This window comes from Saccopteryx leptura, chromosome 5 (assembly GCF_036850995.1).
Source record: "Saccopteryx leptura isolate mSacLep1 chromosome 5, mSacLep1_pri_phased_curated, whole genome shotgun sequence".
NCBI lineage: Eukaryota > Metazoa > Chordata > Mammalia > Chiroptera > Emballonuridae > Saccopteryx > Saccopteryx leptura.
This window is the reverse complement of record NC_089507.1, coordinates 60,591,256-60,663,344: the sequence shown is the minus strand read 5'-3', so window position 1 is coordinate 60,663,344 and position 72,089 is coordinate 60,591,256. Positions and strand designations below refer to the sequence as shown.

The 72,089-nt window shown below is 36.7% G+C and overlaps 1 protein-coding gene across 1 annotated transcript; it reads left to right on the top strand.

The window, feature by feature from the left end:
* The first annotated feature begins 36,810 nt into the window (after positions 1-36,810).
* Positions 36,811-38,472, top strand: GK2 (glycerol kinase 2). The gene has a single exon (XM_066385294.1). It carries the CDS (start codon positions 36,811-36,813, stop codon positions 38,470-38,472), a length of 1,662 nt encoding a protein of 553 aa, XP_066241391.1.
* Positions 38,473-72,089: the final 33,617 nt, after the last annotated feature.

Below are 72,089 nucleotides of genomic sequence, written 5' to 3'. Positions count from 1 at the left end.
ATTGAGTCTCCAATAGGCTAAAAGTCACAGGCAGGATTCCCTGGAGACAAATGCTGAAACAGTATTTGATGTGTCAGATATTTACTAGGACTCAGAATAGCTAGAAAGAAGGAGGAGCAAACAAAATATGGTTGAGTGAGATGTTGAACTTTAGTGCAGGCCCAGTAAAGCCTTGGCCAGAGTCACAGAGAGCTTTGAACTGTACACATTAAAGAAAGGTCTTGGCAGTACATTTCCATGCCTACCACACTAGGTCATGAAGAAGCAAAAATGGAATACTTGGCTTCAAAAGATTCATAGCCAATGGAACAACCATTCAATATTCAATGCGAAACTTTAATAGCAATATATATATGAGAATGTATAATACAAATAAAAGCAACCTTCTTAATTTCTTAGACTCCATTGGATAAGAAGACAAACTTATACCACTTTTAATATATATTATTAATAAGATATCATATAACAAATATCAAGTTTTATCTTTTATCTAATACATGTTTACTTCCCCTCTAACAAAAAAAAAGTACTATGGGGGATGCTATGCAAGATAAAAAGTTGTACATGAGATTGCTCTTTCTGGCAGGACAATGAAAATCTATTAGGTGAAATAATACATGAATCCAAATGTTTTCAATACAAAGTTTATTATAGGTGCCATCTAAATGGCACAATGGCAGATACAATACTGCTTATTTTACAATACTGCTTATTTTACCATCTAAATGTACAATAATTAATGGCTGATTATTGACTGAGCACTGTGGTGTTCTCCAGACTTGCCTGAGCATAAAATTATCCCAGAATCTTTGTGGAAATCTTGGGCACATACCCAAACCATTGTGTTGGGATCTCTGCAGAAGGAATGAAGAATCTTTATTTCAGTTATCTTCCCAGCACCCTAATGACTCATAATTAGTCAAGTTTGGGAAACATTGTCATAGTGGAAACGTAATGGAGAAACATAAAACACCAGAATAGAGTTTTGGTTCTGTCCCTGGCTGACTTAGTGACCTGAGGCACAGGTCTGTCCTTTAAGAGCAAAAGAACACATTGAGGTCTGTACCATATTTTGAAATGTTTAATTTTATAAATTAAGTATAAAAATTATTAACTAAAACCTTATCTACCTTACTCATCTTTGCAAAACCATATTACAACAACCTGGAAGGACAGGTTCAAATTTCGATTCTCATCCTCTGGATTCCAGCCCATAGTCTGTCCCTTCCCATCCCCAATTCCTGACCAATGAGAGGGGCCTCAGGTACAGACTCCTGGCCCATGTCCAAGTTCAGTCCGTCTTCTTTGAAAACAGCTGTCTTAGGGGTACATAAGCCAGCTGTCCTGTCTTCCCAAAAGGAGGATAGGGCCAGAGAAGAAGAACTAAGCAGACCTTGAGAATGGGCTGATCAGATGAGGAATTTCAGAATCCTCGGAACAGAAAAGAAGGAAGTGGCATAGGCTCCTCTCGGCTGGTGATTCCTCACCCATTGGGAAGAACACGACCAGATGAAGGCCAGACTGAAGTCTCAGACTATAGATGCCATGACAGGTGCACATCTTGTTCATGTCCAAGGAGGTTCTGTTGGGCTAATAGGTCAATCAGTTTGACACTCAGCTCTTCAGCATAAAGTGGATTTGTAATGCTTTTTTATAAGATAGTTTGTGAGCCTAAAATAGGGTGCTGTTTCTCAAAGCAATATCTAAGCATAAATTATTCAAATGTTAGTTATTATTACTATGGTTCAGGTATAAAGGAAATTTAAATGTTATTGTTACTATAGTTCAGATATAAAGGAAAAGGAAACTATTTACAGTTAGAGATCAGAATTGTTCCCCTATAGAAGACGGCATATAATCTAGATTTTAAAAATAGGAAAGATATTGAGAATCTAAAATGTGAACTGTGGATGGGACAGAATTTCAAGCCAAAGGAGAAGTAGAAACCAAGTCACAAAGAGACAGGAAATAACTGTGTGTTTTACAGAGAGCAGTCTAGTCTGCCTGAGTTGGAGAGCTTTTGCTGAAGGTAGTGTGATTTATGACAAGAAATGTGAAATGGGCCAAGATTAGGGTAGGAGAGAATGGGGGACTGGGCATGTGGAATGGAGAGTAGTTGAATATTAACCTCAGAAATATGACCAAGCTCTAACTAAATTAGGACAGCCTTTATATTTTTAGTTTGTGATTTTTATATGTACATACACACACATCAAGTGCAAAATTAATTATTTTAAACACCACTATAAACTTTCTTGACATTTTACATAAGTATTTCTCAGCACTACAGACAGCGACAAACCTCTTGCTATGTATTTTTTCTTTCCCGCCTTTTCTTTTTCTGTCTTGTAGCCCTGAGTTCAGCTCTGAAGATAATAGAAGATAAATAACTTATGTGGACTTACATAAGTTATTTTACAACTCTGAACCTCGACTTCCTCTTCCACAGAGTGGAGATAATTGTTCTTACGCTACATATCTCAGGGAGCTGTATAATTGTTGCTATTAGTGCATTTGGACACCTTTTCTACCATCAATTGTCCTCACTTTTTTCATTCTTCCATTTACCTACCTCCTTTCTGAAAATTGCATTTATGGTTTGGGGTTTTTATTGTTTTTCTCAAATTCTTAGAGAAAAATATAAAAATAAAGAAATAATTTTTTTTTAATTTGTAGATGAGAGATTCCTAGATGGTGGCAGAGTAGACAGACAGATGTTCCAATCGCCACCTCCCAGGACCAAACTGGAGCTATAACTAAATTTAAGAACAATCATCCTGGAAAACCAATTTAAAACTAAATGAAGAGGAATCTATAACCAAAGAGTCAAAGAAGAAGTGACATTTAGATTGGTAGGAAGGGTGGAGATGCAAAAAGGGCTGCTCCGCTGCTGGGAGCATTTTTCCTGAAAGGTTTACCCTGAGAGGTGTGAGTCTTAAGCTCCAGGCTGGTTGCCCCAGCCTAGAGCTCCAGAGATGAGAAGAGGTGTCCACATAGCCTTTGGTGGTGAAAAGAGGCAAGGTTTCTGTCTGTGAGAAAGAGACAGGAGCTCTCAGAGATGCAGGCACCTCACCTCTTAAGTAGCCAACGCAGAAAATCTCATGCACAGCCACTTACTTGTGCTCTACAAAGGGTGGGCTGAGAAGTCTAGAGTCACATGAGGAGAGTGCAAACTTTCTGGCCTCTGGGAGAGACATGGTGAGGGACAGCCATGAGAACCCTTGTGCTGAGTCATTTCCCAATCCTGCAGTCACCATCTTTCCTGGGTGGAGCAGTGCCCTCCCTGTGATATCAGCCTGGAGGTAAGCAATGTCCCTCCCTCAGGAGTCTCTCTTGCCCCACCCTATGGAGATCGGGCCCTTCTAAGAAGTGAGCAGCTTTGGTCAGGAAGCAAGGGGCATGACAGTGACTCAGCTGTCTGGTGGTGAGGCCAGATCTTCCCCCTCTCCCCCCACTTTCCCCAGACTATGACTAGTGCTTCTGCCTCATGGGAGGTTTGGTAGAAACTGTCCTGACTGTGGGCAGACCAAATCTCTGGGTTCCAGAGGCTACACTCGCCAAACTCCTAGTGGCCACATCCTACTGAGGTCTGTAAAAAAATTCAGGACAGACTGACACTTGGGGCCCTGGGGTGGGAGCTATACCCACCACCTTGCCTAATTCCGGAATTGCTCCAGGTTCTAGACTCTACCAGAGGTTTTTTCAGGGGCTGAGCACAACAAGCAACCAGCAGACAGAGGCTCCGGGAGGGGAGGAGGGTCTCTGGGAAGCTTCAGTTTTTTGTTGTCTTGTCCCCAGGTCCAGGGCTGGTAAAAGCCAGCCTAGGTGTGCAGTTTGGTCCTTCCATGAGCACCTAAGCCCAGCAGAGGCAGCCACAAACTTTGGTTTGCTTATAGTTCCAAAACGGTTGCTGAGGGCTAGTCACAGGCAGGGTCTTACACTGGTCAGCACCAGTTTTCCTCCTCAGAGGCCCAGAACTAACACATCCAGTGGCCAGTTACAGACTATATCAGAGCAGGACCAACCTTTCCAGAAGTATATCCAAAGAGAGAACTCATCAGGCACCAAACCCAGCTGAGGCGAATTCCGCTTTCTGTGGTCAACACCTACACAACAGCTCGCAGGCATTGGACGAGGTAGAGCTTCACAGTCAGCCGGCCTGAGTCCTGGATATTCTGCCCCACAGGGGAAGGAAGAGAGGCTTAGAGCACAGATATTCAAAGTGTGAGCTCCTTGGAGCCCACTGGGCCCAGTCAGGGGCTTAGCCACCTTCTGTGGGGGCACAATGAGCCTTAGTGAAAGACCCTCTTAATCTTTTCCCTGAGACTAGGGACTCCCCAGCTGAAAGAACTTATGCAGAGCTGACTGTCTGCCCCACTCAATTTGAACCTGCTGTTTACATTACTGGAGAGGAATAGAATTGGAGTATTCAGCAGTGTCTGAAGGAGTAGGCTTTGGAGTAGGGGCCACTTTCCCTGTACTGAGCTCCCAACCAGAGACCCCTTGTAAAGCCAGTAGCAATGGCCACCATCACAGCCGCCTGGCCAATGCAGGTTCACATTAGATTCGGGCAGACAGTAATGAAACAACGGAGGCAATAACTGATGGGCCATTACCTTTAATACTAGCTTGCACCCGGAGGGCAAAAAATACACAGTGGGAAAACACTTCCCTTTCTATTCAGGGCTCCCAAAACCACTGACTTATTCAAATTTTCCTAGAATCAAAAGTTTCTAGCTCACCAGTCTCATTCACCTCTGTTCCCCATCTCCTTCTCTCTACACAAACTCTGCACAAACTGGCTTCTCCCTCAGCACTCCACCATCTTGCCTGCTTCTCCTCTCCTCCACGTGGCCTTTCTCTGCTCTCCTACAGCATGGGCTTCTCCTAGAACATAATCATTCTTCTCCTGGAACAACGTGATATCTCTTCCTTTTAAAACCTTTTGGTGCGAAAGCCCTCCCCCAACACATATTAACATAATCACGCCCATCCCAAGCAATCACCTGGGCAATGGGCTTCCATGTGGGAAGCGCCATCTTTAACAAAGTGAGCATAATATATTTTATCTGCCCAACACCTCTGAAGTAGGGGGTCCTACTAACATTGTCATCCCAATTTCAGGTATCCTAACCTATTGAGCTTTCAACAGTCTGTACCCACTCTATAGTTTTTCTACAGAAGACCCTGCAGAAAGACTAGGTAGCTGCAAGAGGTAGTGAAGCAGCTGAAAAGTGAAGGCAAATCTTAAGGAACTTGGACTCTTTTTTGGTGTTTCTGTCAGCTCTAAGCAGGAAGAAGCTGGTCCTTATATAGAGATTGGCTCCTCCTACACATACCCAGGCACAGAAAACACAGACATAAACAACAAATTGAGCAATAGCTTAAGATAGTTCATAGTGGGTTACAAACAATGTTGGAAATCAATTCATATCCAAACTCCACCCAAAGAGGACCCAGACCCAACACAACCAGTAGTGGGTAGCAGACTACACCAACACTACACTCAACTAGCCACACAAGCAGCATGTTCAAAGAAGGAGTCTGGCATGCATCATACCCTGAGAATAACTACGTCCCATAGGGCACACTGCACAGCACACAATACATGTCACCAAGGTTGACCACTAGAGCCAGCAAGCCTGAAAAATCGACTGTATCCACAAAAGGGCCAACAGCATTCAAGACCCACATATAACAAGAGAGTAAATATAACCCTCAAGAAACATTCCTAGAGCAAGAAGCTCAGATGGCCTGGAGGTTATTACCAGTGAGCCCACCTTTCTCATAAAGACATCACAATAAATTTGGGAGTCAGAGTAGAGCTACTTAATACACAGACAAAATAGGCAGACAAAGAACTATGACCCACATGAACTAACAAGAGAAATCTCTAGGAAAAAAATAAATGAAATGGAAATAAACAAACTACCAGACAGAGTTTAAAATAATGGTAATTAGGATGCTCAAGGATCTTAGAGTAAGAATGGATGATCAAAATGAGAACTTTAGTAAGCATTAAAATGGACACTGAAAAAATAAAAATAAAAAGGACACTGAAACATAATAAAAAAGAACCAGTCAGAAAAGGCAAACACAATAACTGAAATGAAGACTGCACTACAAGTGGAAGGTATCACACTTCCTGATATTGTTATACTACAAAGTCATTGTAATCAAAATAGCCTGGTACCTGCATGAGAACTGGCATACATATCAATAGAACAGAACAGAGAACCCAGAAATAAAGCCATGTCTTTATGATTAATTAATATTTGACAAAGGAGGCAAGAGTATATAATGGAGTAAAGAAAGTCTCCTAATAAATGGAGTGTTGGTAAAATTGGACAGCTACCTGCAAAAAAATAGAACTAGACCACCAATTTACACCATTAACAAAAATAAAATCAAAATGGTTAAAAGACTTAAGTGTAAGTTGTAAAACCATAAAAATTCTAGAAGAAAATATATGCAGTAAACTCTCTGATATCTCTTAAAGCAGTATTTTTACCAATATATTTCCTTGGGCAAGTGAAATAAAGGACAAAATAAACAAATGTGCCTACATAAAACTAAAAAACTTTTCCACAGATAAAGACATGATTAACAAAATAAAAAGACAATTCACTCAATGGGAAACATATTTGCTGATATATCAGATAAGGGGTTAATAACCAAAATTTATAAAGAACTTCTAAAACTCAACACCAGGAGGTAAACAATCCAATTTTAAAAATGGGCAAAGGAACTAAATAGACACTTCTCCAAAGAGGACATACAGATGGCCAATAGGCATGTGAAAAAATGCTTAATGTCACTAATCATCAGAGAAATACAAATTAAAACCACAATGAAATATCACCTCATATCTGCCAGAATGGCTTTCATTAACAAATCAACAAACAAGTGCTGGTGAGGGTGTGGAGAAAAGGGAACCCTTCTGCACTGTTGGTGGGAATGCAGACTTGTGCAGCCACTGTAGAGAACAGTATAGCATTTCCTCAAAAATTTAAAAATGGAACTGACTTATAACCAAGCTATCCCACTTCTAGGCATATATCCAAAAAATCCCAAAATGCTAATTCAAAAGAAGATATGCATCCCCATGTTCATTGTAGCATTGTTTACAATAGCTAAGATCTGGAAATAACCCATGTGTCCATCAGTGAATAAGTGGATAAAAATGCTGTGGCATATTTACAGAAAGGAATACTATACATCCATTAAAAAGAAGAAAACCTTACCTTTTGTGATGACATGGATGGACCTGAAGATTATTGTGCTAAGTGAAATAAGCCAGGTAAAGAAAGACAAATATCATATGATCTCACTTACATGTGGAATCTAATGAACACAATAAACTGAGGAACAGAATAGAAATAGAGACAGGGATAAAGGGAACAGGTGGACAGCTCTCAGAAGGAAGGGGGAAAAGGGAAAGGGGTCAAAAAAGTTGAAGGGATTAGCCAAATTATATATACATAACACAGATACAGATAACAGGATCATAAATCCCAGAGGGAAAGGGGGGATGGTGGTAGGAAGAAGGGGGCAAAAGGTGTAAAATGGGGGTGGAAAGTGACTTTGCAGAGGTCATGGAGGGCATGATATGGTGCATAGGGGGTATATTGAGTGGGGCACTTGAAACCATGTCAACATAATCAATTAAAATTTTTAAAAAAAGGATTTGTAGATGAGTACTGGGCAAAGGGTTGTAGAGTAGGAAGAAACTAGTGATGTCAAAGAACTTCAGGAAGAGATGCAACTGGTTCAACAAGTGGGTCTGGGGTTGTGCAACATGAGCCATGTTTGCTCTGAAGTTTTAGTTGTAATATGATTAAAAATCATAATTCTTGAATCAAATTGATATAATGTCAAAATATTTAAGTTAGTATTTTGAATATCTGGAAGAATCTGCTGCGTGGAAGTAATCTGTATCTCATATTAACTTTTACAGTGTTTAGTCTTTACTGTTGTTCATCACGTAACACTTTTTACCTTGCTCTATCTTGTAAACTAGTTGACTCTCTGCCATATCACTCTGATGTGACCATCTGCCCTTGAAAGGCAGGTTATGTTTTACTCATGCTGAGCACTTATCTTGTAAGTAACACAAATAGCAATACAAATTAGGTGTTGCATAAACCCTTGGATAATTCTTTACACACATGCACACACACAGAAATTTTTTAAGGGATATAAAATGCCAAACCATTTCTAAATACTTTGTTCTATAATTATAATACAGCAGAAAATGCAATGGTTATTACAAAAGAAAAGAGAATAGCCTAATCTAGACTTAGGGACTTGCTGGGGAAAAGCTCTTTAGTTGATTCCTGCAGATACAGGAACACTTGGATAAGTAGAGGAGTGGAGGAAGGATAGTATAGAACAGGGGTAGTCAACCTTTTTATACCTACCACCCACTTTAGTATCTCTGTTAGTAGTAAAATTTTCTAACCACCCACAGGTTCCACAGTAATGGTGATTTATAAAGTAGGGAAGTAACTTTACTTTATAAAATTTATAAAGCAGAGTTAAAGCAAGTTAAAGCATATAATAATAATTACTTACCAAGTACTTTATGTCGGATTTTTGCTAAGTTTGGCAGAACAAATATTTATAAAACAACTTACTATAGTTAAATCTATGCTTTTATTTATACTTTGGTTGCTCTGCTACCGCCCACCATGAAAGCTGGAATGCCCACTAGTGGGCGGTAGGGACCAGGTTGACTACCACTGGCTATAGAAGATAGCATGAGCAAAGCCCAGAGGGGGAAAAGAATCTGATGATCCTTATTTCTGAGCCCTTATTTCAGTGTTGCAAAAATGTAAACTATGATATTATAGCAGCAGGAAGTGAGGTTAGAAAGGAAGAGTTTCCCCAATTTGGAGAATGTTACATGGCACATGAAAAGGTTACAATTTAACACATACTTATGCAGAAGGGCAGCATAATCAGAGACACATGGAAATAGAGTTGGCTAGTGTGTGAAATTTGGACTTAACGCAGACAAATTTGAAGATAGAGAGGTCTTCAGTTGGGGGCTGTTGTTGTAGTGTAATTCAGAGATGGAAAGGGTTAAAAAGGAGAGCTCCAGTGTGAGATTTTGGAGTGAAAATTGGCTGGACTTGAAGATCCATTATATGCAGAGTGTATGGGAAAGAGGAGTCAGAAATGAGTTATAGCTCTCTGTTGAGTGATTATAGCCAAGGATTGTTCTTAAGAATAATGAAGGGGAATCAGATTTTTAAAGAACATGAGTTTTTAAATGTACTGAACTCAAAAGTAGGCCACACTCAGATCGTTATATTATGCTCAAGCTTGGGAAAGATCTGGGTTGTAGTTACAGTTCTTTGTGCACTTAAATATTAATTTCAAACCTTGGGACTGGAGAAAACCACCCAGTAAATACATGACATGACATGAGCAGTGAGGACAGATGAAGACATATTCAAGAAAGAGAGAAAAAAGCAGCTGAGAAATCAGAAAACTGTAATGTTTTGGAAGTCAGGGATTGGGAAATTTCAAAAAGAATGAGTGATTAACAATGTTGAATTCTGCAGGGAGATAAAATAAGAGCAGGAAATATGGGTGGATTTGTGAATTAGGATATCATTGTTGATCTTTTCAAGAATATTTTCAGAGGACTAATTAAAGGACAAAACCAAATTGCAATGTGTTAAAACAGCATTTTTTAATTGGTGTGCCGCAAGAATTTTTAAAACATGTAATGCCTGACTATTTAATCAGGGACATTGATCTCTATTCCCTTAGATTGTCAAATTTAAAAAAATGACAACAGCCAAAACAACAATAGCCGTCTCGTGTGAATGAATCAAAACTATGGCTATTTTTTTTTTGTCAGCTCAGCAGAAAATATATTTTTGGGTGTGCCACAGAAATTTTAGTTATTAGTTTATGTGTGCCATGAGATGAAAAAGATTGAAAATCACTGGATAAAGAGTGAATGAAAGAGTGAGATGGTGAGGCATTAAAAAGTCAACTTGTTGGGGACTTCAATGAAAAAGGGAAGTTAAAGACAGTGGTAACAGAAGGTGGCAAAGGATTGAAGGGGTTACATTGTTGCTTTTGTTTTGTTTTCTCTTTAGGTTAAGAAAGTATTGAGTATTTTTAGAGTTTGGAGTAGTGGGACAAAAAAAATTGAGTGATACTTTGTGTCAACATAAGAAAATTCCAAACCTGTAAGAATTTTTTATGAGTTTATTTGAGCGAAACTGAATTGAGGAAATGCTCTGGAAAATGGCAGTTTCACCACCTACTTTATGCATTAGAATCAAAGGAGAAGAAGTAGGGGAGTTACCTGAAATTGAGGGGGGATAGATTAGGGAGGAGGGAGAAAGCAAAACTGGGTGTTGGGGGTGAGTGGGGGTGGGGGAATCTCTGGAACTGGATAAAAAGTAAAGGTGTATATAATGAAACTTCTTTCCCATAAGCAAAAATCAACATGACAACAATAATAATAAGAGAGTTTGTTGGTTTCTGCTCTGGTGGGAGGCCTGCCCCAGAGGGGCAGGAAAAGAAGATTACCCTTACATTTCAAAGACATGTTATCAGGCACATTGTTGTAGATGCAAAAGACAACAGACAGACTAGGCTCAATTAAGTGCTGACCTTTGTTAGAGAAAAATACCTCCCTAGCACGTGACTACCCACCATGAGCTGCTTTTAGTTAGAAAGTTTTCATTTCAGACCATCCTGTGTGGTTTTTTTAGGTCTCTGAGTTTGCAAGCCCACCATGCAGGCTTTCTCTGATCTTGTCGGGTTCAGCATGTAGCCTCCTTTTCATCCACATTTGAAAATAGCTAAAATATATTACACATTTTATATGCTGGATACTGTACTAAATGTTCACATATGTTATTTTATTTAATGCTTACAATAATTTTATGAACACATTATTTTTATGAAGAAGGATGCTCTGGGTAATAGAGATTAAGAAAAACTGTCGGAGATGACGTCAGAGTAATGGCGGGGTAGGAAGCGATACCGATAAATCTCCCCCAAAACTCAACAAGATCTTCAATCAGAAACAGAAAAACCTATCCTTGGAGCCTCCAGATGTTTCGCAATACACCCAAAGGTATGATCGAGTGAAAAATTGGCTAAATATATAACCAAACCCCGAAGGAAATAGGGAGTAAGAAATGCTCCGCCTTCCTCATTAACCTAAACAGGGCGGCTTTCACTGGAAACTGAGAATATAGAAACTAAGGTGGGCAAAGGGGGTGAATAGATCCAGGCCACGGCACAAACGGCCGAACCAGGCTGTGGCATGGAGATCCAAGCCGAGGAAAAACTGTTCCTGTGACAACCCGGGCAATACAGCTAACACTCGCACCAAACCCAGACAAAGAAAGACAAGCGGGGCAGCCATTTTACCCGATCTCCTGGTCGGCGCGTGCAGATAGTGGGCAAGAGATTCCTTCCAAAGCCCCGGGAGGGTGCGCCCGTGTTATCCCACAGAGAGGCAGAGTCAGAGGCTTTTGTGTGGGCCAAAAGCCTCCGGGCTGCCCCAGCGCCCCGGGAGAGCTGCATACGAGGAGGGAGAGAGAACTAATTCCAATGCTGGAACTTTTCCGTATGGGCGGGGGTTTCACTCAGAGGGTGAGGCCGCTGGTCTGATATCCTGGTCTGCGCATGCAGATAGTGAGCGAGAGATTCCTCCGAGTGCCTCGGCAGTGTCTGCCCGTGTTATCCCACAGAGGGGCAGAGTCAGGGGCCTTTGTGTGGGCCAAAAAGTGGAATCTCGGGCCGCCCCAGCGCCCTGAGGGAGCCGCACACGGGAAGGGAGCGAGAGCTAATTCCAACGCTGGAACTTTTCAGTGCGGGCGGGGGGTTTCACTCAGAGGGCGAGACTTCCGGCCTGACATCCTGGTCTGCGCGCACGGAGAGTGGGCAAGAGACTCCTCCCAGCACCTCAGGAGTGGGAGCCCATGTTATCCCACAGAGGGGCAGAGTCAGGGGCCTTTGTTTGGGCCGAAAGCGGAATCTGAGGCCGCCCCAGCGCCTTGAAAAAGCTGCACACGGGGAAGAAGCGAGAGCCAGTTCCAACAATGAAACTTTTCAGTGCAGGCGGGGGTTATCACTCAGAGGGCGAGACTTCCGGCCTGACATCCTGGTCTGCGCGCGCAGATAGTGAGCGAGAGTTTACTCCAAGCACCCTGGGAGTGGGTGCCCGCCCATGTTACCGGACAGAGTGGCAGAGCCAGAGGTCTTTGAGTGGGCGGAAACCCCGCCTGATTATGCTAGCAGCTCTGACTGACTGAGCCTTACCCAGAGCCCTGCGCTGAGTGGGAATAGAGTGGGGAGTTTCCAGCTCTTTGAGCCTCTTACTATCCAGGCAGAGGCAGCAGCAACCCCATAGCTGGATTATCAGGCTACTAATTGAGGAAGGAAAGACTAGGAGAGAGGCTCCAGGAACAGGGACTCTCTCACTGTCAGGACCTATAAATGCTAATGAGCCTCGACTGCCAATGAGACTGAAGCACAATACATGACATCGCCATAGAGACTTATCAACTGCAAACCTCTACCTGAGTGTGCCAAAGGGGCAGAACCCGGGTACAGAGTCACTGACCAGGAAGAGGGAGAGAAAAGAAAAAGCAAGAAGATAACCTCTCAAAATCAAGAATAATCCACAGACTTTATAACCTATCCCATTTTATTATATTTGTTCGTTTGTTTCTCTTATCTTCATCCTTGATTTTTTTTTTTCCTCCTCCAATTTGGTCGTTTAACTCTCTACCGGTCAGACTCTCTCCTCTCCTTGAACTACACTACCCATAAGTGTTACATCGCCCATTATCTTTTCTTTCCTCTTCCTTTCTCTCTATGAGGGTTGCACTCCAAAACCCTTAACTCTCTCTCTCTCTCTCTCTCCTCTTTTTTCTTTTTTCTTCTTTTAGTGGTTCCCTCTTTTTTTTCTCTCTCTCTCTTTCTTTTCTCCCTCTATATTAATTTTTTCCTTTCTCCTTTACGTCTCCTCTCATTCAAACCTCAATAACAAACAAATTATCTTATCTGGAACTCAAACTTATGTTTGTGGCATTTTGGGGGGGTTTTAGCAGTGCTCCCATCCCTGGCTCTCCATTTTATCAAGCTATTGTTCCACTAAATACAATAGTAATTTTTTAATTTGTCCCCCCATTTTCCTGTTTCCCTCTTATTCCTCTCATCATAACTCTTAGTCAACCAACACCTAAACACAAATCATTTTATTCTTGATCCAAATTTTTTCATTATTTGCTTTTTGTGGGTCCATACCCCCCTTTTTTTATTTTTTATTTTATTTATTTTTTATTATTATTTTTTCTTGCCCCTTTATTACTTTTCCCCAATTCAGGCCCTCCATTACAGGCATTGTTTGTTCTATTAAATACAATATAATTCACAGTTCACCACAAGATTTTCTCAAGAAAGAGGGGAGAGGAGAGGAGAGGAAAAGAGGAGAGGGGGAATAATTTCCTTTTTTTAATTATTATTTTATTTTACTTTTCTTTATTTCATTATTAATTAAAAAAAACACAAATTTTTTCAATTTTTTATTTTTTTAACTTTTTATTCTTTATTAAATCTCATTAATACTATCAACAAAACCACCCTCAGATGCCATTAAGGAAGAGAAAATCGAATATCATGGATACAAAAGAAAGAGAGGTAACACAGCTAGATGAGGAAAAATCTATGGAGAAAAAATTTAATATATTGGAAACCTTGGAGCTAAATGACACAGAATTCAAGATAGAAATCCTAAAAATACTCAGAGATATACAAGAAAACACAGAAAGGCAATTTAGGGAGCTCAGAAAACAAATCAATGAACACAAAGAATATATGTCCAAGGAAATTGAAACTATTAAAACAAATCAAACAGAGATGAAAACCTCAATTCACGAGCTGAAAAACGAGGTAACAAGATTAGCTAATAGAACAGGCCAGATAGAAGAGAGCATTAGTGAAATAGAAGACAAGCAACTTGAGGCACAACAGAGAGAAGAAGAAAGAGACTCAAAAATTTAAAAAAATGAGATAGCCCTACAAGAATTATCTGACTCCATCAGAAAGAATAACATAAGAATAATAGGTATATCAGAGGGAGAAGAGAGAGAAAATGGAATGGAGAACATACTCAAACAAATAATAGATGAGAACTTCCCAAGCCTGTGGAAAGAACTAAAGCCTCAAATTCATGAAGCAAACAGAACTCTGAGTTTTCTAAACCCCAACAAACCTATTCCAAGGCACATCATAATGAAATTGGCACAAAACAATGGCAAAGAAAAAATTCTCAAGGCAGCCAGGGAAAAGAAGAATACAACATATAAAGGAAGGCCCATTAGATTATCATCAGATTTCTCAGCAGAAACTCTACAAGCTAGAAGAGAGTGGACCCCAATATTTAAAGTCGTGAAATAGAGGAAATTTTAGCCACGAATACTATACCCATCAAAGCTATCCTTCAAATATGAAGGAGAAATAAAAACATTCACAGATACAGAAAAGATGAGGGAATTTATCATCAGAAAACCCCCACTCCAGGAATTACTAAAGCGGGTTCTCCAATCAGATACAAAGAACAAAAAGAAATAAAGCCACAAGTAAAAGCTCCAAGAAGAACAAAATAAAACCAAATTTAAACTGTGACAACAACAAAAAGAAAGGGGGGAGAGGATGGAGATTAACAGTAGCAAAGGACGATGGAGTGCAAAAGTACTCACAAAGTAGTGCGCTACAATGAACAGGGTAGGAACCCTTTTCATTATTTAAAGGTAACCACCATTGAAAAAACCACCACAGAAGCACATGAGATAAAACAGATAGCAACAGAGGAAAGATGTATGGAATTCAACCAAATAAAAACAAAAGATAGAAAAATGAAAGAGAAGGATCAAACAAGACACAAAACTAACAGAAAGCAATATATAAAATGGCAATAGGGAACTCACAAGTGTCAATAATTACACTAAATGTAAACGGATTAAACTCACCAATAAAAAGACACAGAGTAGCAGAATGGATTAAAAAAGAAAATCCAACTGTGTGCTGCCTACAGGAAACTCATCTAAGTAACAAGGATAAAAACAAATTCAAAGTGAAAGGCTGGAAAACAATACTCCAAGCAAATAACATCCAAAAAAAAGAAGGCGTAGCAATACTCATATCTGATAATGCTGACTACAAGACAACAAAAGTACTCAGAGACAAAAATGGCCATTTCATAATGGCTAAGGGGACACTGAATCAAGAAGACATAACAATTCTTAATATATATGCACCAAACCAAGGAGCACCAAAATATATAAGACAGCTACTTATTGACCTTAAAACAAAAACTGACAAAAATACAATCATACTTGGAGACCTCAGTACACCGCTGACGGCTCTAGATCGGTCATCCAAACAGAGAATCAACAAAGATATAGTGGCCTTAAACAAAACACTAGAGCACCTGGATATGATAGACATCTACAGGACATTTCATCCCAAAGTGACTGAGTATACATTTTTCTCCAGTGTATATGGATCATTCTCAAGAACTGACCACATGTTGGTCCACAAAAACAACATCAGCAAATTCAGAAAAATTGAAGTTGTACCAAGCATATTTTCTGATCATAAAGCCTTGAAACTAGAATTCAACTGCAAAAAGGAGGAAAAAAATCCCACAAAAATTTGGAAACTAAACAACATACTTTTAAAAAATGAATGGGTCATAGAAGAAATAAGTGCAGAGATCTAAAGATATATACAGACAAATGAAAATGACAATACAACATATCAGAATCTATGGGATGCAGCAAAAGCAGTGATAAGAGTGAAGTTCATATCACTTCAGGCATATATGAACAAACAAGAGAGAGCCCAAGTGAACCACTTAACTTCACACCTTAAGGAACTAGAAAAAGAAGAATAAAGACAACCCAAAACCAGCCGAAGAAAGGAGATAATAAAAATCAGAGCAGAAATAAATGAAATAGAGAACAGTAAAACTATAGAAAAAATTAATAGAACAAAGAGCTGGTTCTTTGAAAAAATCAACAAAATTGACAAACCCTTGGCAAGACTTACCAAGGAAAAAAGAGAAAGAACTCATATAAACAAAATCCAAAATGAAAGAGGAGAAATCACCACAGACACTGTAGATATACAAAGAATTATTGTAGAATACTATGAAAAACTTTATGCCACTAAATTCAACAATCTAGAAGGAATGGATAAATTCCTAGAACAACACAACCTTCTTAGACTGAGTCAAGAAGAAGGAGAAAGCCTAAACAGACCGATTAGTAGAGAAGAAATAGAAAAAACCATTAAAAACCTCCCCCAAAATAAAAGTCCAGGCCCTGACGGCTATACCAGCAAATTTTATCAAACATTCAAAGAAGACTTGGTTCCTATTCTACTCAAAGTCTTCCAAAAAATTGAAGAAGAAGCAATACTTCCAAACACATTTTATGAGGCCAACATAACCCTCATACCAAATCCAGGCAAGGATGGCACAAAAAAAGAAAACTACAGACCAATATCTCTAATGAATACAGATGCTAAAATACTAAACAAAATACTAGCAAATCGAATACAACAACATATTAAAAAAATAATACATCATGATCAAGTGGGATTCATCCCAGAATCTCAAGGATGGTTCAACATATGTAAAACGGTTAACGTAATACACCATATCAACAAAACAAAGAACAAAAACCACATGATCTTATCAATAGACGCAGAAAAGGCTTTCAATAAAATACAACACAATTTTATGTTTAAGACTCTCAACAAAATGGGTATAGAAGGAAAATATCTCAACATGATAAAGGCCATATATGATAAACCATCAGCTAACATCATATTAAATGGCACTAAACTGAAGGCTTTCCCCCTTAAATCAGGGACAAGACAGGGTTGTCCACTCTCTCCACTCTTATTTAATGTGGTATTAGAGTTTCTAGCCAGAGCAATCAGACAAGACAAAGAAATAAAAGGCATCCATATCGGAAAAGAAGAGGTAAAGGTATCACTTTTTGCAGATGATATGATCCTATACATCGAAAACCCCAAAGAATCCACAAAAAGACTACTAGAAACAATAAGCTAATACAGTAAGGTCGCAGGATACAAAATTAACATATAGAAGTCAATAGCCTTTCTATACGCCAGCAATGAAACAACTGAGAATGAACTCAAAAGAATAATCCCCTTCACAATTGCAACAAAAAAAATAAAATACTTAGGAATAAACATAACAAAGAATGTAAAGGACTTATATAATGAAAACTATAAACCATTGTTAAGAGAAATTGAAAAAGATATAATGAGACGGAAGAATATTCCTTGTTCTTGGTTAGGAAGAATAAATATAATCAAGATGGCTATATTACCCAAAGCAATATACAAATTTAATGCAATTCCCATGAAAATTCCAATGACATTTTTTAAAGAAATGGAGCAAAAAATCATCAGATTTATATGGAACTACAAAAAACCCTGAATAGCCAAAGCAATCCTAAAGAAAAAGAATGAAGCTGGGGGCATTACAATACTTGACTTCAAACTATATTATAGGGCCACGAAAATCAAAACAGCATGGTATTGGCAGAAAAGTAGACACTCAGACCAATGGAACAGAATAGAAAGTCCAGAAATAAAACCACATATATATAGTCAAATAATTTTTGCTAAAGGGGCCAAGAACACACAATGGATAAAAGAAAGCCTCTTCAATAAATGGTGCTGGGAAAACTGGAAAGCCACATGCAAAAGAATGAAACTGGACTACAGTTTGTCCCCCTGTACTAAAATTAACTCAAAATGGATCAAAGATCTAAACATAAGACCTGAAACAATAAAGTACATAGAAGAAGACATAGGTATTCAACTCATGTACCTGGGTTTTAAAGAGCATTTTATGAATTTGACTCCAATGGCAAGAGAAGTGAAGGCAAAAATTAATGAATGGGACTACATCAGACTAAGAAGTTTTTTCTCAGCAAGAGAAACTGATAACAAAATAAACAGAAAGCCAACTAAATGGGAAATTATATTTTCAAACAACAGCTCAGATAAGGGCCTAATATCCAAAATATACAAAGAACTCATAAAACTCAACAACAAACAAACAAACAATCCAATAAAAAAATGGGAAGAGGACATGAACAGACACTTCTCCCAGGAGGAAGTACAAATGGCCAACAGATATATGAAAAGATGCTCATCTTCTTTAGTTATTAGAGAAATGCAAATCAAAACTGCAATGAGATACCACCTCACACTTGTTAGATTAGCTATTATTAACAAGACAGGTAATAGCAAATGTTGGAGAGGCTGTGGAGAAAAAGGAACCCTCATCCACTGTTGGTGGGAATGTAAAGTGGTACAACCATTATGGAAGAAAGTATGGTGGTTCCTCAAAAAACTGCAAATAGAACTACCTTATGACCCAGCAATCCCTCTACTGGGTATATACCCCCAAAACTCAGAAACATTGATACGTAAAGACACATGCAGCCCCATGTTCATTGCAGCATTGTTCACAGTGGCCAGGACATGGAAACAACCAAAAAGCCCGTCAATAGATGACTGGATAAAGAAGATGTGGCACATATACACTATGGAATACTACTCAGCCATAAGAAATGATGACATCGGATTATTTACAGCAAAAATGGTGGGATCTTGATAACATTATACAAAGTGAAATAAGTAAATCAGAAAAAAACAGGAATTGCATTATTCCATACGTAGGTGGGACATAAAAGTGAAACTAAGAGACATTGATAAGAGTGTGGTGGTTACGGGGGGAGGGGGGGAAAGGGAGAGGGAAAGGAGAGGGGGAGGGGCACAAAGAAAACTAGATAGAAGATGACAGAGGACAATCTGACTTTGGGTGATGGGTATGCAACATAATTGAAAGACAAGATAACCTGGACTTGTTGATTTTTGAATATATGTATCCTGATTTATTGATGTTGCTCCATTAAAAAAACAAAATTATTAAAAAAAAAGAACAAAAAAAGAAAAACTGTCAATGGTTACAGAATTAACAAGGAGTGAAGGTAGAATCAGAGACTAGTTGACCAAATGTAAAAGTCTATGTTTCTGACCCCTGCACTGTAATTAATGTCTTTAGAAAGGAGACAGAGATGAAAGATCTGACTTAGAATGATAGTGAAGAAGCAGGTGGGATGGGATGAAATCAAGAGAATAGGTCAAATGGATACTCTTAATAGGTCAAATGGAGAGATACATCATATTCTGAAACTAGAAGGAAAAAGAAATGGGAGGGCTTAAATGTATATGTTTAGAGGTCTCAAGCAGGAAGTAAGAAATTTTTTTCTTTTATCCCAATTTTGTCAATGAAGTAATGAAATATGGTCCACGGCTTAGAGCAAACAGGCAGTTGTTGAGTTCAGACTTGAGGAAAGTGATGGAGACTGTACCAGATGGTGAAGGAAGGGAAGAGGGAGCTGACCAAATTCAAGAGTAAGAACAGGTGGCCTTGGAAATACATATTAAATAGCCTGGCTGTATGACTGCTACCCTTCGTGGCTGTAAAGCAGAGATGGACAACCTTCTTCTATAATGAGCTAAAAATAGTGAGCGTTAGAGGTTGTGTGGCCTATATTGCCCCTGTTACAACAACTCAGCTCTGCTTTGATAGTGCAGGAGCAGCCATGGACAACAGGTAAATTAAAAACTATGGCTGTGTGCCAATAAAGGTTTATCTATGGACACTGAATATTGAATTCATATTTTTCATTTTTACATGTCATAAAATATTTTTTGAGTTTTTTAATCATTAAAAATTATATTAAAAAAACATTTTTTGCTTACAGCCTATCAAAAAAGTAGTGGGCTTGATCTGGCCATAGTTTACAAAGCCCTGGGCATAGAACACAGAAGCTAGGCTGTGTGTTTGATCTAAAGGTTGGGCTTTGCTCATCTATGGAGTAGATGACAGTCGCACAAAAGAGTAATGAACACTGGTGTGGCAGTTATTTGCCTGTTCTCAGACCACTTCCTGCCCTTCCCCTGCTCTGCATGGAATTATATTTTCTAAGTACTCTTGCCAACTGGCTCTAGGTACAGACAGTCAACAGGAGATGCTGGTGGAACATGGGGTGGAGTAGGGTGTAATGGTTGGATAATTAAGCTATCATCTTAGCTCCACACTGCTTTCCACTACTGTGCTCTGTGATGCTCCGATTGGAGCTCTACAAACTCTTTACTTTTGCCAACCTACCCTTATTGGACTTAATAGATAGGGAGCTCTAAGAGGAGCCTGTGAGGCCAAAGAAGGGAGAGAAGCTGAGCTCTTTCCAGTGTTTTCTTCAGAAATGGTGTTTATCCTCTTAGTAGGAATTACTTCAAATTGCAATTGATTCAGTTTGCAGTTTTCCCCAGACTTATAGAACCAGCCTCACCACCTCCTTAGAAGATCTGGCACCAGCTGGCTCAAGTTCTCTCCTTAGAGATCACAGTCCCAGTGCCCAGGGATATCTGCCCAAGCTCCCGAGGCCCCAGCAGCAGGGGGGCAGTCGCCTCTCAGCAGCAGCCTGGGTCTTAGTTCTGCAGGACCTGTCTACAAGCTCTGGGTTCCAACATTCCCAGCCTCTTCTCTTTGTTCCCCCAACCCCAGTATTAGTGGTTACTTTCTTCGGTTACTATACCTATGCCACCTCAGTGTTCCCCTTTTAATATGTACTCTAGTAAGCATATGGTAAATGCTGATATTAAATTACTTGGTTAAAATAATTGATATGGGAGAAGCCTTGGCAGGTGGAGATGGAGGGGCAAGGGCTGGTCTGAGTGCGGCACAGCTGTAGACTCAGAGCCCAGGTAGAGAGAGCATCCTGAACCCCAGCAGGTGGCCTCAGGCCCTTTACCTGGATTTCCAGCTGACTCAGTGCAAACACAGAAATAGCTACCGGGATCACTCACATTGCCCTGTCCAACATGGACCTGCTAGAAGAGCTGCCACTCCTGACCAGGTGCCACGCCCAACCTCCACCTTCCTTCATCCTGTACCGGGCTAAGTCTGACACAAATTTCAAGGACACACATGCATTTGTCACAGGCATTGCAAGGTCCATTGAGCAGGCTGTGGTTCCCTCCAGCCTAATTACTGGCTATGTGAAATTTTGTCTCTTGAACAAAGCAAAAGCTTTCTTAAAAAAAGAGACAGTGGCTTTGGAATAACACATTACCGACTCAAGGAAGCTAGTGGCCTAAATTATTCACAGGTGGGGCCAGTTGTTTGGTGGGTCTCTGTCTAACCCTCCCCCCCCATAGGGATTCTCTGCTTTTTTTCATGGGCTTTCATTGACTTTATTCTCAAGTGGAACTGAATTTTAAAGATTTCCAGATGCACATGTGTGACTCTATCACTCTACCTGTGGTTCAGTATATTGTCTCACTGTATCTGTTATATTCCAAAACCTTGTCTTACCATACCCTGCTCACTCATTCAAAAAATACTGTGGACCTGGTTAAATAATAATAATAGTTAACAATAGTGATAATAATAATTGGTGTGGTTTCTCTTTTTCTGATTGAATTCAATGATAGATACAGCAGGGCTAGCTAAGCCCCCTTGCTCTGCTTTGACTGGCCTTTCTGGATGCAGCTATATCTCCTCCAAATCTCTTTGCACATGCTCTCTTTTATGAAACCAGCTCCCGCCAAGTAACCCTCATCATAGTTCTAATTTCCATCAGGGCCCCACTGCTTCTGGACCAGGGTAATGTTCCCTTCTATGCTCTTGCTTCAGGCCTGGGATGGTAGCAACTTCCTATTTTTGTTAATATCTAATTTTTTTTACCACCAACTATAGGTTTTTTTTTCAGCTGATTCATCACATGTTTTTAATTCTTTATATTAATTTCCATGGGTTGTAACTATTGGGTGTGGCTTTGTTTTTGTTTTGTTTTGTTTTGTTTTGTTTTTAACTGAGCCCAGACTTATACAGCCAGTGGAAAGTATAGCTTAGATGGTCAATTATGAGATTCAGGCTTGGTAGGAAACAGACAAAATGGTATATTTGACTAGTAGAAAAATCACAATAATAACAATCTTCATGGGGTCAAAAAATGGCATTTTGGAAATAAAGATTAAGTAAGCTGTCGACAATAGAAGGTTTCAATAAGAAAGTGAGATAGATAGATAGTGGAGGTTTTCTTTTAGAATAATATAATTTAACATATTTGTTAAATTATTTAATGAAATTATATTTTGAAGTGAGGAAAGCAACTCAAGCAGTGAGAGCAAATAGGAATAAAATTGCCTCTTTGCAAAGGCAATTTTAAATGAAGATTAAAATTGTTATTTTATAGCTTTATCAAATTGCCATTTCAAACATATTGAAAAGAAAACTGCTACCTACTCTTTCCAGATGTTTGGCAAATACTCAGCATCACTCGATAAAGTATTAAGTCACTGTACAAAAGCAGCACCAGAATGCAAACATATTTCTCTTGCCAATTTTTTTAAACTGAATATAAATGGTCTATCAAGATTACTACAATTATTTAGCCTGACCAGGTGGTGGTGCAGTGGATAGAACATCAGACTGGGATGAGGAGGACACAGGTTCGAGACCCCGAGGTCGCCAGTTTGAGTTCGAGCTCATCTGGTTTGAGCAAAGCTCACCAGCTTGGACCCAAGGTCGCTGACTTGAGCAAGGGGTTACTCGGTCTGCTGAAGGCCCGCAGTCAAGGCACATATGAGAAAGCAATCAATGAACAACTAAGGTGTTGCAACATGCAACGAAAAGCTAATGATTGATGCTTCTCATCTCTCCATTCCTGTCTATCTGTCCCTGTCTATCCCTCTCTCTGACTCTCTTTCTGTCTCTGAAAAAAGAAAAAAAGATTACTATGATTATTTTAATGAACTTCCTTAAGATTTAACAATTACCCATTTTGTTTTTAAACTCATTGTAGGGTATTTCTAGGTATTGCTAAAAATTATAAAATCAGAATTACAGATATCCTGATTTTCTAATTCTTTAAAAGAAAAGATGTGTAACAATATTGCTTTTTTGACAGGTGACACAGTAACACTAGTTATATATATATTTTTAAAGAATTCCATTTCTGTGTTTACTGAAGTGTCTGACCAATGTATTTCGTCTTGATTTTCTTCTCCACAGTATTAGACAAAGATTAACTGCTTTTCACTGAGTTTCCAGAATATCACACTCCACTGGTTTCCCCCCCTTTTAATATCTACTTTCTAATTCCTTCTCTTTTCCCAGACTCATTCACACTGATGTCCCAAGGTTCATTCAGTCTTTGGACCTTTCCTCTTCTCTATCAACGTTCAATCTCTGGATCACCCAGTTTGCTCTAGGGCTTTACCTATCATCTCTGTACTACTCACCTCCACAGCACATCTCCACCCCGTGTCTCCCTCCTGAACATCATATGCATGCCAGCTGCCTAGCTGACATTTCTAATTACATGTCTGATATCTGAAATTAGGCCTGTCTAGAATGGAGTTCCCACACTTGCTTACCTGACATCTACCCTATCTTTAATAACAATTATTTCCTTCTAGCACCTCAGCCCAAAAACCTCATAGTCATCCTTGACCCCTCTCTTTTTCTCATATTTTACATCAAACCCATCAACATATCCTGCTAGGGATACCTTGAAAATATAACCAAAATTTGACATATCCTAGCACTTCAACCAAGGTGAGTCACCAGTAGGTACATAAAATGTATTATTAAGTAATTGTGGTTATTTAAGAAAAAAAAATTGTTTTCTGTAAAACATTAATATTAGTTTTGCAAATAACCACTAAGTTATTTGGATAAAAATATTTAAGTTGCTTGGGACAAACTACTTAATGAACTGGTCTGTTTGGCATTTCTTTGGTCTAGAGACACTGAAAAAAATTTTTTTTTTTTTTTTTTTTCTGAAGCTGGAAACGGAGAGACAGTCAGACAGACTCCCGCATGCGCCCGACCGGGATCCACCCAGCACGCCCACCAGGGGGCGACGCTCTGCCCACCAGGGGGCGATGCTCTGCCCCTCCGGGGCGTCGCTGTGCCGCGACCAGAGCCACTGTAGCGCCTGGGGCAGAGGCCAAGGAGCCATCCCCAGCGCCCGGGCCATCTTTGCTCCAATGGAGCCTTGGCTGCGGGAGGGGAAGAGAGAGACAGAGAGGAAGGGGGGGGGGGGGGGGTGGAGAAGCAAATGGCGCTTCTCCTATGTGCCCTGGCCAGGAATCGAACCCGGGTCCCCCACACGCCAGGCCGACGCTCTACCACTGAGCCAACCGGTCAGGGCCTGAAAAAAAATGTTTTAGAGGCTGAGTGCCATGAACTAAAAAGTTTGGGAATATCTGTTCTAGGCATATTGCCACCTTAGGGCCTTTACATTTGGTCTCTCTGCCTGGAAAGCCCCCCTTCCAGACACCTGCATTGCTAACCTCATCACCTCCTTTAGTCTCTGCTCAAAGGTCAGTTTGACCATGAGGCTGACTCCAACCACCCTACAGGCAACCTGGCAATTCTTATTTTACTAACCTCATTTTAATATTTTTCTCATGTTCTACTTCACCTCAAGTAAACTTACAATGTATTTCTTATATTTATTGTTATTTTCACTAGAATACAAGGGAAAAGTGGGGCTGTTTTGTTTCCTGATATATTTCAAATGTCTAGAGCATGCCTGGCTCATAGTACTCATCAAATGTTAGTGGAAGAAATAGATGTATTACAAAAGTGGCCATGGAAAGGAAGGAAATAATTAAAAAGATCTATTTGTTTAAAATACTCATTCAAAATTTCGTGTTTTTTGATATTTAGATGGGACAAAAGGGTATTTCTTTGAATCCTAAGCTAAGGAGTCTCATCTAGATAACCATCAAATCAAATACATGTTCATATTTAAAAAATCAAAATTCAAAAAAAGAATAAATGAAAGAAGGAAAGAAAGAAAGAAAAAAGAAAGAAAGAAAGAAAGAAAGAAAGAAAGAAAGAAAGAAAGAAAGAAAGAAAGAAAGAAAGACAAACCTTGTGTTTTATTAGCTTCTTATCCAGAATGGTCAAGATGCTGGAAAGTTTTAGAAAGGGTAATAAGATTAAAAATATTAAATGGGATTAATGCCAATACTATGAGTTTTTTAAAATATAATTATTTACTAGATATACTTATTGATCATCAATAATGTGCAAGGTGCAGGATTAAAAACTTTGTGAAATATAAAGCCCCTGGCTCTGACCTTGAAAAGTAATAATTGTGTATATGAATAATTGCTGATGGGAAAGTTCTTAGTGCCTTGAAACCAATATAGAGAGAATGTAATGGGGATTAAGAAGAGGAGAAAAGAAGAATTTGAGACAATATTTAAAATTTAGAAATGCACAGATTGTGGGGTGGGAGGGAGCATGGGTCTTCCAGCAAGTTGTGAGTAGATTTATATAATAGTCACAACCATAAATACAAAAATAGAACTCTCCATTTATATAAAAAACCCTTCGAATCCCTTGATAATGTTCTTTTTTGTTTAGTACCTGTGTCAGTCTTGGGCTTGTTTGCCCTCAAATTCATACCTTGCCCTCCTCCTGTTCTGTCTGGAATGCAGAGAAACAGATCCAGGTGAGGTATAACGAAGAAAAAAGTAAAAATAGTGGTTAGCCTTTAAGAGTTCTTATTCTAGACACTTCTCCCAGGAAGAAATACAAATGGCCAACAGATATATGAAAAGATGCTCATCTTCTTTAGCTATTAGAGAAATGCAAATCAAAATGGCAATGAGATACCACCTCACACCTGTTCGATTAGCTGTTATTAGCAAGTCAGGTAATAGCAAATGTTGGAGAGGCTGTGGAGAAAAAGGAACCCTCATACACTGTTGGTGGGAATGTAAAGTAGTACAACCATTATGGAAGAAAGTATGGTGGTTCCTCAAAAAACTGAAAATAGAACTACCTTATGACCCAGCAATCCCTCTACTGGGTATATATCCCAAAAACTCAGAAACATTGATACGTAAAGACACATGCAGCCCCATGTTTATTGCAGCATTGTTCACAGTGGCCAGGACATGGAAACAACCAAAAAGCCCATCAATAGATGACTGGATAAAGAAGATGTGGCACATATACACTATGGAATACTACTCAGCCATAAGAAATGATGACATCAGAACATTTACAGCAAAATGGTGGGATCTTGATAACATGATACGAAGCGAAATAAGTAAATCAGAAAAAACCAGGAACTGTATTATTCCAAACGTAGGTGGGACATAAAAGTGAAACTAAGAGACATTGATAAGAGTGTGGTGGTTACGGGGGGGGGGGGAATGGGAGAGGGAAAGGGGGTGGGGAGGGGCACAAAGAAAACAAGATAGAAGGTGACAGAGGACAATCTGACTTTGGGTGGTGGGTATGCAACATAATTGAATGACAAGATAACCTGGACTTGTTATCTTTGAATATATGTATCCTGATTTATTGATGTCACCCCATTAAAAAAATAAAATTATTAAAAAAAAAAGAAAAAAAAAAGAGTTCTTATTCTGTGGACATACACCCAACTGAAAGAAGAGATTGGAATATATGATTTGAAAGAGGGAATAACAAGGAAAACAAAGAAAAACCAGTCGTTCTCCCACCTCCGCCTTACACTAAGTTTTAACCTTTTATTCTCCTTTAACATGTATTACAATTTGCAATACATTTACCTTTCTACTCAGTTTTTGTCTTAATTACCTGCTATTCTCTCATAAGGACAAGGATTATGTCTATGTAGTTCACATTTGTCTCCTAGAGGCCATCCCAGCAACTAGTGAATAGTTGATACTGGGTAGATATTTCTTGAGTGAATTTAAAAAGGGAGAAGGAGAAGAGCAAAATTATAGACTATGATTCCTATGTGCAAGGCCCCTCAGGTATCTTACACTGAAGTTGGAGAAAGGAGAATACTAGATATTAAGGGGGAATGGATAGTGCTGAATGAAAAGGCATCACATGCCTCAGCAGTTCAGAGAAAGAAGAGCAAAGGGTACTTACCGATCGATAGAATTATTGAAAGTGTGTAGAGATAGCCAATAAAAAGAGAAAAGAAGCCAGTCACCGAAGGACAAATTCTGCATGATTCCTCTTATATGAACTATCAAATAAAGTCAAACTCATAGAAGCAAAGAATAAAGTGATCGTTGCTAGGGACTAGAAGGAGTGGAAAATGGAGAATTGCTAATCTAATTGTATAAAATTTCAGTTATTCCAGATGAAAAAGTTCTAAAGATCTTCTGTACAAAGTTGTGCCTATAGATAACAATACTGTATTATATACTTAAAAATCTGTTATGAAGATAGATCTCATATTAAGTGTCTTACCATAACTTTTTTAAAAAGGAAGAAAAAAATAAAACACATTATGATTCTTCATTAGCATCAACCTCTGAATGTTTTCCATACTGCAAACCACCAGAGTTTCTCTAATATGTTGTATCATGTCAAAGCCTGATCTCTCACAGTGAAAGAGTTACATTTTCAGCATTTACTGTGAAACCAAGGGTCAGCAGGAAGTCTACCTGGCACTTCAATGATGACCACTGGCAAGACCCTCTAGGATGTCACTGAATTTCTGGCCTCCCTGGGTCTGTTAGCCTGTCTGATGAAAAGAAGGCATCTCATGGCACCTGGTGCTCTGAAGTGTGTTACTCCTGTCCCCTCAGGCTGACTAGAGTGCCCATCTGCCTTGGTTTTCAACAACTGCAAAGAATCCCAGCATGCATGGAATGAAATATCTACTGGGCAAGGGGACTGTCAATTCTGAAAATGCTTGTCAATTTGTACAACTGCCTCAAAGGGTCTGAGGTAATTTTTATGCATTGTAGCAAAATATTCCAACCCTAAGTCTAAATAGTTGGCAAGTTCCTATGGAGTATAGTTGAGTATCATTCATTATGATGACTTCCTAGTTTTATCTACCTTTTTTAGATGATTTTCCCAGACATTTTCAGTCCTGGTGGCTGTTTCTACTAGATTATCAGTTTGTAAAACAATAGGGAAATAAATATGTTACCTTATATTTATTTATTATTAATAAATGTTTTAAAATAAATATGTTAAAATATTAAATATACAATGAGTTAAGCATATATATTTCTGTATAATATATGTGAGTCTGTCTATGTAACAACAACTTTTGGGAGGATACCAGTAATTCATTTTATCATTTCAAATCATACTTAATCACTTGACCAGTTCATTTCATTCTAAATATTATATCAATAGCAAGGTAACACATGAAAAACTATCTAGTACCTACTTGATATTATAAAACATATTTGTCTTCCAGTTTTTATTTCTGCAAAATTAAACTTATAAGTTTCCCTAATGCTAAATAAAATTTGGTAAAATGATGGACTCTAGTCTACTGGAGAATAGTTTATCCAGGTATGACTTAAAGGCTTTATAAACTCAAAATGTTGAATCAGTCCCAGGACCAGCTACAAACTTAAGTACATTCTTCACTTTTTAAATAATATATTTTCAAGCTATTATAAAAATGAATCTAAGAGCCTTAGAAGAGCCATAACCTTCTTTGATGTCCATGTTAGGACACTCTTTGAACATTCTAATTGCTCCAGAGAAATCCTAAAATAGAGTCTAGTTCTAACTGTGCCTCCCTTGTCAATACCTTCTGGAACAGTCCCTGAAAGTTTACCTGAAGCTTTCAGGATAACTATAGGGTGATGCCAACACCGGAGACACATTCTATTTACCCTAAAACCTGATAAAAACCTGATGTTAGTTGGTGTAACCAACTGTCAATCAATAAAATGATATTCAATAAATGGCTCTATATGCCTGCCATTATTGGTGACCATGACAGACATGGGACTGTCTTTACAAGGTTTATAATTCCGTAGAGTTGGCACACAGTAAATAATTCATGTGAAAGGACTGCTAGAAAAAAGAAAGTCCAAGGTACAATGGGGAAGTACAGCAAAGTGATTTGAAGAAAGAAAATGATCCGAAGTTACCTAAGAAAAGAAATGCATAGGAAAAAATGAAGGAGGGTTATAAAAGTGGACCAGAATATTTTCTAAGACTACTGGAAAAAATGATAAAGTCTTTAGCTATTCATCAAGTGACAGTGGATTCCGTTCAGATCACCTAACTAAGAAAACAGAAAATGTATCATTTAAAAAAAATCTAAAGAATAATAAACATAAGTCTATATTCATGAGACACTGATGACTAGACCAAGGTGCAGTCTATGTCTAAGTCAGCAATACGTGGTACTACTCACCCTTAGTGATAGAAAGATACATATGTAACAGAAGAAAAGTTTACCACCACCATGCTCCTAGGAAAACAAATCTCCTTCCAAGTGCCACCACAACCTATCTAGTTATTGCCTGAATGAAAACTGGCAACACTAATTCATACAGGATCATTCAGGTCTTATGAGTAAATACTACCAAAATGACTACCCCTTGCATGCTCTTTTTTCATACATTAACTTAAAATAAAAATCAAGTTTCACTGGACATTTTTTATTTTATTTTATTTTTTTGACAGAGACAGAGATAGAGATAGAGTAAAAAGAGGGACATATAGGAACAGACAGACAGGAAGGAAAAGATGAAAAGAATCAATTCTTTGTTGCAGCTCCTTAGTTGTTCATTGATTGCTTTCTTATATGTGCTTTGAAGGGGGGGGGGGCTACAGCAGAGCAACCCCTTGCTCAAGCCAGTTACCTTGGGTCTCAAGCCAGCGACCTTTGGGCTCAAGCCAGTGACTATGAGGTCATGTCTATGATCCCATGCTCAAACCAGTGACCCTACGCTCAAGTTGGTGAGCCCACCTCAAGCCGACAACTTCAGAGTTTCAAATCTGGGTCCTCTGCATCCCAGTTTGATGCTCTATCCACTGTGCCAATGCCTGGTCAGGCTGGACAACATTTTTTAAATCTTTAATTTCAGGAGAGAAAAGTTTTTTTAGAGGTTACCTAAATTTTACCCCTGAGAAAAAGGGCCTGAGAGGTAATTTAACTTGCTAAAGACTATAAAGTGAGTTAGATTTAAAGTTGGAAGTAAAATTCTGATTTTTATCCTAATGTTCTTTACATGATTATATATAGATTTTTAAAAAGTTATTTATATATTGCAGCTCTGTAGCAAATGTGATAATGACTAAATATAGACCAACAATCATAAACAGGGAAGAACTATTGGTCAAGTTATTTATACAGATTCTATTACATGACAACTATAATTTTATAAATAGTGACACTGAGACCTTGATATTAATAATACTGAGAACAATGTGGGTTTGAGCCACAAGTTTGTAGTGACAGTGAGGAGTGATTATAAGAAACTATTACAGAAAAATTATATGGTTTCAGGTTAATACTAGATTTATCAGAGCGATCACTTCTTAAGTTATATAAATGTCTAATCACTATGTTGTACACCTGAAACTAATATATTTTATATCAACTATAACTGAAAGATAAAAAATTTTAAGTAGTGTATAAATAGGGCTCTAATAACTCAGAAATAATAATTCCAATTTTTCCAAGATCAGTTTGGCCTCTAGCCTTTGTAGCATCCGTATATGTAAACAATACATATGTAAACAATACATGCACAGAAAAGTGCAAGAAAACCTTCCCATCATTGTTTTAACATGCTTGCTCTTCTGTAAAGTATGTGCTGGCATCTCACACGGTATCCACTAGGAAAACATGCAGCAGTAACAAAACGCTACTGCCCAAAGGCAGACTCAGATGCCCCCTAGACATCCAAGAGAAGCCACCCATACCTTTCCTAGAAGGTTTGTATGCTCTGGATCTTGTGCGGGGACATTATCAGAACAACCTTTTCTCTCTTTCATCTCTTTTCTCCATCCAGGTGGATAAGTGGATGGAATCAAAGCAGTCATTCATTCCATCTGCATGAGAGGCTTGCTTGCTCACTTACTCAGCAACAACGAACCACAGAAAGGCTTTAATATAAAACACTTTCCTGCCCCCAGCCACCCCCCCCCCCACACACACACACACCAAGAAAAGATTTAAAGTCTGCATTTTTTGTAAAGATGGGGCGGGCAAGAAAGACCATCTTTCACATTCTGCATTTTCAGAGTAAGTTTCCAACGCGACTTGCCATGATAACTAAATTTATTATTAACTGTGTATTTCATGATGTTAGTGACAATATGTTAATGTGATTTTTCACGTCCTCCTGCAGTGAACAGATGGCTCCTTTTACTTTACTTTCCACATCAAGTGTGATTATTTCTTGGTGCCAAAAGCCACCTGCCGCTTCTTGGTCTCCAGTCTAATTTTTTATGTTGGTAAAACACAGCAGGACTTGTTATCAGTTGGATGGCATCTTAATAAAAGGAGACATGCCAACATATTGACATCATGTTCAAGGGGAAATTTCAGCCCCTTCAAACCCTTAACCCCATCCCCCTATCCCTTTTCAAAAACTGAGGGAGAAAAAGTAAAAAAAAAAAAAAAATGGATACAAAGACCCCACCAGATTCAAGATGTTCTATTACAATTGTTGGGCCTAGAGCCAAGATGCAGAATTGGCCTCCCTTTGTTCCTAAACCCAAGCACCTCACTCAGGGCTCTGATCTTTCGTCCTGTGTAATGATAATTAGCTGTAACATATTCCAAAGTCAAATGTAAGCAGGAATACATTAACATTGAGATCAGTGTCAGGGCAATTTTCACTGGGAAAATGACAAAGAACACACGCATACATGCACATGCACACACATACACACAATAAATAATTTCAAGATTCAAACATTCATAAAATCACTTTCATAGCAATGAATGTTAAATTTACTGGCTTGTCTGTTATGAGTGCTTCCCTAAAATGCCAATGCCTCCCAATGTGCATGCAGTGACTCCCACAGCCCATGCTTAACAGAGAAAACATGAGTAATAAACCACGGTAACTTGCTTTAATTTTTCCATTCTTTATTAGAACAAAGAGGGACAGAGAGAGGTGATCTGTGGTCCAAGAAGAGGTCTTCCAGGCGATTGGATGGCATGGCTCTCAACAGCTGGTCCAGCACATTTGGGAACAGCATGTAGAAAAATGTGTCAGTGTTTTGAAGATTACCAACTGTGATGATGCATTGGTTATGACACAATCTAAAAAAAAGTTAAATTTCCTAGACGTAAACTATATAATTCAATGCCTTTACCATCGAGGCAAATACTCTCAAATTGAAGGCTAAGATAAGTCCAAATTTGGTAAAAATTGAAGGTTTCAAAATGAATTCCCAGAGATTGAAAAGAGTAGCAGCATTTTTGAATGCCTGATATTTATTGTTATAAACCAAGGAGTTAAACATGCAGCTGGATTCTTAGGATTTACAAGTTTTACAATGGCAGAAGAAAATTTCTACAATAAAAGTGCAAATATTTTAACAAAAAGGAGTTACAATTAGTGGTTTTCTCGAAATGGATAACTATAACTAGATTATCCTACCACAATTCTTGCAAATTAATGCAAACTAGGCAGTGACTTTCTTAATCCTATCAACTGTCCCTCCAAATAAACAAAAGAACCTGTGTGAAATTGGTCCTATTAATTGGGTTCTGCAGCTTGACCAGCTCTTTATTTGTATGACATTTCCCCCAGATTTTGCTAAAAACATTTGCAAACATATAGAAAAACTGAAAGGACTTTACCACTATCACCACTATTCTACCACATCAATTCTATCATTAATATAATTATACTAATTTTACCAATATTTTTTTATTTCTCCATCCCTTAACCTATTCATCAATCTATGTTATTATATTAGATTATAAAATGAATAACCAGTAGTTCATTCAGCAATCAAAATTAAAATTTTCTTGACTTTATGATAATTACTTTAAAAAGTGAGGATCATATACAGTGGTGTTCATTAATTCATTCAACAAATATCTCTTGAGTTTCTGCTTTGGTCCAGGACACTGTTCTAAGGGCCAAAGACACAGATCAAATAAAACAGCCAAGATACCTGTTCTCATTGAATTTGTAATTAGTGGGCCTGACAGAAAAAAAACAATAATTAAATGGATGGCTCTCTGAGCCATGATGTACAAAGAAAGATATGTCAATAAAGACAAGTAAATTTAGTTGTTGTAATAAGGGCAGAGAGAACATTTATGTACCACTATTGCCTACCTATAATAAAGCCTATATATGGCAACCTCTCAAAACATATTTGTCAAATTACTGAATAAATACAGTTAAAGTTTACATTTAAATAATCGCATATTTAAAAGGAACTGCACTCTGGAAAAGTAGCCTTAAAGGTAAATAATAATAGAAAATTAACTGGTTTAACAAATCTAATTTTAACAATCCTATATTAAAATACTTTTTGAAGAAATATCTGATTTGGGTTGGGGAGACTATTTTGAATAGTATGTCTGCCACTAAAACATTTGCATGTGTATGGAATATAATGCAAATAAAATAACAGTTTTCTTGTAAAGTTGAATGTCTTCATTCAATGTTGTATTCAATAATGTATGAATGTCTTCATTCAACTTTCTATTCAATAATCTAATGTCAATGATTATTACAGAGGTGCTTAAATTAGAACATAGATAAGCTATTATAGGCTAACAGCAGAAGTTTTTGTGTTTTTAATTTTTTTTGAAATAAAAAATAATTTAAATTTTTTAGTTAAAAACGAAACCATTGTTAGTCAGCTTTGGTTATTTCTATCATTTATTTGCTTTGAAATTACTCTAAGAAAGTTAAATCAATCAGGTCAAGTTCCTGTCTAAAATAAGTTGAGATACTTATTATCTGGTTATTTAGTGGCTACAATTTATTAACAGTGAAACTAAATATGAACTAATACTTAGAACTTATAATTCCATAAATAAATTACTTCTATTAAAGACAAAATTCTTTCAAGTATTCCTAAATTCAAAACTAATGAGATTGAGAGTGTGTGTGTGTGTGTGTGTGTGTGTGTGAGAGAGAGAGAGAGAGAGAGAGAGAGAGAGAGAGAGAGAGAGAGTCAGGGGAGAGGAGATGTAAAGATGAAATTTTGGCTTAAATTTTTTTTATTGTGCGGATTAATATATATATACATATATATATGTATATATATATACATATATATATACATATATATACATATATATACATATATATAATGTTCATTACTGCCAACTAGTTAGGAAGAGTCAAATGTAGTATGGTAAACTGGTATACTGGTAAGTTTGTCTTTAAATTTTTGCTTAGAGAATTTTTGACAGAATATTTAAAACTAAACAAAAATATTATCTGGAAAATCTATACCATCTACCACTGATTTCAATCCCATACTATTCAAATTAAGTCTGGTTGCTAATTTAGTTTTTCTGACTTCATAAATTCCTTGCAGGGTTGTTGCTTAAATGGATAATATGATCAAATTAAAACAGTAAAGTCACAATATTATTGATTTTTATGCTATTTTCTAACCTATTCTGTTGGTTTCACTAAAGATACATGAGCTACATTCTTGAACTACCTCAAAAGTATAGTCTATAGTCTAATGCAGAAAATTTCCATTAATTGAAATTTTAAGTGGACTTCTATTCTGGTCAATATGAAGTAACAGAGATTAGATTTATTATCTGAAACAAAAAAATTGATAAAATATATAAAACAGTTTCCAAAATTAAAAATATATATATAGTAACAGTTTGTAATGAAGGGCAGTGATCCCTAAGAGGAAAGAAACAAATGGTGTGAGTACTATGACTTTCCAATGTATTGCCTTGAGACAGCTTTCAGGCCACAGCACGGGGAGGGGAAGTCCAGTGGACACCCTGTGGTAAGGAAATGGAGCAGAGTATCCAGTGAGTATCTTCAGACAGATACCATGTGCAGGACATGGTGCTAGGAAGAAAAGAGTTGTACAGAAAGAGGATCTTCAGAAGACACTCGGTGAATATTTAGTTGAGTATGGTAAGGGCATGTGTGAGAGGAAACTACCTGAGACCTGGGAAAGATGCACATAAAAAAAATTAAAGATAACAGTATCTAGTGGTAACTTAGAATTAGGAAGAGAGACTATTCCCACCAAGCATAAAAAGCTAATTTTTCATGAGCCTTGAGTAAAATATACTGATGGATCTCATCATAGTAAACGGGAATAATTAGTCCCAGGCTGAGCACTGTCCTGTTTCAGAGAAATCTTACATGCAAGACACAAATGAATAAAACCGCTTCTGAGTAACTGTATCCCAAAACAAAGAAAAAGATTTAGCCTGACCAGGTGGTGGCACAATGGATAGAGCATCAGACTGAGATGTGGAGGACCCAGGTTCCAGACCTCAAGGTTGCCAGCTTGAGCGCGGGCTCATCTGGTTTGAGCAAAGTTCACCAGCTTAGACCCAAGGTCGCTGGCTTGAGCAAGGAGTTACTTGGTTTGCTGAAGGCCCACAGTCAAGGCACATATGAGAAAGCAATCAATGAAAAATTAAGGTGTCATAATGAAAAACTGATGATTGATGCTTCCCATCTCTCTCCATTCCTGTCTGTCCCTATCTATCCCTCTCTTTGACTCTTTCTCTGTCTCTGTAAAAAAAAAAAAAAAAAAAAAGATTTATAGGAATGCAAATATATCTAAGAACCTAACCAGGTAAAATTCACAATGTTTGGCATCTAACCAGAAATTATCAGATATGCAAAGAAGCAGAGAAAGATAAGCCATAATAAAGAGATAATTACTCAAAATTGAAACAGAACTGACACAGTTGTTACAATTAGCAGAAAATAAAATTATAAGTATTCTAACTATAGTCAATGTGTTAAAAAATTAAGTAAATATTTTAAGAACTTCCACTTAAATTTTTGGGAAGAAATAACAATGTGTAAGGTGAAAAGTACACTGGATGAATATGCTGTTTAGACATTGGAGAAGGAAAGATTAGTAAACTTGAAAACATAGCAATAAAAACTATCTAAAATGACCCATAGGTAGAAACTATAATAATAAGTAGAGCATCAGTGATCTGTAGGACAACTGCAATATGTGATTGGATTCCTTAAGGCAGAGAAGAGAGAATAAAATATATTTGTAGAAATACTGGCTCAAAGTTATTCAAAGTTGATGAAATCTATAAAGCTAAACAGTTTCATGTGCCCCAAACACAGCAAATAAAAAATTACATCAAGATACATCATTATAAAACTAACCACAACCATTGATAAAGAGAAAGGCACTTTCACTTAAAAGCAGTGAAAGAAAATAGACATGCTAAAGATAAGGATGAAAGTGACATTCACACTTAAAACGACCAAAGAGAAGATGGAGTAAGAGTTTTCAAGGTCCTGAAAAAAAAATTAATTAGAGTTCTATATCTTGAGAAAACACCTTTAAATCTTAAGAGGAAATACTTCTCAGACATTCAAAAGTGAGATTAATTCATTTGCAACGGAACACACTACAAGAAATGCTGAGGGAAATCTTACAAAAGAAAATAACAGAAATATGGATCCACATTGTAGATCAAAGAGCACTGGTAACAGTAATTATGTGGGTAAACATATGTTTTTTAAAAAAGAATTTTACTTCCTTAAAACATAATTGAGTAGTTGAGAGGGGGGTACGGGGTGAAAAGACGTAGCACCCGTTAAAGAGCAGAGATTGCCTCAAGCCGCTTAAGGTTGGCCCAAGCAGACACTGCGCCTGCGCTTTAGACTTCTGAGGCACCACATGCCCCTCCCCCCACCTCCATCACCAGGGAAACGGCACCGGAGCCGCAGAGCCCACCAACTGGTTTCATGGCGGCCCCACGGAAGTCAGTTGTGGGGCCGTTGGTGGGGGCATTGGTCCAGGGCACTACCTCCTCTCGCTTTCTAGTTTTCCATTCAAAAACAGCAGAACTACTCAGTCACCATCAAGTGGAATTAACACAAGAGTTTCCAAAAGAAGGATGGGTGGAACAAGATCCCAAGGCAATTATTCAGTCTGCCTATGAGTGTATAGAGAGAACGTGTGCGGAACTGAACGACCTGAATATTGATGTCTCCAACATAAAAGCCATCGGTGTCAGCAACCAGAGGGAAACCACCGTGGTCTGGGACAGGTTCACGGGAGAGGCGTTCTACAGTGCTGTGGCGTGGCTGGATCTAAGGACCCAGTCTACTGTTGAGAATCTCAGTAAAAAAATTCCAGGAAATAATAACTTTGTCAAGTCCAAGACAGGCCTGCCACTCAGCACTTACTTCAGTGCAGTGAAACTTCGTTGGATTCTTGACAATGTAGAACCAGCTCAAAAGGCTGTTGAAGAAGGCAGAGCTCTTTTTGGTACTGTTGATTCCTGGCTTATCTGGAATTTGACAGGAGGAGTTAATGGAGGTATCCACTGTACGGATGTAACAAATGCAAGCAGGACGATGCTTTTCAACATTCATTCTCTGGAATGGGATAAAGACCTCTGTAACTTTTTTGAAATTCCAATGAACATTCTTCCAAATGTCTGCAGTTCTTCTGAGATCTATGGCAAAGTGAAAGCTGGAGCCTTAGAAGGTATACCGATATCTGGGTGCTTGGGGGACCAATCTGCTGCATTAGTGGGACAAATGTGCTTCCAGGAAGGACAAGCCAAAAACACGTATGGAACAGGTTGTTTCTTACTGTGTAATACTGGTCATAAGTGTATATTTTCTGATCATGGCCTTCTGACCACAGTGGCTTACAAACTAGGCAGAGACAAGCCAGTATGTTACGCACTAGAAGGTTCTGTTGCTATAGCCGGTGCTGTTATTCGCTGGCTAAGAGACAATCTTGGAATTATAGAGACCTCAGAAGAAATTGAAATACTTGCTAAAGAAGCAGGTACTTCTTATGGCTGCTACTTCATCCCAGCCTTTTCAGGGTTATATGCACCTTACTGGGATCCCAGTGCAAGAGGGATTATCTGTGGTCTCACTCAGTTCACCAATAAAAGTCATATTGCTTTTGCTGCATTAGAAGCCGTTTGTTTCCAAACCCGAGAGATTTTGGATGCCATGAACCGTGACTGTGGAATTCTGTTCAGTCATTTGCAGGTAGATGGAAAAATGACCAAGAACAAAGTTCTTATGCAACTACAAGCAGACATTCTGCATATTCCAGTAATAAAGTCCACTATGCCTGAAATAACTGCACTAGGAGCTGCCATGGCAGCAGGGGCTGCAGAAGGGGTGGGCGTTTGGAGTCTTAAACCCAAGGATTTGTCAACCATCTTGATGGAACGGATTGAGCCACAAATTAAGACCACAGAAAGTGAAATACGTTATTCTACATGGAAGAAAGCTATGATGAAGTCAATGGGTTGGATTACAGCCCAGTCTCCTGAAAGTGATAATTCTGCTGTCTTCTCTACTCTGCCCTTGGGCTTTTTTATAGTGAGTAGCTTGATGATATTAATTGGAGCAAGATACATCTCAGGTATACCATAATAACATCAAGCATGAGCTTTCTACATACATTTCTACATAAAGCTTTCTAGAAATTCTGTCGCTTAATGTAATGGCACCATCATAGACTGTGCATTTATTTATAAACCACTTTCTATGTAACTTATGAGAATCTTACAAGTGTTTTGAAGTAAATAAATTACAGCAAAAATCACTGCAGAAACAGTTGGTGTGTTTTTTAACATTGACACGTTAAGGTTGGGCCAGCACTTTGGGGGCTAATCCCCGCCATTGTCATAAAATCCTGCTCCATGGCCTCCTGAATATAGAATATTCAGATACTTTATGAATATTCTTTATGACTGTGGGGAATTTTTCAGCAAACATTTTCTAACATTATGGGCCAGGATTTGGTTCTTTTGCTACACACACTTGATTAAGAGGTGTAACTAACCTATGTAAGCTGAAGAACTTGTCCTTGTTTTAACCCTAAAAGCAATATTTTTATACATATTAGGAAGACTACAAAAACTTTACTGAATATTAATGGAAACATAAATTCTTACAATAGAAATTTATTATTCTTCTAACTTAGATATTTTCCTGGAAAGTATTTGCCAAATTAATATTCTTCAGACATTATATGTGGTCTCACTAATTGCAGTGATTTACTGTGTAGATCCTACAGGGAAAAAAAACATTTTCCCCAGTTTTTTTTATGTCTCCTTTTTATGTACTTTATTTGGTATATTTAACATATATGCTTATATCATATGTCATATAGAATAGCCTATTTATAAAGTAAGCTAATGTAAAAGATAGTCTTAAGTGAACCACTACACATAAATATTTTAGTGTAAAAATTTGTATATATTTTGGGGCAATGTGTATGCATATAGTTTACTAGGAAAGACTTTTTCTTAAGCAGCATTTAAAATTTAAGTTCTATGCTTTTTTTAAAAAAGCATATTCTGATTTCAACTAAATTTTTTACATTTTACCTTTTTATTTAATTGACTGAGGTGAGGGTATGCTAAAAATTGTGAATATTATAGTAAACATTATTTTCAAACAGAAAAAAAGGAATTCAAACAAAACAGTATGAAAGTTGGAAATGTATAAATGAAGGTAGAATAATGTAAAGTTCATATACTATATGGAAAGTGGTATAACATTATTTGAAGTTGCACTGATAATTAAAGATTCATACTCTAAATTCTAAAATAACAAAACAAAATATAATAAAAAAATTAAGTTCATAATCTGGAACCATAAAAATATTGAGTTGATCCAAAATAAAGCAGAAAAGAGATGAAAAAAAGGATAGGAAAACAAAAAAAAAGTAGGGAATTATATTTAAAACTAACCATGTAAATAAGCATATTAACTATAAATAGTCTAATTACTTCAATTAAATAGCAAGATTAGCATATCAAATAAAAAAGAAGACTCAAATATTTACTACCTCCAAGAAACACATTTTAGATATAAAGAAAAACTTAGTTAAAAAGAAGAGAAAAAATATACCATGTCAATACTAATAGAGAGCTGGAGTGGCTATATCAATATCAGAAAGTAAATTTCAGAGCAAAAAATAATAGCAGTAATAAACAAAGTCATTTTGTAATAATAAAGAGGTCAATTAAAATAGGGGACATAACAATCCTAAATATTTATGTCTCTAAAAAAGAGCTTCAAAATACATAAAGGACAATGTGATATAACTTTTTTAAAAAAGTAGATAAATCTGTAATTACAGTAAGAGATTTTTAACATCTTTTCTTCAACCTCTGACGGAACAAGTAGAGAAATTTAATAAGATTAGATTTGAATAATACTATCAAACAACTTTACTGACATTTATAAAAGATACCACCAACAATGAGTGCATATTTTTTAAGTACATATAAAATATTTACCAAATATTTACTATAATGGACTCATTCAGGCCATTTTAACCATGCCTCAATAAATTGAAAATATTTCATACAAAATATACTGTCTGAGTACATTGGAATTATAAATCAATAAAGTTTTCTCTAAAATCTCCAAATAAACCAAAATAAACTTTGGAAACCAAATAAACTTTTAAATAACCCGCGAGTTAAAGAAAAAAAGAAGAAAAATAGAAAGTGTTTGGAATACAATGAGAATAAAAACACAACATATGAAAGTTTATGAGATATTACTAAAGCAGTTCTTAGGAAGAAATTCACAGAACTAAATGTCTATATTAAAAGAGAGAAAATGTTTCAAATCCAGAAACTAGAAATAAAATAAAAATTTAAATACAAAGTAGATGGAAGAAAAGAAATAAAGATGAGAGCAATAATCAATGGTTATAGAATATAGAAAAACAATCCCGGCCTCATAGAACAAGTTCGAAAGTGTTCCTTCCTTTGAAAATGTCTTTTTCTTTCCAAGAGAGAGATACCAACAGGAAGGGAGAGAGGGGAAAAAGGAGAGAGATTAGAAGCATCAACATTTAGTTGCTTCGTTTTAGTTCTTTATTGATTGCTTCTCATTTGTGCCTTGACCAGGGGTTCAACTGAGCCAATGACCCCTTGCTCAAGCCAGTGACCTTAGGCTCAAGCCAGAGACCTTTGGGCTCTAGCCAGAGACTTAAGATCACGTTTATGATCTCGTACTCAAGCCAGTGACCCCATGCTCAAGCTGGCAAGCCCATGCTCTAGCTAGCCAGTTTGGGGTTTCAAACCAGGGCCCTTAGCATCCCAGACTGACAGTCAATCGACTGCACCACCACCAGTCAGGCAAAAACATGTCTTTATAAAGATTTGTTCATAGCATATTATTTTACTATAGCCGCAAACTGAACACATTGCAAATGTCCACCAACCAGTGAATGGATAAACAAACCATGGTATATTCAAGGTATATACAATGGAAGACTACTCAGCAACTATTAATATACACTACAACATAGATGCATTTCAAAATAATTAAGCTGAGTGAAATGAACCAGACTATCTACATAGGGTCTGAAAATGCAAACTATTGTATAATAAAAGAAAGCAGATGAGTAGCTGCCTGGTGGGGCACAGAGATAAGGAGTGGGCAGAAAGGGGTAGGAGGCATGAGTGCACAGGGACACAAAGAACATTTTGGGGCTGATGAATATATTTATTGTATTAATTATGGTGATTTTCTTAAGGGTAAATATGTATGTAAAAATCAAACTGAACACTTTAAATATGTGCAGGTTATTATAGGTCAGTTATACCTCAAGGAAACTGTTGTTTAAAAAAGAAAACAAATTATCTGAAGGAACATAATCAAAGTTTGCTCAAGTAGGTTAATTTTTTTTTTTAAGTAAGAGGAGGGGAAATAGTGAGACAGACTCTCGCATGGGCCCCAACTGGGATCCTCCTAAGGACTCCATCTAGGACCAATGCTACAAACAACTGAGCTATTTTTAGCACCTGAGGTTGATGCTGGGACCAACTGAGTTATCCTCAGCTCCTGGGACCGATGTGCCAACCAATTGAGCCACTGGCTACGAGAAAGGAAAGGAGAAGGGGTGGAGGGAGGGGAAGAGAAACAGATGGCTGCTTCTCATGTGCACCTTGACCAGTGATTGAACCCAGGACATCCATGTGCTGGGCCAGCACTCTATTCACTGGGCCAGCTGGCCAGGGCAACTAAGTTCATCTTTGCTCTTGTATTTTGTGCACAGTGATGTTTCCTCGTTGATTCACTCTATAGTCTGCTAGCATGGGAGGTCTCAGTTCCTGTCTCTAGAAGGTCTATGAGCTTTATTTGAAGTCATTTATATGATTAGGTTGGAAAAGTAGATGATAATGTCTAGTATCATTTAAAACAAATTAATTTCCCATTTCTTTTATTTGGTCATAATTCTCAGTCTGGGACCTGCTGCAAATGACCTTACGAAGAGTCACAAACAAAGATATCATAAGAAAATCAGGCTAAAAGTCCTCAAACTCAGATTCTCCTACTCACTTCTTCAATATTATACTCCTGTGATTGTCAGCTTTCCTATTTTTCATACCTTTGCCTTTATGTCTCATTTTCATAATTTAAATTATATGATATTGGTAAATTACAATACTTTGCCCAAGGCTATAAAGGAGCTTCTGTATATTCTATTATATAATTAGCTAATTAATAATTTCTTTATATTGCCAATAAGCAGAAGTGCATGGTTAAATTATGATGATGGGGTCTCACTGCATGCATATTATAACACAGCAAGTCTTCATTTAATGCCAGGCATATATGTGAGTGAGAGAACATGAGTTTGAACACTAACCGGAAAAATGAAAAACATCTGATTCAGTTACTCTTTTCCCAGGATGTCCTTTGGGAATTAAAACAAGTAAGTCATATCTGTGAGGGGAGAAGGTGAGTAAGGAAGAAGAAAGAAACAAAAAAAGCCCATGGAGGGAAAAGAATGTTAAAGGTATCCAAATAGAAACAAACTGTACTGTTAAATGTAACTAAAGACACCCTCCGTGGCATCCATGTAGAAGCAACACTGAATAGTTATGTCACTTCTAGCTTAGAACTAGCAGTGGCAACCATATACATCAGACTTAGAGGGATAAACATCTTCCCCTCCTCACCCCATAAAGAATTCTAAATTATTATCTGTTTGTGCCTGATTTCTGCTGCTTATATTATCATTTTGATATTACCCATATTCTCACAGGGAAGTTATTGTTTCACTCTCTGGTAAGCCCTTGTTTTCAATGCATAAGTATAAATGTTATATCAATTCCTATTTCGGTGGAACACAATGCACCAATTCTATGACAGTTAGATATGGGAAATTTGTCTCCATGCCTTTATTTTTTTAATCATGTGAACTAATAAGATCCCCTGGAGTAATCTTCCAGCAAACTCTAAAGTAAATACAATATCATCTCAATCACCTGTGTTTAACCTCCCACTGAAATGACAGCTCTACAGTTTATTCTGATTGTTTCAATCAAAACCAAATGAATAAACTTAATATTTAAATATTCTCCCATAGTTTCCATCAACAATCTTTATAGCCCTATTTATTTCAGCTTGGAGAAACTGCACGTGATCCTTGTCCTCTGTGTTTAGCGTGCATTATAGTTTATTATCATATCAGCCTTCAACAAACCGATTTATTTTATAAAAAAAAAAGGCTTTGACCTTTGGTAGGAAAACAATAGAAGGTGACAAGATTGCGTTAATAATCTTGAATTAAATTATCTATAAAATTAAGCTTATTGTAAACAATTTCACAAATCTTTCTTATATTCAATTATTAAAGTATATTTTTCCAGTGTCACAGGGAAATCTCTTTGGAAAACATTTATAAAGCCAAAAATAGTAAGAAGACCCTTATTATATGTCTATACTAGTAGCTTTGAAGGAGAGCTAGGCAAGAAACAGGACAAAAATGTTCTCGTGTTCATTAGATTTCACATATATGTGAAATCATATGGTACTTGTCTTTCTCTGACTGGTTTATTTCACTTAGCATAATGAACAAAATAAACTTACAAACAAAATAGATCCAAACTCATGTAGATACAGAGAACAGATTGACAGCTGTCAGAGGGACAGAGATTGAAGGGCTAGGTGAAAAGGGTTAAGGAATTAAGCAAAAAAACAAACAAAAAATCTAACTCATAAAAATGGACAACAGTACGGCGATTGCCAGGGGGAAAGGGGGGTGGAGAGAGTTAGAAGAGGGTAAAGGGAGGATTAATAGTGGCGGAAGGAGACTTGACTTGGGGTGGTGACACACAGTGCTATATAATACAGGTGATGTATTACAGGATTGTACATGTGAAACATATAATTTTATTAACAATATTACGCCAGTAAATTCAATATAAAATTTAAAAATTTTCCAGTGATTACAAATAATGATAACTCCAATTTGCCTAACTTTTTCTCTGAATTAAAGCAGGAACCTGTTTTTTCATCTCCCTTTTCTCATCTTTGTATAGCCTAAGAAAAGTGACCAGAACAAGGGATGAGTAGACATCCTGGAGTACAAAGTTTTGAATAGAGTCTCTCTCTCTCTCTCTCTCTCTCTCTCTTCCTCTCTCATTGTAAGGTAAGGTTTGTCTGGCCTCAGGTGTATTTCACTGAATAAAATGATCACTTCTTCCCAACTCTATTTCAAATAGGCCATGGATATCTACCATTAACTCAGTTTCATAGTAGATAACATTGAGAAAAAGAACAAGAAACACACCTTCCAATCCAAAGAGTATAGCTTTAGAATTTCAGAGATGATTCTTCTGGGGAATATTTTTACTTGCATAGAAATTAGTATTGTCAGAAAATGATTCTGTAAAAGAAAACTTCAAGACTATTGCAATGTCAGGAAAGCCTGGATTTGAATAGGTCTGAAGAGATCATATAGTCTAACATCTTCAATACAAATAAGTGAAAATTTTAAATAACTTGCTAGATGTCATCAAGATATGTTAGGAGCAAGATGAAAATGTAAGTTTTATATTCTAATGTTTTTTTGAGCTACACCCAACTGACAGGGTTTTTCTTAGACTTTGTGTACCTCAAACAACTATTAAGATTTTTTTACGAGATGAAAGTAAAGGTGACACTAACTTATGGATTTCTTATGCAAGTTAGAGTGATGTCTTGACCAACAAATATTTGGTGTACATTCATGTACTCATAAATGCATACAATTTTTATGACCACTTAAGCTAGACACATTCTGGGAGATTCTGACCTATAAAAAATTCATCTCTATTCTCTAGTGATTTTTTATTTCTGAAAAAAAAAATAGTGTTATAGACTTTTGGGAAGACATTTTTTAGTCATGAAACATGCCAGAATTGTGAGCATGAACTGGTAGATGTACCATTCTTTTCTAGATACAGAGCTTGCTACTCATCTCCATGACACTGATATCCTTTGAGACTTATCTATTTCTTCCCTTCATATCAGGAAAAGATGCAAATTTCTTCCTTCTCCTCTTTCCCTTCCTCATCCTTCTCTTTTCCTTTGTCATTTTCCATTGAGTTTTTTGTTGTTGTTGAAACAAATCCATTGAGCCGTATCATATGGTATTTACTACTTATATTCATAAACATCAAGACGATGGCAATCTGTTTAACATCCTGCAGACAAACATGCTCTAAAACGTGGCATTGGCAATTGGGTACTCACTGGGCACCAAGCAGGGATGTGCTAAAGATCTGGTGTGTTGTTCCATAGGGAAGAATGACATTCATTACAATTATGTAAAAAGCAAATTAGGTACCAAATGCTTGCCTCTGGTATTTAGACACCCCTTCACAACCTCGGCCCTTCAGAACTATCATTGTCAACACTTTGCCTATGTATCTGTATATTCCTCTCCCACTTGTTCTTATGAGTTCACCGCAGTTTCACCTCCTCATCCCAGTCCCAATGTAAGTTATAAGAATAATGCAATGCCTACAAATAAAAGGGACATGGACAAAAAGTGTATAAATGTTTACAAAATAGTGTCTATAGTATCTCATGGTTGTTTCTTTTTTTATTATAATTTTGATTTTTTTAATGGGGTGACATCAATAAATTAAGATACATATATTCAAAGATAATGGTTGTTTCATTTTTATCATGTAATGATAGTTGGCATTGGAGAACCGAGACATTTACTTTTCATTTTCCAGATGTTAGTGACTGCTATAAGAAGGCAACCTCAGATTTAGAAAGATAAAACTTTAAATTGAAAACAGGTCCCTAATGAACTTTAGCTAGAAATTAGAGTTTTTATGTCAGTTCCCTTATTTTAAATATTCAGAAAGTGAGGTCCAGGGGAGGTGATTACTCAAGGTCTCAGGGCTAGCTTGTGCCTTGAAATACTGGAATTAGATCCTAGTGGAGTTGTTTTCTATTCCATATCCCAAATTTTCTTTGAAGGTTTTAGTTTTAAGAATAAAAACTGATGGTGTTCTCTAAAATCAGAATTACAGCTATTTAGAAATATAGTGGTAATTACATAGAATTCTCTTCTAAACATTCAAAATTGTTTTAAGTACTGGGGAATTATCTTATGGGAACTGAATTTCAAAGGCCTCTTCTCTTTGTTTCTTTCTCTAAATTCATACTCTTTCAGTTCAGGCATCACCACTACCTCCTGAAAACAGTGCCTAATATACAACAGTAACCTACCTTTCTGTCCCATCTCTTTCATTTAGCCTCTACATTTCCACCGCTGTCCTCCCTCCTTTCCATTCCCTCCCCTTCCCATCTTAGTCTCTCTATCTCTCTCTCTCTGATTTTAACATGATTTAATGGAGTTTTTTTTTCCAGTGCCATAATCTGACTTGGAGAATCCCAATCTCTGAGCCTCAGTAGGAAGCTGGGGCTGTGTGGGCTGTTCAGAGACACAGAGAGAAAGGAGTTCCTGTTTTCAACTCCTTGTTTTCTCAAAACCCTTCTGGTTTTTCACATGAACATTTCATGAGTGTCTTCTTCCTCTGGGAGTTGTTCATCACCTGAGAGAGTTTATAGACTCTGACCTTTTGATGCTGGTATATGGGTTCTTAACAACTGTGGATATGGATGGTCAAGGCAACAATTCAAGCCTCCTGGGAGCTAGTGTCCTCAGGGTCTGCCACAACCTTGTTCATCAGCTGCTCATGCCTGATTTCAGCTCTGTTTCCCTTTTGACATCTTCAAAGACAAGTCTATTCCCGAAATTTCAACCATCTCATCCCAGAGATGTTTTGGTGGTTTTAGAGTAGGCGTGGCCAACAGTTTTTGCACACACACCCCCCCCCAGCCAGATTAGAAAGAAAACTTTTTTCATGGGCCGGAGGAAATATTAAAATTTAAAAATGTTAAATACAAAAACGATTCATTTAAGTAAACAAAATTTTATTATGTAATTTGTTTATGAATAAATATAAGTAACTTAGTACAACAAATTAACAAGAAAACTAATGGACGTGTTGAGGCACCTTGCATTGCCTATTATTATTTTAATATCTGGCTTTATACTTGTAGTAGCTATTCTTAACACAGCCTCCAAATGTAAATCATTCAATCTTGACCTTGTACTTTTACTTAGATTCATTAAAGGAAAAGTTTGTTTACAAATATAAGTTGAGCTGAAGATTACTAAATATTCCTTGGCAAGTTTTTTTAAATTTCCGTATTTTCCATTATTCAATTGCTTATAAAAATTGCACAGACAAGTACAAAAGTTGTAAATCTTTATAATGAAATTTTTTAAAAATTAAAGAAGTATCGCTAATTCATTCGACCAATTATTGGAAGTTAACCCTAGATTAGTCACTGTGGAATTCTTTTCCACATATCACTATCTTCTTAAATATCTCGACTGCCAATAATCAAAGACGCTTCCGCTTCTGAGTAGCTGCGTTTTAACTTTCATTGTTGTACAATGGTTAGATATCATAGTTTATGTATAACAATTTAAAAGTACCACTTATTTCATTTCCACAGTGCATCATGCGGAGAATATTAAAAATTTAATCACGGGCTGCATAGACTCATTAGGCAGCCGGATCTGGCCCACAGGCTGTATGTTGGCCATGCCTGTCTTAGAGCAATGTGGAAAGAGGAGAATCACCCTCCTGCCTGGACATGTAGATAGACCTGACTCTGGCTGAGTGCCTGAATCAGTCTGAAACTCATAGCTCTCTGCTCAGTGCAGCCAGTAGCTCTGAGCCCACAAGGTCCATGTGGCAATCTCCCCTACCAACCGGGTTCCTTGGTCACTGCACTGACAGTTCAGGCCCTACACAGCCACATTTAGCTTTGAAAAACAGAAATCCGATCGTTTTATCTTGCCACTTTAAAGCTTGTGCTACTTTCCTCATTTCCCAGATAAGCTAATTAGCATGGTATTTAAGGTCTGAATATTAGTCCGCCTTTGATCTGCCCTTCCAGGTTCACTTTATCCACCATTACAACCACCAGCCTAGCATCCACTGCACCTCCCAAGCACCCTGGTCCTCTGAGACAACAACTGAAAACCGAATGCCTGTCTTTCACTGGAACTTAAGTCCCATGACTGAGAGTACTGTGATCGTTTTACTTACCAAGCAGCTAGGTCTTTGGGAAGTTGTCAAATTAAAGACAGTCTCTGCATATCTAGACAACCAAAATTAGAGACACAAAGTTAGAGTTTATTCATAGTGCTTTTCCTCTCATGGAATGAATCTAATTCTTCTATCTTAAAAGTTGATATTATCGTCATTATTTAGAAGTGAGTAAGTGGGATTCTTGGTAAAATTTAAAGGTTTGAGAAGTGTGATCACTAGCCTTTCTTCAAAACCAGTTATTCCATTATACTTTTTAAAACATCTTCTCAATACCAAGTTACTTCAGTTTTTAGCATTACTCATTCTGTGTTTTCACTTAGCAGCACTACTGCATTATCCTGAAAAAACTCGAACCACATCAGTCAGATTAATCAAATTTCTTTTTTTGTTGATTTCTTTTTCATTTTATTTAGAAAATTTATTTTAATAAGGTGACATTGATCGATAAGAGCACATTGATTTCAGGTAAACATTTCTATAGCTTTAGAACTATTGATTATGTTATATACCCATCACCCAAAGACAAATCATTTTCTGTCACCTTATATTTATCCCTCTTTACACCATCCCCCCACTCCTTCCCCCAACTGCTCCCTTATATACCCCTCCCCCTGTAACCACTTCACTTTCATCTACGTTCATGAGTCTCACTTTTATATCCCACCTAAGTGTGAAATCATATAGTTCTTAGTGTTTTCTGATTTACTTATTTCACTCAGTGTCATGTTCTCAATGTCCATCCATGTTGTCAGAAGTGGCACTATGTCACGATTTCTTATGGCTGAGAAGTATTCCATTGTATATATATATACCACATCTTCTTTATACAATCCTCTATTGAGGGACACTTTGATTGTTTCCATGTCTTGGCCACTGTGAATAATGCTGCAATAAACATCGGGGTGCCTGTGTGTTTACATAACAATGTTTTCGAGCTTTTGGAGTAAATACCCAGTAGAGGAATTGCTGGGTCATATGGTAGTTCTAGTCTTAATTTTTTGAGGAACCACCATACTTTCTTCCATAATGGTTGTACTAATTTGCATTCCAACCAATAGTGAATGAGGGTTCCTTTTCCTCCACAGCCTCTCCAACACTTGTTATTACTGTCTTGTTGATAATAGCTAATCTAACAGGTGTGAGGTGGTATCTCATGTAGTTTTGATTTCCATTTGTCAAATAGCTAGTGAAGATGAGCATCTTTTCATATATCTGTTGGTCATTTGTATGTCCTCTTGGGAGAAGTGTCTGTTCAGGTCTTCTTCCCATTTTGTTAATTGGCTTGGTTGCTTATTTGTTGCTGATCTTTGTGAGTTCTTTATATGTTTTGGATATTAACTCCTATCAGAGCTGTTGTTTGCAAATGTCATCTCCCATTTAGTTGCCTTCTTATTTGTTTTATTGTCAGTTTCTTTAGCTGTGCAGAAGTTTTTTAGTTTGATATAGTCCCATTCAGTTATTTTTTTTCCTTTACTTTTTTTGTCATTGGGGTCAAATTTATGAATGGTTCTCTACAACCAAAGTCCATGAGTTTAGTACCTATGTTTTCTTCTATGTAATTTATTGTTTCAGGTCTTCTATTTAGGTCTTTGATTCATTTTTTTGTGAGTGTGTGTGATAGAGACAGAGAGAGGGACAGATAAGGACAGACAGACAGGAAGGGAAAGAGATTAGAAGCATTAATTCTTCACTGAGGCACCTTAGTTGTTCATTCACTGCTTTCTCATATGTGCTTTGACCTGGGGGCTACAGCAAACCAAGTGACCTCTTGCTAAAAAGCCAGTGACCTTGAGCTCAAGCTGGTGAGCCTTGCTCAAATCAGATAAGCCTGCATTCAAGCTGGCGACCTCGGGGTTTCGAACCTGGGTTGTCCGCATCCTAATTCTATACTCCATTCACTGCACCACTGCCCGGTGGAGCTTTTTGATCGATTTTGAATTAGTTTTTCTGCAGGGAACAAATGGTAGTCAAGTTTCACTCTTTTGCATGTGGTTTTCCAATTTTTCCAGCACCATTTATTGAAGAGGCTTTCTTTTCTCCATTGTGCACTTTGCCCCTTTGTCGAAGATGATTTGACCATATATATGTGACTTTATTTCTGGGCTCTTGATTCTGTTTCATTGGTCTGTATGTCTGTTTTTCTGCCAATACCATGCTGTTTTAATTATCATAGCTTTATAATATAATTTGAAGTCAGGTAGTATGGTACCTCTGGCTTCATTCTTTTTCCTCGGGATTGTTTTGGCTATTTGGGGATTTTTATGGTTTCATACAACCATGGTAATTTTTTGTTGTTTTTTTTCCTTAAAAAATGATATTGAAATTTTGATGAGGATTGCATTAAATTTGTATGTTGCTTTGGGTAATATGGCTATTTTTTACTGTGTTGATTTCATATATCTGTTGGTCATTTGTATGATTCATTCAGTCCCTGAACATGGATATTTTTCCATTTTATTGTGTCTTTTTCAACTTTCAATAATGTTTTGTAGTTTTTATATAGGTTCTTTACATCCTTTATTAAGTTCATCCCTAGGTGTGTTTTTGTTGTTGTTGTTGCATTTGTAAAAGGAATTTTTTCCCGAAATTTCTTCATTGGCATATAGAAAAACAAGATTTCTGTATATTGATTTTGTATTCTGTGACTTTACCATATTGGTTAATTGTTTCTTATAGTTTTTTGGTGGAGTCTTTGGGGTTTTCTATAAATAGGATCATGTCATCTGTAAAAAGTAATACCTTTACCTCTTCTTTCCTAATATAGATGCCTTCTATTTCTTTCTCTTGCCTGATTGCTCAAGCTAAAACTTTCAGAACTATGCTGAGTAGTAATGGAAAGAATGGACAGACTTGTCTTGTTATTGATTTGAGAGAAAAGCCTTCAGTTTTTTCACCATTTAATATGACATAGCTTATGGTTTGTCATATATGGCCTTTATTATGTTGAGGCACTTTCCTTCTACTTTGATTTTATTGAGTGTTTTAAACATAAAAGGAGGTTATATCTTATCAAATGCCTGTTCTGTATCTATTAATAGGAACATACAATACAATTTTTGTTTTCTGTTTTGTTGATGTGGTGTATTACGTTGATCTATTTCCATATGTTGAACCATCCTTGTGCTACTGAAATGAATTCAATTTGATCATGATGATTATTTTTTAATGTGTTGTTGTATTTGATTTACTAGTATTTTGTTTAGGATTTCTGTATCTCTATTTACTAGAGGTATGAGGGTTACGTTGGCCACATAAAATGTGTTGGGGAGTATTGCTTCTTTTATTTTTTGAAAGAATTTGAGAAGGATAGGTACCAAATCTTCTTTGAACATTTGGTAGAATTCACCAGTGTAGCCATCCAGTCGTGGATTTTTGTTTTTTGGGAAGTTTTTGATAGTTGTTTCTATTTCCTCCCCTGCTTATAGGTCTATTTAGGTTTTCCACTTCTTCATGACTCAGTCTTGGAAAACTCTATAGTTCTAGGAATTTATCCATTTCTTCTAGGTTGTTGAATTTGGTGTCATATAATCTTTCATAATATTCTACTATGATTTTTTGTATATCTATGATGTTTATGGTAGTTTTTACTCTTCCATTTCAGGGTTTATTTATATGAGTCCTTCCTCTTTTTTTCTTAGTAAGTCTAGCCAGTGGTTTGTCGATTTTACTGATCTTTTTTAAAAAAACAGCTTTTTTTTTTTTTTTCATTTTTTTTTTTTTTTTTTTTTTTTTGTATTTTTCTGAAGCTGGAAACAGGAAGAGACAGTCAGACAGACTCCCGCATGCGCCCGACCGGGATCCACCCGGCACGCCCACCAGGGGCGACGCTCTGCCCACCAGGGGGCGATGCTCTGCCCCTCCGGGGCGTCGCTCTGCCGGGACCAGAGCCACTCTAGCGCCTGGGGCAGAGGCCAAGGAGCCATCCCAGCGCCCGGGCCATCTTTGCTCCAATGGAGCCTGGGCTGCAGGAGGGGAAGAGAGAGACAGAGAGGAAGGAGGGGGTGGGGGTGGAGAAGCAAATGGGCGCTTCTCCTATGTGCCCTGGCCGGGAATCGAACCCGGGTCCCCCGCACGCCAGGCCGACGCTCTACCGCTGAGCCAACCGGCCAAAAAACAGCTCTTTCTTGTATTAATTTTTTAATAGTTTCTTTGTTCTCTATTTTATTTAGTTCTGCTCTCATTTCCTTTTACTGCTGATTTTGGGTTGCCTATGTTATTTTTTTCTAGTTCCTTAAGATGTGATGTAAGGTTGTTTACTTGGGGTCTCTCTTGTTTCTTGACATAAGCCTGTACTGATATAAAATTCCCTTTTATTATGGCTTTCACTGCATCCCAGATATTTTAATATGTCATGTTGTCATTTTCATTTGTCTGTATATATCTTTTGATCTCTTTCTATTTCTTCTTTGACCCAGTCATTATTTAGAAGTATATTGTTTAATTTCCACATTTTTGTGGATGTATTTCTTTTTTAGTTGAATTTTAATTTCAAAGCCTTATGGTCAGAAAATTATGCTTGGTATAATTTCAATCTTCCTGAATTTGTTGATGCTAGTTTTGTGGCCCAACATATGGTCTATCCTTGAGAATGTTCCATGCACACAGGAGAATAATGTATAATGTGATATTTTGGGATGATATGGCCTATAAATGTCTATTATGTTCCTTTGGTCCAGAGTGTCATTTAAGGCTAATTTTTTTTTTTATTGATTTTCTGTTTGGATGATTTATCTAAAGCCATCAATGTTGTATTAAAATCCAAGTATGATTGTGTTTTAGTCTGCTTCTATGTTTAGATCAGTTAGTAGATGTCTTATATATTTTGGTGCTCCCTGGTTCAGTGCATATATATTAAGAAGTGTTTTGTCTTCTTGATACAATGTCCCCTTTACCATTATAAAATTTCCATATTTGTTCTGGTTACTTTTGTTGTCTTGAAGTCAGCATTGTCAGATATAAGTATGGCTACCCCTGCTTTTCTTTGTATATTATTTGCTTGGTGAACCATTTTCCAACCTTTCACTTTGAGTCTACTTTTGTTGTTGCAGTTTAGATGTGTCTCTTAAAGGCAGCATATGGTTGGGTTTTGCTTTTTGACCCAATCTGCTACTCTGTGCCTCTTTATTAGTGAGTTTTACCTTTAGGAATATTATTGACACTTTAGGATTTCCTATAGCTGTTTTATGTTTTGTTTTATGATAGCTCTGTGTCTTGTTTTTCTTCTCTTCTTTTATTTCTGTCAGTTGTTTTTGTTTGGAGGTATTTTGTACTTCTTTCCCATTTCTTCTTTTTTTAAGCTGTGTGTTTTAGTGGTGGCTTTTTCGTGGGTGGTTATCATTAGGTTATTAAGAGAAAAATGTACAAGAGTCCTTGTTTTATGAGTGCTTCTGCATTCCATCCCCCTTCACCAGATCTTTATCCTCACCCCTTTTTTATTATTGTTGTCACAGATTATCCTTGTTTTTATTGTGACTTTTTTGGAGCTTTTAGTTGTAGTTTTGATTTGTTTTGTTCTTTGTATCTGATCAAATTACCCTCTTGAGTATTTTCTGCAATAAAGTTTTTCTGGTCATAAATTCCTTCAGCTTCTGTATGTCTATAAAAGTTCTTATTTCTCCTTCATATTTGAAGGATAACTTTGGTGGATATAGTGTTCTTGGCTGGTAATTCCTTTCTTTCATTATTTTGAATGTTTTGAGTCCACTCTCTTCTGGCTTGTAGAGTTTCTGCTGAGAAGTCTAATAATCAAATGGACTTTCCTTTATTTGTTATGATCTTTTTTTTCCTAACTGCCTCAAGGATTCTTTCTTTGTCATTGATTATAATCATTGACAATTTTAATACAGTGTGCCATGGAGTTTGGTCTGTTTGGACTGTGGTAACTCAGCATTCTATTATCTTCTTGGATTTGAGGCTCTAACTTTTTCCACTGGCTTTGGAAATTCTCATCAATGATTTGTTTGAATAGGTTGTCTATTCCCTTCTTCCTCTCTTATTTTTCTGATATAACCATTATTTTTATGTTGCTCTTTCTGATAGAGTCAGACAATTCTTGTAGAGCTCTCTTAGTTTTTTTTAATTCATGAGTCTCTCTCCTCTTTTCTCGGTAGCATCTCTAGTTGCCTGTCTTTAATGTCATTGATTCCTTCCTCTATTTGGCTTATTCTACCAGCCACACTTGCTACCTCAGTTTTCAATTCATGTATTGAGTTCTTCTCTGTTTTTAAAGTTTAAATCTTCTTGGTGAGGTGTTCATTTTGTTTTCTGAGCTCATTAAATTGCTTATTGGTGACTTCTTGCATCTAGTTGAGTGTTTTCAGAACTTCGATTTTGAATTCTATATCATTTAATTTCAAGGTTTCCATGTGATTGAGATTTTATTTTCCTGGAGATTTCCACTTTATTTCTGACCTACATCTCTGTCTTGTGTAGCCATAGCATTCAATTTCTTCTTTCTTGATGGCATTTGAGAGTGGTGTTGTTAAGAACCCTAACAAAAAAAACCTAGAAAAATAAAAAGTTAAAAAAAATACAATAAAAACTAAAATTAAAAAAATAATAATGCCAAGAAAAAAAACCGCAGAAAAAAAGTTTGAAAACCAAAAAGAAAATAAAGAAAAAACACCCAGAAAACAAGAATAATAAATATTAAAATGAAATTCAAAAGAGAGAAAGAAAAAAAAGAATAATAAAATATAAAGGAAAAATGAAGAAAAATACAGAAAAATAAATTTTGGTTTTGAGAGGTTTCTTCCAGTAGGTGTCACTGTATTACAAGTTTTAGTTCTGTGAAGTTCCTGGGCTATTTTCTGTGGAGATTTTGTTGTCACAGTAATGTAGACAGGGCCACAGTCGCATTGTTGAGTGGGGTCTGTTGTGAGTCTTTAGGGCTTTGGCTTTACTGCTTCAGCTTTCTCACTTTATGACTCTATTAATGGTGATCTTAGACCTTTAGGTGCTCCTCCTAATATTTCCACAGACCAGGGGACCAGATTCAGAGCACCTCCGTTTTTCCGGGTAGAGAGTGGCTCTGGAGAGCTAGCTGTAGAATTTGTCTCTACCACTCTCCTTACTGCAATGTGGGAGAGGCGGGATCTGGGTGGAGGGGGGCCTCACTTTAGTTTCCTGGGTCTCTGCCAAGTGTGGGCTACAGGCAGACCATGGGAACATTGGCTGTGACCCCGGGTTCTGGCCACTTTGGTTTATCTCCTCCTCTTCCCCTCTATCTCACTGCTCTTCCCAGCAGAAGGAGAGCCAGTCACTCCAGGTTTCTCTCTCTGTACCCCTCAGATGAAATCTAAACAGCCTGAGCTTCCCTCCTCCCTGTATATATATTTAATAAACATTTCTCCAAAGAAGATATACAAATCAGTGAAAAGTAACATGAAAAGATGCTCAGCATTACTAGTCATTAGGGAGATAAAAATCAAAACTCAAAAACATACCACTTCACACCCATTAAGATGTCTATTATCAAAAACAAAACAAAAAGAAATAAAAAGAAAAAAAGAATAAATGTTAGCAAGGGTACAGAAAAATTAAGACTCCTGTGCATTGCTGGTAAGAACATTAAATGGTACAAGCACATTGGAAGATGGTATGACAGCTCTTCAAAAAATTAAGCAAAGAATTACCATATAATTCAGTAACACCATTTCTGGGAATATACCCCAAAGAATTGAAAGCAGAGACTCAAATAGATATGTGTTCACCCATTTTCAAATCAACATTATTTCACAATAGTCAAAAGGTGTAAGCAACCCAAATGTCCACTAACAAATTAATGAATAAACAAATGGGATATGCATATACCATGGAATATTATTAAGGCTTAAAAAGGCATAAAATTCTGACACATGCTACAGCATGGAGAGACTTTAAATACATTATGCTAAGTATATTAAGTTAGGCACAAAAGTAAAAATATTATACAATTATATTTTTATGAGGTACTTAGAATAGTCAAATTATAGAGACAAAAATTAGTGTTTACCAGCAGCTAGAAAAAGAGAGTAATGAAGAGTTATTGTTAATAGTTAGACAGTTTCAGTTTGAGATCATGACCAAGTTCTAGAGATGAGCAGTAGTGAGAGTTGTGCAACAACCTGAATATACTGCTGCAGAATCATACACTTAAAGGTAGTTCAACTCTACACTAAAAATAGTCAATTCCACGTTATACATAATTACCACAATAAAAAAACAACAATTTAAAAAAGATATTCCAAGTGACATTCTCTTATTATTCCTATAGTATTATATTGGCATACAAGTTTAACTGCATTGGTATGTGAGGAGCCACTTCACCCACAGGTGTTGTAAAGTACCAAGAGCTGCAGAATTAATATTAATATTTTAAGAGGCTTGAAGAACATTTTATTAATTTGGGTTAAGGTGTGCAGAGAAATTTTGAGAGTAGTCTCTGTACTGTGTGATTGGCCTAAAACCAGGATGGCCCTTGGCATTGTATTGTAAATGCAAAGGGAAGGAAAACATGGATTCCCTGACATTCCACCACACCTGTGGGGAAAGGGGTGAATGGCTAGCCAGGTGCAGGAAGAGAAAAGCCAAAATAAACCTTTTCTTATAATAATGAGCCATTTGCGGGTATTTGTCCCCACAGAAACTACCTCTCCTATGTGAATGCATGTGGTTAATGTGTGTGACTCTGGACAGAGAGATGGTGGATAAATGTTAGAGAATATAGGAATGCCTTTTAATATGTAAAGAGACATCTTTCTACCATTGTGTTGACTTGTAAACTTTGTTTTCTCCAAAATGATGTATGGCTTGCAAATTGAACATGGTCCTATCATGTTAAAGGACATATGACTATAACCAATAGTGGCAAAAGGCACCTAATTGCAATTTTTGCTTCTGTACTTCCCACTTACAAAACTATAAAAACTAAGTAGAACCAAGGGCCGGCGCTCTCCCTCAGACCTCTGTTGGAGTTGCCGCTGCTTGGCCAAGCTAGACAATAAAGCTCTGGTGTGGAATCGACGGATTTTGTTCGTGTCTTCAATGTTCCAAGTCCCTCCGGATTAGGCTTAACAATATGAAAGTATGTCTGATAATGAACAATCAGAGAATAACGAAGGAGAGAGATTTTATGATCCATGGCAAGATTCTTAGTAGAATATCCCAAAATAAGTCTTAGGACACAAGGTTCATCTTATTCATTTAATCATTCTTATCATCTTTTTTAGGGAAACATGTCCCAATAATAAAAAATTTGCATTTTTTGTGATAAAATATATTTTCTAAAGCTAGTTTGTTTGCCTTTAAATATGGTATATTATCCATAAAACAGTAGTTCCACACTTCAGTATTCTTTGCATAATAAACTTGAAAACAATGCATTTAAGTTTCCAAAATTTTTAGGACCCTGAAGAGAGATTTTTTCGCCACAGAGAGTGTAAAATCCTTCTCCCTATCCCTTGTCTGTTCCCTTTCTCACATCTCCTGGAAAAAAAAATGGCCATGACCCTAATTGTGGCTCTGAAATTGTTGCTTTGTAAAGATATCCATCTGTTCCTTTTATTGTCTTTCTAGTCATATCTGACTGGGTTTGGGATGTCCAAACACATTTCTGTTACTGTCAACACTACTGAGCCAAGAACTCTTTGGACAAGTAAACTGCATTACAAGCTATTGCCTTATGAGTCCTCAAAAGAATTGCCCTTGCCTGGATTCAGACTCTTTATTACTAGTGAGAATGAGGAATACTCAGCAGGGAAAAATGTATTTGGTAGTATACCTGCTATCAAAGTGGACTTTAAAGATGAATACTAGGCAACAGAAAACAAAACATTGCAAACGTCCAAAAAATGTGGCATTTTAAACTTGACTTTTCCTAATGGGTTGGTATTTCAGAGGTTATTCTGTTTCATGAATGTTTTAAATAGAATATGTAAACTATATGAAAAAGCATAATTCCTGTTAAGTCTCCTCTAGCATATAATTATAGGACAATTAAAAACAATGCAACAGAAAAATCTGTGTTGAGCTGGAAGTTTTTTTATTTGTTTGTTTTATATAAATGAGCAGAGACATGAATAAATTTCATTGTTTTTATCTCCAGAGATTTTTGTTTTATCTTGAATTATTACTTACTTCGTTCGGAGTTGTTACTTCTTAAAGCAAAAATATTATAGAAGTACATTTTTGATAAGTATTTCTATTTTCATAAATAGAAAATTCTATAGCTTTTTTTCAATAAATTGAAATAACTACAGGATAGAAAACTTGAAATAGTGCAACAACCTTACTAAATTCATTCATTCAGTTCTCATTCACTGAGTTCAATATGTACCAGGTATGCATCAGCTTGGCAAGGGAATACAAAGATGAATAAAATACTTTACCTTTGAAGAATATACTGTTTTGCAGCATAAACAAACAAATGTAAAAATATGAGAGACACCCTCAGTCTATATTACACTGGGGATAAAGCCAGAGGTGAGATAATAAGAAATGTGTTTTATTATCTGAGGTGTCTTGTGAAATGCCATCTCCCTAAGCCCTTAACCTCTGGTCATTGCTTCAAACTTCATGTAAAGGCCATTGCTTTAGGACAAAAACAATAAGAAGCATTCTATTCACAAGAATATGGTAATTTGCTTTGCTCCTTGTTCTTCTCACAATCTTGCCTGCATCCTTGCCTTTGCAAGCAAGCAAACTCTACACCAGGGGTCCCCAAACTACGGCCCCCTGAGGCCATTTATCCAGCCCCCACTGCACTTCTGGAAGGGGCACCTCTTTCATTGGTGGTCAGTGAGAGGAGCATAGTTCCCATTGAAATACTGGTCAGTTTGTTGATTTAAATTTACTTGTTCTTTATTTTAAATATTGTATTTGTTCTCATTTTGTTTTTTTACTTTAAAATAAGATATGTGCAGTGTGCATAGGGATTTGTTCATAGGTTTTTTATAGTGTGGCCCTCCAATGGTCTGAGGGACAGTGAATTGGCCCCTGTGTAAAAAGTTTGGGGACCCCTGCTCTACACCTTCTGGGACTAGAACAACCACTATGTGATGTTTCTTTTTCTTTCTGCATTCCATATACATCTGAATATATCCATACCAGAGCCCTATCACCAGAAATCCTGATTTAATTCTGTATCCAACCCCACCCTTTAAATTATGATAGTGATTCTAACCTGCAGCCAGGTTTGACAACTGCTACCCCAAGACTTCACACTATAACAAATTCCTTGATTCAATTAACCAACCGAGAATACAAACAACTCAACCTTTTGGGCCTCAAATCATTGTAAAGACTTCTGGGTCCTGGCCTTTTCATCCTTTGTTTTTTGGATCTGAAATTACTTCTCAGCAGGTCAGAAAAAAGACTGGGGCTAAAAGAATCTTGACCATCTGTTGAGCGAATAAGTTTTAACAAATGCTTAAGTTTGCTTGCTTATAGTTTGCGTTGGGCAGTGCCATGTGTATGTAGTCTGTGAAAGGCTGCTGCAGATGGCAAATTATGAATTACTTTACTGCTTGGGAAGGGCCATTGTTTTGCTAATGTTTGCTGGATGAGAGGTTTTTGGTTGTCCCAGCCAGTTTTTGCAGAGGAACAGGAGTGCAGGTGCAGAGAGTAGAGGGGGCTTTGGGAACCCTACTGAGACTTGTGGGGGGCCTTTGATTCCAGGAGGAACTGGAGAATGCGTCAGGGCTCTGTGGGCCTTGAATGAGGGTGAAGCAGTCTTCCCTGCTTGTTTGCTTGTCTGCTAGTGTGAGACTTTAATAAATGAAATGGCCCACCATATTTTGGCTCCACTGTTTCTTTACTGTCTACCCAAAACCAATGTGAACCTGCATGTCCACAACGAAGGAAGCAGCCCCTGGCCATACAGCATCCTTCAAGTCTACTAGGGCATTATCCCTATCTCTGTCACCGTTTCTAGGACTTGATAGGAACAGTCCATCCCAAGCAGATGTAAGGGCAATTGCTCAGTTTTGTGAGCAAATTAATTTAGGTTTGGCTAAATATGAGTTTAAATTCTATCATATGCAGTTGAAAAGACTCCTAACCAATATAACCTCCTGCCCAGGCTAAAATTTGGGCCACTAGTTCAGAGTTCCTAGAAAATGTTTTACACTCCTCTAGGATACTAAATAAGTTACATCTTATGTGTTTGTCTCTTTTGCCTAGACTATAAGCTTTAAATCAAGAGCTCTGTTCTCCTGTTTTCTCCTTTTTATTCCATTGTAGTAGAGTTTGGCGGGAAACACGTGTTCAATCAAAAAAGCAAAACAAAACAAAACAAAATATCATGATGAAGGAATGACTAAAAATATAAATATTTTCCTTATATTTAAAGTTTTTGTATTCTTTCTTTATCCTTTAACAGAAATAATATCCAGCACTTTAAAATGGCTCCCCAAAGACTGTATAAATTTAAATTTTAAAATAATATTAATATTGCTTAGCATATCAACAGTGGATCTTAAACACTACTTAGCTATCTCATTTCCCTATGGCCCTTACCACATTCTAGAACTGAATATCTCTCAAAAAGTTGGCAGTATTTTTAGTCAGATGTGAAACATAGTAAATAACATTTAAGGCTATAATTCTGAAGACATTAATTATATCCGCTGTAAACACTGTACATGTTTTGAAGAATTGTATCTACCACTGAATAAGTTTTCTATTATTCTTTCTTTATTTAAAGTTAAAGTCAATAAAATTACTCAAACTATGGCCAGCTGTATAACAGAAGACGGTTGATAAAATAATTTGTTTTATCTGTATTAGTTTTACTAAAGAACCAGTACTCTGGCTGGATAGCTTGATTGGTTAGAGCTTCATCTGGAAGCATGGAGGTTGCTGGTTTGATCCTGGTCAAGGGACATTAGGAACAGATTGATGTTTCTGTTTCTTTATCTTTCTCTCTCTTCCTCCCTCCTGTCCTCTCTCACTAAAATCAATATATAAATTTTTTAAAGAGTTGATTTTTTTATTTAAAATTAAATTAAATTTAATTTAACTTAAAAGAAAGAACCACTGTGTATAAAATATCAAGTTTAAAAAAATCAATATTGCCTACTAGACCTGGAGCTACTGAACAGCGGACATTAGCAGGGGGTCTTGTCTACAATTTATAATCCCAAAGTGTAAATTCTCTTATTATATACATTTAAAAAAAAATCTTTATGTGTCTGGATACGTCCTCACTCTCCTGAGGTAACCATGACAAGCTTCAGAATGCCAACTACATTAATATATGATGTGAACAATGAATCAGAATAAACAGGAGAGCTCTGAAGACAACATAAGTTTGCTCCAATTGACTAGAAAATAGTATTAGCTAATTTTTTTTTCATTTTTCCGAAGCTGGAAACGGGGAGGCAGTCAGACAGACTCCCGCATGCCCCCGACCGGGATCCACCCGGCATGCCCACCAGGGGGCGATGCTTTGCCCCTCTGGGGCGTCACTCTGTTGCGTCCAGAGCCATTCTAGCGCCCGAGGCAGAGGCCACAGAGCCATCCCCAGCACCCAGGCCATCTTTGCTCCAATGGAGCCTCGCTGCGGGAGGAGAAGAGAGAGACAGAGAGGAAGGAGAGGGGGAGGGGTGGAGAAGCAAATGGGCGCCTCTCCTGTGTGCCCTGGCCGGGAATCGAACCCGAGATTTCTGCACGCCAGGCCGAAGCTCTACCGCTGAGCCAACCGGCCAGGGCCCAGTATTAGCTAATTTTAAGGTTGACTATAACATTTTTTTTCTTTCAGGAATTATACCTTAAATTTATTCTGGACTCACACTTTAGATTCTTTTCTAAAAGTTGGACTGAAAACAAATATACTCTTGTAATGACTTTAATCTCATATACCAGCTAGGCAATATTTTTATTGGGGTTGTTTTATTAAAATTGATAGAATAACATAATTATTAAAGTCTTTTCCTATAGTTTTCTTTCTTTTTTTAAAGCATTGTACTGAATTACTTTTATAATTAGGAAAAAAATCTAGCAAAAAAAACCCCAGAAGCAATGAAGTATTATAAACTTTGGGTATGAGAGAAAGGCAAATAAAAAAGATTAGACCCATCCCAATACATTTACTCCTAAACATGTCTTCTTGCAGCGTTCTTTAGCTGTCTTGTCAATGGTGTCACTATCTCTTCTTAGAATCCAGAAATCTGACAATCCTGATTGACATCTCCCTCCCTCTGACCACATATCTCATTGCTCTCTAGACCATATCCATATTTTCACAAAATCCTGCCCATCTTAGGGCATAAAATCCATTCACATTTTTCTAGCTTCTCTAACCGTATCCTAGTTTGAACTACCACTGCTTCTCACCAGAACTTTTACTTTAATAGCATGTGAACTGCTGTCCTCTCATCATTTCAGGTCTTTTCTAGACTATTCTCTAATTTAAAGCCACAGTGATTCACATGTTGAAATGAAATGTAAACTTAAGCATGTCTCTTGTATTCTTTTTCACTATTTTTAGAAATAATCCCAAAATCTTCAACATAAACTTCAGAGTCAGACACAGTCTTGTCCTGCCTCATCTCCCACCTAGAGCATTCTCATTTCTCTGTGTTCTAGACATACCACCTTCCTTTTATTTCTAGAATATGGTATTTGTCTATAGTGTTTAATTGTGTGTTTGAAACCATGTCTAGCATAGCACAAGTCACAGAGTAGTGAACAATAAATATCTTAGATAATGTGCAGAATAAATGAATGAATGCATAAGTGAGTGAAGAATAATGTTGCAGAATAATGTTATACTAAGTGGATATGTAGCACTGGAACTCCTGCTCTCATGCAAAATACATACAGTGGTACCTTGAGATACGAATTTAATTCGTTCTGTAACCAAGCTCATAAGTCAGTCAACTCGTATATCAAACTGCCGATACTGGATCCGTGCGCCAACGTGCCAACTAGAGGCAGCTTCCCAAATCACAACTTGTATCTCGGAATTTTGCTCGGATCTCAAACAAAAATACGGACCGAGTCACAGCTCATATCTTAAAAATTCGTATGTTGGTCTGTTCGTATCTCAGGGTACCACTGTATTTCAACTTGTTTTCTTCACAGCTAAGATACTAGTCAGTACCACTGCATACTACATCAAGAACTCAAGTTACAACTTAAAGCAACAGTGTTTTCATTTCCATTACAAGAGATAGTCATGGGCACTCTTATTAGGAATACAAAAGCTACTTTATTTATCATATACTGTATATTAATTAAAATATTATTCATTCATAATTTTAATCCATAGAAAATATCTTAAAGATGTTAAATAATAAATTCATATATGCAGAAAAACTCACATTTTGACTGAGAAAGCACAGAAGCACTTGAGAATAAAAATAACTACAATAGCAATTTCTTTGATAGAATACAGTTTTAACATAAGTGTGTGGCTTAGGATGTTTTTTAAATGGGATTGCTGAATTGATTCTGAACTAGGAGATGCAATGTAATCCAGTCAATTTATCCTATGATACAGTGGATCGAAACTCAATTAGGTAGAGGAGGGGAACTCAGGGGAAGATTAATATACACTGTGAACTACACAATGTAATAAGGATTTAATATCTTAATCCTTACAATCAATCTGGAGTGCTACCTGCCATTACAGTAGTCTTCCCTTATCCACCTGAAAGGCATCTCATGAAAGATATTCCTTTCACCAAGAATGCCTGAAACCACAGATTGTATCTATATACACCATGTTTTGTCTATATAGGCGTAACTTTTCACTTAAAAGAAGTACTTTACCACTTCTTTTTGGCATATCCTAATTGCCAGCAACACTGCTCTTATACTTTGGGGCCATTATTAAGTAAAATAAGGGTTACTTGGACACAAGCACTGTAATACCACAACAGTAGATCTGCCAACCAAGATGGTCACTAAGTGACAGGCAGGGAGAGTATATAGTGTAGATACAGTGGACAAAGAAAGGGAAAATTCACATCCTGGAAGGGGTGGAAACAGGACGGTGCAAGATATCATCTGGATACTCAGAACAGCATGCAATTTAAAACTTATGAGTTGTGTACTTCTGGAATTCTTATTTCATATTTTCACACCATGGTTGACCACAGGTACCTGAAACTGCAGAAACAAAGCATGAATAAAGGGAGACTACTGTATTTCCAACTTACTGTTAAGAAACAGTGCCAGAGAGGTTATACAAATATTGAGCTGCGGTAGTATTTGTGTGATTTTTAAGGGGATCTCTTGACTTTCTCTGATTAATTAAAGAGCTCTCCTTCTCATTATTTCTCCGTATCAATAACAACCATAAATATTTCTATTGTCTGATATTATTTTCCTATATATGTAGATTTCAAAGTTAGTGAATTCTTGTTACTCCAACGGTTACTCTTGTTATCCCAAGTTATTCTGAACTCTAGCTGCAGAATTTACTTTAATGCTGTCTAGATGGCTTCATTGTCTTCATTTCTACCATTCTCTGATTGAGATGGTTCATCAAAGCTCAATCAGACTTAAAACTCTTTTCTTCTGAAATTTATTTTCATTTATCTAAATAGAAAATGTTGGAATTTAAAGATTTGTTTTTATCAAATGTATCTGTTTTGAAACTACTCTTGTGCATTTTTGTTGACCCGTCTTTTTAATTATATGTTTAATATAACCTCCCTACAAAGATTACATGTTAAAGGCTCATTTCTGGGTTATGCACCAAGGGTTCTGTTTTCTAACTTGACTTCTATAATATATTATAAATGCTAAAGGAAATCATTTCAAAACTAAAGACGATACCAAGAAATATGTGACAAAGAGTAAAATATTCTGATGTCTTCTATACAATGTAAATTATTGGACTCAGATTTTGGTTTAATATTATTAAGCCAAAGTCAATCATAGAGATGATTGGTTGAATTTTTAATTTTTGTAAAAATGGCCCCTAGTTTAAAGGTGGTCCTGTTCTGAATTAACCAAATAAGATGTAGGATTCAGTTTTATATTGTCAGTAAGCATTTCACCACCGGTGGTCTTTCTTTTTGTCATATATGCAAAAAAGAAAATAATTACTGGTTGTCACATGGTTTTAATCCAAAAATAACTTTTATGTTTTTTTTATAAAAATGACATGTAATCATTAAAAACAAAAAAAAATCTTTCAAATCATCAGATTTTTTGGACATTAATTCTATGTGGATTAAGAGAAAGGTAATAGAAATAACAAATTTGATTTAAATATGGAATCATACTATATTACTATAAAATAATGTCAAACAAAAACAAACCCAGACTTAAAAAAGAAGAGCATTTGTTTAGAAGAAAGACTGTTAGAATAGGGAGAACCTTTCAATCTTTAAGCATCTCAAAATCAAGTAGAAAATAGTCTTTTCTTTTGTAAAATAAGGAAAGGTGTTATGGGTTGAATTATTTCTCCCACAGGATAGGCTGAAGTCTTTAATACAATGACTATGAGAGTGTCATGTAAAGATCGAGTCCAGTATGGATGATGTAACTATTAAATATAAATAAAAAAATGCCAATTAACAACCACCACCGGAATCTAGGAAGAGGTAAGGAAGGATTGTACCCAGAGTCTCAGAAGGAATGCAGCCCTGCTGATAACTTGAAGATCTTTCAGATTTCTAACCTCCACAACTGTAAGAGAATACATTTCTGTTGTTTTAAGCCACCTAGTTTATGGCCTAAAAAACTAGTACAAGGGATAAACAAAGATTAGCAAAAACTTTTAAGAGAAAGTTGGGCAAACAAGGGGAAATAACCAGTGGGGCCTAATAGGAAAAGTGCCTTGTTATAGTCAGCTGGTTCTTGGAATAACTGATAAAGGGATTCATCCTGCTTTTTAGTGCTTGCTCAGGCTTGACGATAACCAGAATCCACAAGAAGGAGAGAAGCCTGACTAAAGTAAGAAGAGAAAGCACAAGGTTAAAAATGGCTATTGCAAACACTAGGTCAGTATGAAATTAATTTTATTTGAATTTATATTGAAATAATGGAAAAATAATTAGATGAAACTGAAGAGTTAATGAAATTCAGATGTTTCTCTACAATAGAAAACAACAATTTCCAAAAGAATTTCTCTCAAGACCTATTATGTAAAAAGGTTAGAGTGCATGTTTGCTTTTATTCTGTTTAACTACAGGAGTCAAATTAAAACAGTATCTTTTGACTCAATGCTAGGAGATATGGAATTTCACATACCTAAATGTGCTTTTCTGGACCTGATTGGTGGTGGCACAGTGGATAAAGTGTCGTCCTGGAACACTGAGGTCCCCAGTTCAAAACTCCAAGGACACCAGCCTGAGTGCAGTCTGGCTTAAGCCCAAGATTGCTGGCTTGAGCAAAGGGTCACTGGCTCGGCTAGAGCACCCCTTTCCCCTGTCAGGAAACATGAGAAGCAATCAATGAACAACTAAAGTGAAGCAACTACAAGTTGATGCTTTTCACTCTTTCTTTACTCTCTTTCTAACAGCTCAATTTAAAAAAAAAAAAGGTGCTTTTCTTCTTTTAGAGTCTCATCTCAGCTGTTTGTTAGAGGTATTATTAGTTTTACATTGCCAAATTTTATGACTTATAAATAATTCCCAAAATTTTTCATCAGTTCATTTATCATAGGTCCTCTATTTCTGAAATATTACTTTTGATGCACTTGTAGCTAGCTGAATTTGGTTATAGAGAAAATTAAAAAAATTTTAATAATAGGCTCTTTGTTTTAAGTTGGGTTTTTTTTTGTGACAGAGACAGAGAGAGAGTCAGAGAGAGGGACAGATAGGGACAGACAGATAAGAAGGGAGAAAGACGAGAAGCATCAATTCTTCATTGCAGCACCTTAGTTGTTCATTGATTGCCTTCTCATATGTGCCTTGACCAGGGGGCTACAGCAGACTGAGTGACCCCTTGTTCAAGCCAGCGACCTTGGGCTCAAGCTGGTGAACATTGCTCAAACCAGATGAGTCTGCGCTCAAGCTGGCAACCTCGGGATCTCGAACATGGGTCCTCGACATCCTAGTCCGACGCTCCATCCACTGCGCCCCCGCCTGGTCAGGCTGTTTTAAGTCTTTTGCATTATTAATAATACCTCCTTTTTCATTTAAACTTGAAGGACAATTTAGCTAGGTATAAAGTTTGAGTCATACTTTCTCTCAAAACTTTGTAGAAATTGCTTCTTTGTCTTCTGGTACTGAATGGGGCACTCAGTGAGGTCTCAGACCCATCACATTTATTCCTCTCACCTGTGACTCTCTTTGTACTTTTCATCTTTCAGGATGGCTGTAGGACTTTTACTTAGTCTCTTAGGTTACTACAATCACCCAAATATAATTTGGTATTAAAGATTAGATATCAGTATGTTCTGGGGCACTGAATGCTGTTTTGATTTGCAAATTACGTTGTTTAGTTTTATATATATATATATATTTTTTAATCTAATCTCTTGTTTTCTCCCTTTGGTGTACTATCTATACATTTATACTTCTATTGTCAACTTTAAAATTATTTTTATATTCTTGCTCTTTTCTATTTTGTTATGAGTGACCTCTTCAAACCTATTTGTATTTGTGTCTCTGACTTTGACTTTATTTTATTTGTGTTTATCTAGTTTTGATTGGTTCTAATGTGCTCATATATAATATAGCTTTCATGTCTCAATTTTGTTTTGAATAATTTCTTTAAGCTTATCCATGCTTTGTGTCCCTAACTTCCTTTAATTTACATTTATTCTGGTTTTGGTGTTTCCAACATAGTTTCATGTCTCTACTCTTGTGTATTTTTGTCTTGAATCTTTATTTTAAACTCACCTGATAAATTAATTTCCTTAATATATATATTAGTCTGGGCTGCTATAAAAAAATACCACAGACTGTGTAGTTTCTCAAACATAAACTTATACTGACAGTTTCAGAAGTTTTAAGTCCTAGATCAGGGTGCCATAATAGTGAGGTGAGATTGTAGACTGTCAGTTTCTCCTTATATCCTCACCTGGCAGAAAGGAAAGGACCAAGAGAGCTCTCAAGGGTTCCTTTTATAAGGGAACTAATCCTATTCAGCTTTACCTTTATGACCTAAGAACCTCCTAAAGGCCTTACCTCCTAATGCCATTACATTGGACATTTCAATTAAAACATATAAATTTGGGGGTCACAAACATTCAGACCACGGTTTCTATATCCATATATATCTTTCTATATACAAACACACATGTGTGTATATATATATATACACACACACACATAAATATCTATATATTTATATATACATATGGAGAGAGAGAGAAAGAGAGAAGGGAAGGGGGAGAGAGAGAGAGGGAGAGGGAGCTATAATTTATTTGAAAATATAGATAATTATTTGTCAGACAATTGTGTCTTTTTGAATGATTAGTTTTATGATGTCTATCACTTATTGAGTGTTGGCTATTTGCAGACACTGTTCTAAGGCCCTTATGCTAATAATCTCATTTAATATAAGTGCTTCATTTGACTTGCATATGCTATTTTATCTTCTTTTTTGTTTTGCCCATTTCTTTCTGATTATTAGCCAAGTTGAAAAGACTAGAACAATTTACTTCCTGGAGATCAGCAGTGTGGCTCCAAGGGGATTGTGGAGTAAGCTGAAACGGCTGATAGACTCCGCTGGGTTTGTTGTCCCCAACACTTCATCCCAAAATATATTGTTTCCTTGTACTGTTGGAATATTTTTTCTCAGTATTCTTAATCAGTGCCTGCAAGGACCAAATAGACTGTATAGACATTACAAGTATACTAGCTTTGATAAGCCAGTGTCTTTTTTACATTAAAAATACAGTCTTTAACAGATTATATACTAAAATATTTTATCTCAATTTCTTTAGTCAAATTTCATTAAAAGCAACAGGGTTACAAGCAAATAGATACATCATGTGCACACATACACACACAAACAAAATAAAAAATTAAAGTATGAGAAATAGAAGAGACAACCCAATGATCTCAGTGAAATAAGGAACCTACCACAATGCTAAACTACAGACAATTAAGCACAACAAACAGACACTGAAAAGGCTTCAGGAAGCAGAGGCAGCATGCAAAGTAGCAACACATCACACTTCTGACCTTGAGCAGGACAGAATTCTCCCCACAAAATAAGTGCCCTCATCCTGAAAGATATATCTAATTGTATGTATGTATGTATAAAATATCTATCTATCTATCTATCTATCTATCTATCTATCTATCTATCTATCTATATTTTTTAAATGTTTCAGTGCTTCCTCTTATTACTGTGATTTACATAATCACATACACTTATTTGGAAAAATATATTTCCATTTACTTAAGGTAGGGAGAATAAGTGATATTATCTATCAATCCTGCTTATCCTTGTGACCAAGTGTTACCTGCTATAGTAGTAGTTGACAACATGTAGGTCGCAGGGATATTTTCATATGTCAACAGACCTAAGATAGATCATGACTTTTCTTGACAAATTGTATAGAGACAAATAAACACAATCTTTCCTTTTCACTTTGGATGAACTGTTACCAATTCAGGGTGACAACACTGATTTCTAATGTTGATATGAAAATCTGGATGGCAGTTACTATGATTTTGATTAACTTTTAAATGGTGTGGCTTCTGGATATTTTGCTGACAAATTTAACTTATTTTTACAGACCACATTATTCAAAATAGGGGACCCATATCCATTACACCATATCTTATTATAATAAAGGAGAGTTTAAAATCAATGTGTCCTGCAATATTGAAGTATAGAAGAAAAAATAAATAACTATTAAAAATGAAGTTTTTGAAACATTTAAAAAATCTAAAATGTTTAGGATATAATCAATCATTAGAAGAAAAACATGGATATAAAATCATGCATTATCTCATTTTTTAAAAAATATGCAATATATACATAAAGTAACTGACAGAAAAGAAATAAATTAGTCTATTAATTGTGATTATCCCTGGGTTAGGAAAGTATAGATAATTTCTCATTTTCTTCCTTATGTTTCTATTGACTATTCTAAGTTTTTTTCCATTAAGCATGGATTTTGTAATAAAGACAAAAGTCGTCTGTGGAAGAAAAAAAATGGGAAAATAGCCTTTGTAATGAAAAAGTTTTGAATTAGTGCTTTAATGCCATGATGTAAATTATCAAAGTAAAAAGAGAGGTAAACCAGTTATTCCATTTGTCTCTGCAAGGGAACTGCTGATCCTCTCCAGGCTTCAGCTCTCATGAACCTCAGCTGATCACCTGGTTACTTGAACCACCTAGAAGTGTGCCCTCTCTACACAAAGAAGAGATATGATATGGCACCTTGGATTCTGAAAACAAAAATGACAAAATGAATAAAATTTATTTAAAAAAATCAAAGAAATTATTTTTTAAAGTTAGTACATTTTACTCTAGTGCATTTTATCTTTCAGTATGTTGAATAAAATATACTCAGGTAAACACTGTAGTATTCTATACCCTCCAATATTTGTATCATAAATGCTAGTAATTACAATACCAATAATAATAATAATAATAATAAATACAGTATGTCTGAAGTACTTTTGAAATCAAAATTATATTATATAATTTTAATAAAACAATTTTAGATTCTTAAATACAATATACATGGCCTCAATTAAAACAAAGAATATTTAATAAAAATAACTTAGTTCTTCATTAAAGGGGACCTAGAATAACAATATATATTAAAATGAGTGACTCTTCCAATTTAATAAATGTATTACTATAATTCCAGGTTTTAAGTAAGAAGAATTGCTTAGGTTTAAATTTTAAGCTTTACCAATTCTCACAATTCAGTGAAGAGATAAAATTGCAGCTGAGGCAAAGGTGAAAAGTTAGCATCTAGTTGAGTGCTGTTTATTACTGTGCCTATAATATGTCAGAATTAGTTACAGTGCCCAAAAGCTCTCTAAGAAATATTGAATTGAATAAGTTTTCTGAAAGAAATTCTTTAAACAGCTAATTATTTTGGAAAAGCATCTAAACTGAATATCTAGTGGATAAGATACCCTTTAATAATCATTGTCTTGTTGTTGGATGTGTTTTTTAAAAGTATATAAAACCATTTCCCTGTTAAAACTATATGTGTGTGTATCTTTTGTTCCTGTGTGAATTCTTCTCCAGGGGAAGCCTTTACCTTAAAGCATTCTGGTGTGTTTCCAAGGCTCTTGTTCTCAGTCAGAAACAAAGGTGAGGTCAGTAAGGGAACCTCAACCCATTCAGCTTTAGGGTCTTTGTCAGTTATCACCAACAGCAGGGTTTATGACAAATGAGGAGCTAGGCTTCCAGCTGAATTTCAGTGTAGTTATTTTTGTTTTAATGTATGTGCAAATCAATTAATCCTGTCATAGAAGGGCATCTAAACTGTGTGCCAGAGTTAATGAGTCAGCCATTATCACATCATTACACCAGCTGGCACAATGCAGCATGTGTTGTTTGTCATAATATACACTGCCATGCTTAACAACCATTCATTGTTTACACGAGCAGTCATATCTGTCTTCAAAGAACCTTCATTGACTGGTTAATATTCTGAAGGCTTTTTAAGTGAATAACTACTACAAGGAAAAGATACTCTCACTAAGATAGTCCACACTGGAAGAAACTAAAAGAAGGGGAAGG

Excerpts from the sequence above, each read along its gene's own strand:
- GK2 (XM_066385294.1), top strand. The coding sequence starts at position 36,811 with ATGGCGGCCCCACGGAAGTCAGTTGTGGGGCCGTTGGTGGGGGCATTG.